The sequence below is a fragment of the Protopterus annectens genome, chromosome 14.part0 (assembly GCF_019279795.1).
Source record: "Protopterus annectens isolate FY-2018-M chromosome 14.part0, PAN1.0, whole genome shotgun sequence".
NCBI classification, from domain to species: domain Eukaryota; kingdom Metazoa; phylum Chordata; order Ceratodontiformes; family Protopteridae; genus Protopterus; species Protopterus annectens.
Genome location: NC_056748.1, coordinates 38,324,023 through 38,396,111, shown reverse-complemented (window position 1 = coordinate 38,396,111; position 72,089 = coordinate 38,324,023).

Sequence of the window (72,089 nt, the reverse complement as noted above, 5' to 3'; positions counted from 1 at the left end):
ATGCACTCTATGAGCACCTGCAAGGATGCATGGATCGTGCCATCCCTAGCAAAACCAAGACTCACTCTCCTAAGAGAAGGAAACCAGTCTTGTGGACCCTTGCCATAAACAGGCTATACAATAGAAGGAGGAAACTAGTTCTGAAAAAAAGCAAATCCCAAGAAGGAAAGACATCCCTGATCAGTATCAGTAAGAAACTAAGGTCCCTCATAAAATCCTCCAAGGCTAACTTCGAAAGAAGAATAGCCAAGGATTCGAAAGATAACCACAAAGCCTTCTTTAGCTATGTCAAGAATCTAAGTGGCAACTCGCAGATTTGCTCTGAGCTAGTGTAAAATAGCACAAAATATACTGAACCCACTGATATAGCCAACATCCTGGCAGACAGATTCAATGCAAACTTCACCCCCCCCCTCACCCCCAAAAGGGCCCACAACAATACTGGAAAAGTGCAGTGTCCCGGAAATCACAGACACACAGGTGAAAACAGCCCTTTCAAAAGCCAAAAGCACAGCGTTAATGGGGCCAGATGGTGTCCCAGGCTGCATCTTGCACAAACTAAAGAACGAACTAACCCCCCCCCCCACCTAAACACATTGTTCAACCTCGGCCTCTCCACAGGCTACGTCCCCACAGAATGGCACACAGCAACAGTTATTCTGCTCCACAAAGGAGGGGCCACAACTGACCCTGGTAACTATCGGCCCATAAGCCTGACTAGCCTGGTCTGCAAGGCTATGGAGCACATCATCATGGAACTCATTAACAAAGACATTGGGAACCTCCAAACACTTGACCCGACCCAGTTCGGCTTTGTTAAGGGCAGATCATGCATACTAACCCTGGTTGACTTCTTCGAGACAGTCACCAAGGCCATAGATGAGGGGAAGGTAGTTCACACAGCCTACCTTGACCTCGCCAAGGCTTGTGACACCATTCCCCACTTGGGAATTATAGAAAAACTCACCAGCCTGAACATAAACCCCTATGTCACGAGATGGGTTGCTAAATGGCTTACAGACAGAACTCTCATGGTAAGAATAGCAGGCTCCAGGTCCGACTCTAAACCAGTCACAAGTGGTGTCCCACAAGGCTTGGTCCTGGGACCCCTACTGTTTGGCATATACTTCTCAGAAGTACAGGCAAACACAGGAGGACTATGGCTAAACAAGTTCGCCGATGACTGCAAACTGGGAGCCATAATTGACTCACCGGCTGACGCAGACATTCTCCAAAAGGGCCTTACAGAGACTGACACCTGGTGTCAAAGTCATGGTCTCAAGCTAAATGCCAAAAAATGCATAGTCATCCCATTTGGAAAAAACAAAACACCCATGAATTACCACATAGGTGGCAGCCCTCTTAATACAGAATAGGTAATAAGAGATCTGGGGACCCAGGTAGATAGTAATATCTCCTTTGACAATCATATTGCCAAAGTAGTTAGGAAATCCTTCTATGTAGCCCATCTAATTACTAAAAGGTTTGCATCTAGAAATAAAGAAGTTATAGTGCCCCTCTACTCGTCACTCATCAGACCCATCACAGAGTACAATGCCCCGTTTGGGATGTACCTCACAAGACACCTCCAACAGCTGGAAAGACCACAAACGTACCTCACCAAGAGGATTATTGATATCAAACATATGTCCTATGCAGCCCTACTGAATAAACTCCAGCTGTACTCAGTGGCATATTGCTTACTCAGAGGTGATCTCTGCCTGGCTTACAAAGCCATGTCCAACTCAGAATTGATGGACATGCACCACCTAAAGAAATCCAAGTCACTGCGAGCCACTTGTTCTAGTGAGCTAAACCTCACCACAACAATAAATAGAAAGTACAGTTGTGTACCTACCATAAATGTAGATGTTCTAGTGTATTCACTGTTGCAGTCATTACACTTGGGTTATCCTGCTGGCAGGCGACCCACAGTCGGCCTGAGTTCCAAAGTCTTGGTCCGGCGTCGGTTGCTGTCGCCTCCTCCCTGACGTCAGTGCACCAGGGGTATAAAAGATGCAACCGACGCCATTTTCTTCAGTTTTTCTTGCCCCAGATGTCAGGTGCCCCCAAAAAATTATGTCAAAAAACATGCGTGTACAAAAATAAAATTTCCTTCATCTACAAGCAAATACATCACATAGGTTGTAGAGAGTTGAGAAGTACAAAAAGGATCCAGCAAAGAGAAAGGGGGATGGTGGGTGGGTAACCTGGACTGCAACAGTGAATACACTCGAACATCTACATTTATGGTAGGTACACAACTGTACTATGTTCATCGTGTTTCACTGTTGCATTCATTACACTTGGGTTGAATCCCAAAGCTGAGGTTGGGTGGCTGGGTCTAAATGGGATTAGGAGAGGCTACCAGGCCCTGCAGAACTGCAGTGGCAAAGCCTGCTCTGGATTTAGAGTAGAGTGGTAAGTGATAGTGCTTAGTGAAAGTGTGCATTGAACTCTAGGTTGCAGCTTCTAAAATATCTTTGGTTGGTACTCCTCTGAGAAAGGCTACTGAAGTGGCTGCTGCTCTGGTAGAATGTGGCCTTATGCCCTTAGGCACTGATTTGCCATGTTGTGCATAGCAGAAGTAAATGCAGTGTCCTATCCATTTTTAAATTGTCTGCTTTGAGATAGGCTTTCCTTGTGATCCTGCAGCATAAGCTACAAACTGTTGCTCAGTTTTTCCGAAAGCTTTTGTTTTGTCCAAGTAGAATCATAGCTGTCTGTGTATATCCAAAGTGTTCAGAAGTCTCTCCCCTTTATTCTGGGGATTTGGATAGAAAGTTGGCAAATGAATGGCTTGGTTAAGAGCCACACTGGAAACCACCTTTGGCATAAATGTTGGGTTCGTCCTTAGAGAGACCCTGTCCTGATGAAAAATGATAAAAGGTTCCACTGCCATTAATGCCTGTAACTCTGAGACTCTTCTTGCTGAAGTTATTGCTAGGAGCAGAGCGGTTTTCCATGATAAGAATTTTATATCAGCTGTGTTGGCTGGCTCAAAAGGAGGCAGTGTGAGCTTTTCTAATACAAAATTGAGGTCCCAAGAATGTACTGGTGCTCTCCTTAGGGGTCTTATGTTTCTTGCCCCTCTGAGGTACTGCCTTAGCAGTGGATGTGAAAAAATAGGAGGTTCCGTATTGTAATGAGCTGAAACGGCAGAGGCATGGATTTTAATAGATGAAAAGGATAGGCCTTTGTCCAGCATCTCAGTTAGGTATTGTAAAATCTGAGGTATATTTGTAACAAGCAGTTTGAGTCCTTGTGCCTGGTTCCAAGCACAGAATCTCTTCCATTTTTCTGCATAAGATTTCCTAGTGCTGGGCCTCCTGGCTTCTAAAATTACATCCATAACAGCTTTAGAGAGAGGAGTGGTCTGAGTGGCTAAATTATCTGCCATGCAGCCAGATTTAAGGTTCTGAGTTGACTGTGTAGAATCTGATTGTTTTGTTGAGTCAGAAGATGAGGAATTTGAGGTAAGGTCCAGGCTGGGCCTCGAGACAAGCTCTTTAGGATTGAGTACCAGTGCTGGCATGGCCAGTCTGGGGCAATCAGGATAATTTTTGGCTTCTCTTGTCTGACTTTTAGGAGTACCTTGGGAAGAAGAGGCAGTGGAGGGAAGGCATAAACTGTCGGGTTTTCCAGCTGAATGAAAGAACACCCACTTTCCATGCATGTGAGTGATAAGTTCTTGTGCAGAAATTCTGTAGTTGGCATTTGTGAGGGGAGGCAAAAAGATCTATGTCCGGGCGTCCCCATTTTCTTGTTATCATGCTGAAGACCTGTGGATTTAGTTTCCATTCGTGCGGATCCATGAGATTTCTGCTTAGTTCTTCTGCCAGTGTGTTTTTCTTTCCTGGCAGGAATTGTGCCTGCTGATGTACTTGATAGGTCAGTGCTGTGCTCCACAGAGTCATGGCTTGCCTGCAGAGGGGGTAGGAATGTGTGCCCCCTTGCTTGTTTATGTACCACATAACTGTAGTATTGTCCATCTTTATTAATAGTTGTCCTGGATGTAGTAGGTCCTTGAAAGCTGTCAGGGCATTCTGTACAGCTAGCATCTCTTTTTGATTGATGTGAAGGTGCATTTGTTCCTTGGACCACGAGCCCTGAATACATTTTCCTGCCATATGTGCCCCCCAGGCATAATCCGATGCATCTGTTGTTATTGTCTGCCTGGCAGTGGGTAAGGTGAAGGGCTGTCCCTTGTTGTGGTGACAAGCCCTGGACCACCATCGAAACTCCTGTTGTAGACAGAGAATTATAGTCACTATTGTTTCCAGGCTGTGGCAATGCTGAGTCCAAACACTTTTTAGATACCATTGTAGTTTCCTCATATGCAGTCTTGCATATGGAATGAGTAGAATGCAGGAAGCCATGAAGCCCAGGGGCTGCAGAATTTTTCTTGCAGGGAGCTGAGTCTTTGTTGCCATCATTTGAAAGTAATGAGTCAGTTGCCTTTATTGTCTGGCGTGAGATAAGCCATCTGGCAGTTGTATTTAAGCTTGCACCCAGGAATATTATCTCTTGAGAGGACACTAGTTTTGATTTCTTTTCGTTTACTGTGTACCCTAGGCAAATTAGTAATCTTTTTACAAATGCCAGATGCTTTAATAGAATGTCCTTGCTCTCTGCTTGAATAAGGCAGTCGTCCAAATAGGGGTATATCTGAATTCCTCTTTGTCTGCAAAATGCAATTTTTGGTGCCAGGCATTTTGCGAAAACCCTGGGCGCAGTAGATAAGCCAAAGGGCAGTGCAGAGAATTGGTAATGCATTGAGCCAGCTACAAATCTGAGGATTCTTCTGCAAGATTGTCTGATTGGGACATGCAGGTATGCCTCTTTGAGGTCCAAAGTAACTAGCTAAGCCTTCTTGCCCAGCATGGGTAGAAGCTGCTGCAGTGTTAACATTTTGAATTTTGGAACATCCAGGAAAGTATTTAGGGTTGACAAGTCCAGTATTGGTCTCCAGGCTTTGTCCTTTCTGGGAACCAGGAAGAGTCTTGAGTAAAATCCTTGTCCCTGTTCTTGCTGTGGTACTCTTTGAATAGCTCCCATGTCCATGAGAGCAGCAATTTCCTTTTGTGCCTCTGCCCATTGGTTTTTTGGCAGGTCCGCCATACCTTTTGATTTTGGAAGAGTGTGAAAGTGGAACCTGTAACCCTGAGAAACTATATTCAGTATCCATTTGTCCTGGGTGATTATGTGCCAATTTTGTGCGAAAAGTGCTAGCTTTCCCCCTAGGGGTGCTGCCAAAAGGTAAGTGCTTGGCTTTTGTAGAGGAAAGTCATTAGGATTGTTTCCTATAAGGTTGTGATTTGTCTTCTCCTCCTTTGGGGGCAGAAGCACCCCACTGTTTAGGTCTATAGGAGCCTTATGGCTGAGATCTGCCTCTTGGGCGTCTGTATCTGCCTCTTTCAGGCCTGTCTGACACCTGAAAGGACCAATTTTTTGAAGGCCAGTTTCTACTAAACCTAGGTGGCTGAACCTGTAAGAAATCCTTTACTGTCTGCTTTGTCCTCCATTTTCTTTAACACCTGTTCTGCCTTAACACCAAACAAAATATCATGCTGTAATGGAGCATCCGATAATTTTACTTTAACATGTTCAGGTAAACTTTGTTCTTTCAACCAAGCATGCCTTTGAATGACAGAGCCTGTTACTGCGGCTCTGCAAGAAGCCTCTAATGAATCAAAACCACATTGCAGAGTATGCTTTCCTACTTGTTCAGCTGCATGCGATAATTCCTGCATTTCCTTATTGTCAGGATTCTCTGAATTTGTAAGCATTTTCTGTTTTAACAAATACATGAGGTACTGCTGATACTTAAGCATGTGAATCTGGCAGTTTAAAGCCCTTACAGCTAAAGTAGCATGTAAACTTTTTCCCCCATCTATCCAGAGCTCTAGAATCCCTATCAGAGGGAACAGGGTTTTTAGCGGTGGAAGCCTTAACCCCTTTGGGTCCCTGAGAAATTGTTTCAGGGTCAGCAGCAGGGTTTTTATAAAGAAATTTATGAGAGTCAGGGACCCTGTAATACCTGTCTGGCTTGGCTGGTGCAGGGGGTAAAGAATCAGGAGACAGACTGGATTCAGAGAAAACATCATCAACTATATCAAGCACAAGGGGGATAGCCAGGGGCCTGTGCTGAGGCAGTAAAAGAAAATCTTTGAGCCTTTTCTTGGATTCTGAATAATCATGGCTCTCCCAGTGGAAATGTTCCCTCATGGTGTGCAGAATTTCCCCAAAAGAGTAATCCTCAGGTGGAGAGGCTGAAGGTATAGATTCTTCAGCATCAGAGTCCTCATTGGGAGGAAGAGAATAGCCCCGATCTGAAGAGGAATCAGAGGAAGAGAACAGCCCCGATCTGAAGAGGAATCAGAGGAAGAGAACAGCCCCGATCTGAAGAGGAATCAGAGGAAGAGAACAGCCCTGATCTGAAGAGGAATCAGAGGAAGAGAACAGCCCTGATCTGAAGAGGAATCAGAGGAAGAGAACAGCCCTGATCTGAAGAGGAATCAGAGGAAGAGAACAGCCCTGATCTGAAGAGGAATCAGAGGAAGAGAACAGCCCTGATCTGAAGAGGAATCAGAGGAAACAGAAACCTGGTCAGAGGAATCATAGTCAGTGTCTTGCCTAGGCCTTTTATCAGGAGGGGGATGGGAACCCCTGATCAAAGTAATTAAGTCTTCGGCCATTTTAAGCATCTGTTTCTTTGGCATGGTTGACTGTCCAGGAGAATGCTGTACTTGTTTCTTTGTCTTTAATGGTGTCTTTGACTGTACTTTGGCTACTGCAGAGAATTTAATAGTAAGCTGTGAAGGTCTGAAAACACCCTCAGAAGCCGATGCCTGCTCAGCAGCTCCGGACCCATCCGAGGGAATATTTTCCGTAGGCCCAATACCTTGAGTATCCAGAGGCCTACTTGTCTCCATGTGGGAGTCGGAAACGGCCTGTGGCTCTGAGGCAGCAGGTGTCAGGGGCTGCAAAGGCACCTCACTGAGAACCGGCGAACTGGCGACTGGCCTAGAAGAGGCTTCGTCATCGGTTTTGGACCTCGGATGCCTGTCCTTTTCCTTGTCTTTGCGTTTTTTTTTAATTCCGGTCGTCATTTTTTCCGACGGCATTATATAGTTAAACCTTCGGCTAAAGTAATGAAATGCAAAATCAAATCGACGTTTAATAGTGCGTTTGTTGAATCTAGCACAAAACCGACAACTGGTAACGCTGTGGTCAGGGCCTAGGCAAGGAATACAGTAAGAGTGGAAGTCCTTATGAGGTATTTGCTTCCCACAAGAAATACAATTGTTAACTTTTACTGACATCGGTCTGGAGCAAGAAAAAGTTTCCCCACCGGGGTACTTAGCTTTATTGAAGACTTCGGTTCTGAAACTCTGTTTCGAAAATCTCAGGAGTCGGCTGACCGGCACTTGCGAACTGCTTCTGCTTCGGGCACTGCGCGGCAAGAAAGACTGAAGAAAATAGCATCAGTTGCATCTTTTATACCCCTGGCGCACTGATGTCAGGGAGGAGGCGATAGCAACCGACGCCGGACCAAGACTTTGGAATTCGGGCCGACTGCGGGTCGCCTGCCAGCAGGATAACCCAAGTGTAATGACTGCAACAGTGAAACACGATGAACATCATGTTGGAGGGATAGATTCCTGTCACAGAGACACCCCATGCTTTGGAACAAAATTCCTAACTACATTAGGCAGAGCCCCTCACTAACACTCTTCAAGAGAAACCTTGACAAGTGGATGGGTAACAGAAAATACACCCTTGGAATCACTTCATTGGCTCTTCTTGACAGAGACTCAGGTAATTAATCAACGGGGCGGCGAAAGCAGACACACTCTGGCTAGGATTATAAATGCCCTCGGGCAGATGGCCTAATACCTACCTATGAACCTAAGTGGGTTTGGCATAATGGTTAAGGTTTTCACTTCATAGACACAAGGTACAAACTTTTATTTTGACCTCAGGTTATTGGCCAAGTTTAAAAATCGCCCTTGGTGGCAGTTAACCTAGTATTCACCTATGAATCTATATTATTACATCCCATACAGGATACATATTTTCTTTTGGACAGTACTTTTAACAAGTGTCCTTTTGTGATGATATGATGTTTTAGGTCCTTGGGTATTTCTGGGATGAAGTTGGCAATGAATTTGTTTTCTAGTATATTTGTGCTAGGCAATGGATCACAATAGGTTGTACCATTCAGAAAGAGTTGAAAGCAATGTTGGGTGTTATTTCATAACTACCAGACATAAATAAAGGAAGAGAAATAGTTATCCTTAGCTACTGATGCCAGACTAAGTTCATGGGAAGCCTTAGTTTTCTTGATCATATTTTCTAGTACCTTGGATATCCTTTCAATATTTACCCTGATTTCTGTGTCTTTAGTTTTGCTATATATTCCAAAGACATGCATCTGAAGTGTTTCTGTGATGAAAGGTGATACTGTCAGCAGCATAGCTAGCTGGAAATTTGTAAATAATTATATGTCATTGGTAAATATCAAAATGATTTATAAAAGATGCTTGTGTCACAAATGTATTAGAACTGTATGTCATGTGTATATCAAACTGCTCTGTACAGATGTTTCTGTTGAAAAGGTATTTTGTAAAGTGCTTGTGCTTAAAATGTATCCACAGTGTGTCATATTGGAAGAGAACAGAAAAGTACATGCACTATTATAACTGTTTAAATGTATATGTCAACAGAGGAAACTAGAGGGGTAACTTCAGTCCAGCAAACTTTAAAAAAATAGCTGAAATTAAATTACTTTACATGCTATGCAATAAAGAGGCTATATCTCAAGTTTTCAATGCCACTAGAGACACAACGTTTGTGCTAAGAAGTTTTCTGTATTGTCCTTGGATTGAACTAATTGCTACTTTTGAAGCATGAAGGAATGCAATTTTTTTATGACTTCCAGCATCTGCCAAAGATCTGAGGAAAATCCATTGTCTGTATATTTTTACAGGTAGATGCTAAATGCTGCCAGCTTCTAGCAATGGGAGTTTTGGCCTGGGAATTAGAAGTCAGATGACCAAAAATTATGTCATTCTGCAAGCTATCACCGCAGTAATATTTTAGATATTAATTTGAGAAGTCTCTTAGTGAGACAGGACATTCTGCATTCTGTCTGGGACCTGACAACAACTGGAAGATCCATTCACCACATCTGCTTGTACTAATGAAATAAGTTTCTAGGGAACGATATAACTCTCTTAGATACAGTCAGGAATATAGTAATGCTTAGTTTAGATGTTTTTCTTTATTTGTGTGAGCCTGTACTGCAATTTTATTTTAAATATTTCTTGTGGTTTTGAACTCAGATATCACTGTGAATATATATTTAGTATTGTCTTGTTCTTCTATTATTTACTATTAAATATATTTAAACCTTTCATTGTGGGTGATCTGTGCAGAGATATTTAAGTTTTGAGAATACTTGCATATTTATTTGGTGACACTGTGTGGGCCACTCCTAATAGCCTTGCTCTTGGTTAAACTACCATTTGTATTAGTATTAATATTACAGAGTAAGACTGGGCACCCTTTGTTAAGAGCCCTAAAGTAGCTGATAAGGACTGACTGGTGACAGTGATAACTACCTTACAGTTTGGGCAGAAGGGGGCATAGCTAGTAAACCTGTGCAAACCTCTCCTAGGTGTGTGTGTTTGTATGTAAATCAAACTTCAAAGAGTGTGAGTGTGTGTCAGCTACTTGGACAGGGGGCACAAAGCACTGGTTGGACAGAGAGGGTGCTGGAGGTCTTGGCTTGGTCATTCAGCTGAAATCTCAACTCTATAGCTGTGCCAATGGGGATCTGGATAAAGAGGGAAAAACAGCCCTGGACTGACTGTGGTCTCTGTGAGAGGACTGACTGTGGGCTCTATGTGCTGTTAGGGGAAATTGCAATAGATGTGGAGAGCTGCATCTTGAAATACTGTGTGTGTACCTGTTATCCTCCCAGTGAACATCCCCCACTGTTGCCAGTGGTGAGGATTGAGGCTCCTTGATTACTGGTCCAGTGGTGGGTTGTCACAGTTTCTCCCCTGGCCTGCTCTGAAAATGGGCTCAGTCCCAGTCCAACTTTGACAGTAAATAAATGTTAAATAACTACATATTCTAATGAGCTTTCTCTTATTGTAATTTTTTTATTTATGCATGTGAACCATCATGCCGGTATGCACTTTTCTTTCTCTTTTTGTTTAGTTTTGGTAGGGGCTGACACGGTTACACAGTTTTCTAGGAGAGTGTAAAACGTATCTACATAACTACTAGCCATGTCTACATTTTGGATGCAGTTATATTTGAACTTAGAGTGAGATCATCATAAAATTGTAGCACGTTTTTACGTTTCAACTCTTTTGAATATTTTGATATTTGCCACAGCTGGTTTAGGGATTTTGAAAGAGAAAGTTACTAATTTATAGTCAGATTTGACTGAGAAACAATATATTTGTGGTTTTAGTGCATACAGCTGCCACACTTGTAAAGACTAGGTCAAGAACATTTTGACCTCTAGTGGCCTCCTGGTCTTTTTGTTCTAGGGAATTATTGTTTATGAAATCCTGGAATTGTTGGGTACAGCCTATGTTGTGGTATAGGTCTCCCAGTTTACTGACAGGTAGTTAAAGTTACCCAGGAATATGGAGTTTTTGTGCATCTGAAGTTCATCCAATGTTACCCAAGAATATGGAGTTTTTGTGCATCTGAAGTTCATCCAATGTATTCAAGAACTGGGTGTGGTTTTCGGGCATCACCGAAGGAATTCTGTAACATGCTATGAACTGACAGTTTCTTTTATTCAAGTTGAGCTGAATCTCAGTAAGCATAGTTTGTGGGTCTTTGGGAATCTGTCTTAAGTTAATGTGGTCATTAATATGGTACTCTACCATAGTTTTCACTGGGTCTAAAAGTGTGGTAGGTGCAAACCCGGGTACAGAGGGGGGGCTTTCTGCACTCTTAAACCAGGTTTCATTAATATTACACACATGAATGAGGCTTCAAAGTCAGGCAGTATATTTAGATTTCTAGCAATCAACAGCGTCATATTGATACTGTGTGGTGGCTTGTTTTTTATGTTTTTTTTTAGGTTGGAAGATCCATTTGTTGGACTCAGCCTAAAAAAAGGCACCATGAAAGCAGCAAGAGCTTTAGCCAGTATATGGAAGCCTTGGAATGAGAGGTGCAAGCTACCACTGGCAAAGCAAATGGGGCTGTACAGCAGTTAATCCCATGCTGACACATGCTGGATCCCCTCGAATGACATCAGTTGCTAATGCAAGTGATTACATGAATGAGGACCCCAAATTCTGGAATAGGCTCCCCAAACATGTGAAAAACAGTCCATCTCTAACCTGTTCAAATGTAACCTTGAGTCCATCCCTAACCAAATTCAAATGTAACCTTGACCAATGAATTATGACTCGAACATTAATCCCCTGTCTGGTACCCATGTCCCTGAGAGACAGAAGCCGACAGTAAATATATCCTGGCTAACATACCCCCCTCACACTAAACCTGTAGCAACCTCCTAATTAATATGCCCCTCCAAATAGATGCTTATGTTATATAATGACAAAACTGGGTTGGGTTGTGTGGCTAGACTTATAAAAGCCCTGGTGGTTGTTAGCCTAGTATATACCTATGAATCTATGAACCTAAATCAGTCTTTTTTTACCTTGTACCTTAGCATTATTTTTGATGAAGGCACGATTCTGCAGAGTCTTCCCTGTGCATGTGACACACATGGAGAGCACAGATATGTCTTTCTATATTTCCCTTAGGGTTTTGTTCACCATGTCATTGTTAAATATGTCTATCTTAAGGTCCTAAAGGCCCTTGAGTCATCAAAGATCTTTTTTACTAAAGAGATAACTCATTCTGTTTTTGTCCAGCCTTGTGAGGGTAGAATCTGTGTGCCTTACTTTGGAATCACCAGTCACCAGCACATTATTTGTGGAGGATTTTTCCCTGGTGACTCTCAATTGTGGATTTAGCAGTATGTGTTGTGGTATTTAATTTCTACTGAGACCTGGTCTTTTTTGACCTTGGAGACTTAGGCAATGACTTTTTTATAGCCTCAGTATGTGATAATTTTCCATGTATGTTTGTAAAGTGCTTTGGGGAGTGTGGTGCTCACTGATTGAGTTGTTCTGTTAGGGTGTCTCCTCCACATTAGTAAAATTTTGCATCTCTCACAGTTAGTGTGTGAAAGGGTAAGTTGTAGTTCATTGTCCATGAGCATCAGTCAATTGCTAAATGCCTATGTTTACCAAATGATATGAGGCTGGCAACTGAGGAAAAAAGATCTGGTGACTTTTCATTTAGTCTAAGAGTGCAGACGTTTGTGGAAATAAGACTTACCCAAATGGTATTAGAGTGCAGAGACATGGGGAAATAGCAGGACTTATCTGAATGGGTATTATAAGACTTAATCTGTACTTTACTAAGGTAGAAGCAGCTTACAGTACCTTAAATTGGTTCTAAATAAAGAGACAGCACCTTTAGTATAGTCTGCTAATAGTTACAGTTTGGTTACACTTGCTAGGAGTAAAGCTTCAGTCAAAGTGCCTGAGTCTATCCAGTGCAGATGTGCACAGTTCAGTGCAAAAGAGCTGAGCTAAGAGGGTCTATATTACAATGTCGAACTTGTAGAAGTTTGATATCGAACCCAAAAGTCAGAAATACGAAAATAGCGAAGCCACGGCACACCGATTTTTTTCCCAGGGAAAAAATCCGTGGGTCATTTTCGGGGCTTTGCTATTTCCTCCACTGTGGTGCGATCTCGGACTTGGTATATTTAAGTAGGGGGGGTGGGGGGTGAAGCCCCCCCACTTTAGTTTAAGTTTAAAGTGTAATTTTTTTTTTTGTCACGGAACAGCAATTTTTTTTTTCTTGTGTTTTCATTATTATTGGGTTTTGAACTGTACGGTTCGATATTACAAGGTTCAAACTCCTGTGAGTTCGATGTTGTAATATAGACCCCGAGCTAAGAATTTAAAAAAGTCAATGAAAAAATAGCTTCTGGCTCCAGCTTTGCACAAATATCAGCTGTTTATCCTCTCTCAATGAATAGTCACCGTTAACTCTCAGAATGTCCACAGACACTGGCTAAAGTTTTGCTCTATCAAATATCAAGTTATGTTTGGCTTTTCCCGGTTATAAATAGCAGGAATGGAGGGAGCAGACTAAACACTGAGAAACTAATTAATTAATTCAGTCAGGCAACTGTACAACACAAAACTTCAATTACCTAGAAAAAATAAAACAAAATAAGTAGTAAAAACATTTTAAATGCTACAAAAATGTCAGAAACTGTTAAAATGGAGAGAAAGCAGTAGTTCAGCACAGGGAGGCAACATAGTAATTAAATAATTCAGTCAGGTGACTGTACAAGCACAATATTTAAATTTCAGCAAGGAAAACAAAATAAAATAAGCAAAACTTGTTTAAATAAGACTACAAAATGTAAAAATCAATAGCTGACAAGTGCAGAAGAAATAAGACACTTTTCTGATTTTAGCTTTTCTACCACATGCATTGTGATCAGCTCTTTAAGCACTGTAGCTCAGGTACCAAATAACTCAGCACAATATAAATGAGCTAACAATTTAAGTAGACCAATGAAAAAAAGCTTTTAATTAGTTCTGGCTTTAGCCAATAATGGTAGCTTTTGAAAAATAGCAGTTGCTTATCCTCTCTGACTGAGTAGTCACCACTATCTCTCAAACTGCCCATACATTAGCTAACACTTTGCTGTGTCATTTATTAAGACATAAATAGCAGAAATGGAGAAGAAAACAGAAAATTAAGTACAGGGAAAGAATACAGTAATTAATGAATTCAGTCAGGCAAATGTACAGCATAACACTTAAAGAAATGATAAGCAAAACAAAATCATGCACACAGGTAAAAAGGCAGGGGGGAGCCTCCATCTGAACTTTGAATTCGTATCTAACCACCGACACTGATAAGACACATAAAACTACCCAGTCAAAAACAGCTAAGCAAGGGCATCAGAACAGCAACACTGATTTATTTGTAACTTTGTCTGTACTGGGAAGCCCATCTATCAATTCACCGCAAGAGCTGCATCATAAGTGTGGCACAGATGAAACACTGCAACAGAGGTGACATCTTCCTGAGCTCTAGCAATAGCCATAAGAGTGCTACATATTAACATATTAATATTGTGCTGCAAATCTGATGGCTAAACAGACATTCTTCCATGTACCTCCTCACAGGGAGTACATGTTGTCCCTCAACATACCAAAATTCTACAATAAAGAATGTCCTTGCTGTTTGTTTGTTGATGTGAGATAGGTTCGTAGGTGTGTATTAGGCTAATGGCCCTGGAGCCTTTACAAGTCTAGCTCACAGGATTACCCTGGCATCATGCCACCCGACCTTACTTTCCTAGTGCCTCTGTCAAGTAAAGCCACTGGAGTCATCCCTGAGGTGAATTTTCTATTTCCCATCCACTCATCAAGATTTCTCTTGAAGACGGCTAGTGAGGTGCTCTGCTTGACATGTATGGGAAGTCTGTTCCATAGCATGGGCAGTCTCTGGATTATGAACCTGTCCCTCCAGCATGTTCTGTTGATTGTGGTAATGAGGTTGTGGTCTCTGGAGCGTGTGGTGCGGAGGGATTGGGACTTCTTCAGATGTAGCATTTCTAACAGAGCTGGGTCAGATATGGCTTTGTAAGTCAAGCAGAGATCGCCTCTAAGTAGGCGATATGAGACAGAGAATAGTTGGATTTTTTTAGTCTGTCCATAAAGGACAAATGTTTAAAGCCTAGGGTCCTCTTTGTGAGGTACTTTTGCAGCCTCTCCAGTTGTTGCACATGTTTAGTGAGGTACATGCCAAATGGTGCATTGTACTCAATGACTGGCCTAATGAGGGAAGAGTGGAGGGAGACAATGACCTCTTTCTTCCTGGAAGCAAAACCCTTATTAATGAGATGTGGCACATAAAAGGACTTTCTGACCACAGTGGCAATGTGGTGGTCAAAAGAGAAGTTGCTGTCAACCTGTGCTCCCAGATCTCTTATAACGCCTTCTGTGTTCAGTGGACTACTATCAATGTGGTAATTCATGGGAACCAGGTTTTTCCCAAAGGGGATGATGACACATCTTTTGGCATTGAGCTTAAGGCCATGGTTCTAACACCAGTAGTTGGTCTCAGTGAGGCCTTTCTCTAGGATGTCAACATCACTTGGGGAGTTAATAATAGCTCCCAACTTGCAATCATCTGCAAACTTTGTCAGCCAGAGTCCCTTCGTATTGGCCTGGACTTCAGAGAAGTAGATACCAAACAGGAGAGGACCCAGGACTGAACCCTGTGGGACTCCACTCGTGACTGGTCAGCAGTCTGACTTGGAGTTAGTTACTTTCACACTGTGGGTTCTACCTGTGAGCCAGTTTGCAACCCACTTAGTGATACAGGGGTTGATGCCTAGATTAGTGAGTTTTTCTACGATTCCTGAGTGGGGAATGGTATCAAAGGCCTTGGCCAGATCAAGGTAGGTTGTATGAACCACCTTGCCTTCATCCACAGCTCTGGTGACTAACTCAAAGAAGTTGACCAAGTTGAGCAGGCATGATCTACCCTTCACAAAACAAACTGTGTGGGATCCAGAGTTTGGAGATTCCCTATATCCTTGTTTATTAGGTCCATGATGATGCATTCCATAGCTTTGCATATCAGACTTGTCAGGCTAATGGGATGATAGTTCCTAGAGTCTGTAGTCGCTCCTCCTTTGTGGAGAGGGATGACTGTAGCAGTGCACCATTCGGTAGGGACAAATAGGGACAAAGCCTGAGGTGAGGCTCTGATTCAACAGGGCACACAGTTAAGGTGCCAGTTCACTCTGTAGTTCATGTAGAACACAGCCAAGGATATTGTCAGGTCCCATAGAAGCTGTATTTTTGGCCTTGGACAGTGCTGTTTTAACCTGTGCAGCAGTAATACTAGGTGGCTGGCAATTTACTGGTATTGTGACTGGTCCCTGGGGGGGGGGGGTGTAAAGATGGCACTCAATCTGTCAGCCAGTATATTGGCAATATCTGTTGGCTCGGTATAGGAGGTACCATTGTGCTGTAGCTCACAGCAAATCTGGGCATTGCCGTTGAGATTCTTTACATAACTATAGAAGCCCTTGTGGCTGTCTTTACTATCTGCTGCAATTCTGTTTTCATAAGCTAGTGTTAGAGGATTTGATGAGGGATCTCAACTTTTTGTTGAGGCTGATAAGGGACTTTTTCCAGTCTTAATCAACTTCTTCAACTTATTCCGCATCAGTTTCCTCCTTCTGTTGTAGTTTGTTTATGGCAGGGGACCACCAGATTGGCTTCCTTTTTTTGGAGGCGAGTGTCTTGGTTCTATTGGGTATGGCAAGACTCAAGTACATGAGGTAGTTGCTACATTGCCTCAGGATGCCCAAGTTCACCAGATTAATAGGAGAAAGCAGAGTGAACTGACCTTTGGACATGCCTGGAGGGATGGGCATTAATAATAAGTACTTGAGTGGTTTCCTTGTAGAATGTTTAGTGCTGGTATCACTTTTGTGTGCTACAATAATTGCTACAAGAAGTCTGGTAAAGTGCTAGATTAATAAGCTAGTAAAAGTACAGGAGAGGAGAGAACTAGTAGATCTACGGGAAAACTGAAGAGCAGACTTTGACACCGCTTAGAAGCTTACAAACAGTCCTGGATACAGCAAATCTGTATCTGGACTAGACTAGTTAAAGGAAATGTGGGAAACAAGCACAAACGTGGGCTTTTAAACCAGAAAGTTGAAAGAGATGGAAAAACTGCCCAAACGGCCAATAAACCGCAATTTCTGGGACAGAAACCTCTCCTCTTGTGGTAGATAGGCTACCTAGTGCTTACCACTCCCACTGATCAGAACTAAAAGAAAAAAAAATCCCCCAAAAAATGCCCTTACCATATGTGTATGTCAATTATTTACACTAAAATCTCAACAAAAGGCACAAAGGTGCCTTGTACTCCCAGAAGCTGTGACTGGTTTCCTTAGTTATAATGAACTCCATTTTCTGCAATATAAACCGTGTGGCAAATAATGTCCATTTTAGGGACTGTTGTCCCTCAGTAGAAATCTCCAACAACTTAAAATAACAATAAAGGACCTTCTTACACATACTTTGTTAAGAATAACAAAAGGCTGCTAATTCATTCTCCCTGGATCTTGTGTTCCCAATTCTCTTACTCAGCATTTAACACTTTTTTTTGTATAGTAAATGTTGCTCTGGGGTGCAGCCATGCAACTGTGAGACTCCACAAGTCATGAGGGTGTGCTCAAGGCAACACAAAAGCAATACACAGGCACACCTACTACAGAATTATGAGGACTACAGGGCAGGATATAATGGGAGGTACCTGTCAATGGTGTGTACAACAGCAGCACAAGTATATGGGTGTTAATCAGACTGAGTGCAAAGGGCAGTAAAGTGAGGTAAGAAAAGCTGCTCTGTACTAATGAACTGCACAGCCATGAGAAGGTTATGGACATGTAGTACACACTGATTGGTCAGTGCTGAAAGGCATGACACGGGTGGCACCAAATCATATAAGACATGTCAGAACTCCAAGATGAACAGACAGGTGACATGGAATCACTGTGAGGGTGGTGCACCCTAACAAATGTAATATCAGCAAGGTGAAACTGGCACAGACAGACAGCATGATATGCAATGCTGGCAAAGTCAATATGGACTCCCTGCATGATGTCACACAGATCTATGGCACAGAACAATACCAACTGGTAATATACCACTGTAGATACCTATTACACCCATAAGTGCAGTGCTCTACCCCAGGCAGTTTATTCTGCCATACGAAAGGTATTGTCACACCTAAGGGACAAGCAGACCCACTGCATGTACAAGTTTGGTGACGCACAATCAAAGTAAACCTATGAGTACTGGTGAAAATAATGGAAGCACAGCTATGAACACTGGTGCACTTAATTAGCAACACTCCAAACCCCATACAGCTAAGCAGTTAATGCTTCATACATACCTCAGTGCCTGGGCATGCATGCCAGCCTCCTGTGGTAGAATATCTGGTAATGAAAAACAGACAGCAGAAAAAGAAGCAGCAACCAGTGAAAATCAATGGTGTTACTAGGGGCCCACAGATGTAAACCAGTAATCAGTCATACCTCCTGTACAACTCTGGCTCAGTCTTAACCTCTAGGGGCCCACAGATGTAAACCAGTAATCAGTCATACCTCCTGTACAACTCTGGCTCAGTCTTAACCTCTAGGGGCCCACAGATGTAAACCAGTAATCTGTCATACCTCCTGTACAACTCTGGCTCAGTCTTAACCTCTAGGGGCCCACAGATGTAAACCAGTAATCAGTCATACCTCCTGTACAACTCTGGATCAGTCTTAACCTCTAGGGGCCCACAGATGTAAACCAGTAATCAGTCATACCTCCTGTACAACTCTGGCTCAGTCTTAACCTCTAGGGGCCCTCAGATGTAAACCAGTAATCAGTCATACCTCCTGTACAACTCTGGCTCAGTCTTAACCTCTAGGGGCCCACAGATGTAAACCAGTAATCAGTCATACCTCCTGTACAACTCTGGCTCAGTCTTAACCTCTAGGGGCCCACAGATGTAAACCAGTAATCAGTCATACCTCTTGTACAACTCTGGCTCAGTCTTAACCTCTAGGGGCCCACAGATGTAAACCAGTAAGCAGTCATACCACCTGTACAACTCTGGCTCAGTCTTAACCTCTAGCGGCCCACAGATATAAACCAATAATCAGTCATACCTCCTGTACAACTCTGGCTCAGTCTTAACCTCTAGGGGCCCACAGATGTAAACCAGTAATCAGTCATACCTCCTGTATAACTCTGGCTCAGTCTTAACCTCTAGGGGCCCACAGATGTAAACCAGTAATCAGTCATACCTCCTGTACAACTCTGGCTCAGTCTTAACCTCTAGGGGCCCACATATGTAAACCAGTAATCAGTCATACCTCCTGTACAACTCCTGCTCAGTCTCTAACCTCCTCTTCTCATTAAAGGAGAAGGTCTGGGTAGTGCCTTTTTAGTTAGCTGTACTAACAGCAGCACTACTCCCCAGAGCGGGCAATGTCCATGTCATCACATACTTTCATGGTAAGACACTACCAGGCATCTACCTTGTACTGGAAGTCCCCATATGAGACCCCAGCAGATGTTTTCCATGTTTTATATGCAGTGGGTATACAGATATTTTTGTCCCCCAGCTGCAGTACATGGAAGCTCTACCAACAATCACTTCAGACGCCACAGCCAATTGCCAGGTTGAATCCAGGATAGAAATTGTAGTTGAATGATTCCAGTGCACATTGTGGACACCACATGATGTCCACTGATGGGCAGCAGGACAGAGTGATTTAGCCCAATGCATGGAGGGGAAGGGGCAGATAGACACCCATCACTTATGGTAGCATCCCTCTGCTAACAGATATACTGTACAAAACAGGGCAATTCACTGCAAATCACAGCAACAATGTGTCACTAGACCCCCATAGGTTAACTGGGTTGCAAAAGGCTGTGGCATGCAGGTGTCATGCTGCTGCCTGGGCATGTGCAACATATATTGTGGCTTAGCATGCATGCTTACAAGCAGGAACGGGCTCTATAGCACACCGTAGGGATAATAAGATGCTGCTCTAAGTGTCTAATTCAGAAATGCTGTTTCTAAACTGCTTCATTATCATAATTAATACACCTGTCTCAGCACAATCAAAGCCATCATCAGCAATGTGGTGCTCATTGACCTACTGGATTTAGCTGTACTACAGCAAGACTTTCTACAGTGATTACTGCAGGGTTAGTAGAAAAGTGCTCGGCAGTTGCTGTGGTAAGTCTACACAGGGCAGGGTCATGTACAGAAGCAGAAGTGATACATGTGCTTTATCTGGGGGTGCTCAAAAGCAACCTGCAGACAGTGAGACAGTCCACTCAGGGAGATTGAAATAGGGTATGAGGGCATTCTGTGTACAGGTTCAGACAGAAGCAACCCAGCTGATAGGTCAGGGATTGCCAGACCTTTGTAGGTGGGCAACATAGGCAGACAGGCATGTGTTTGACTGCTTGCCCACTACTAGAAGAGTTCAAATGACAATCACAAAGAAAGCGTCAGGATGACAGAGGCCTAGATAGAAAATGATTCAGATGGAAGTTGTGTTCTGAGGAGCAAATGGTGGTGAGGCCTGGGGCTACACAGGTCTGTGCAAACAGATATCACATTCTGTCCTTATGCTGTGGGGACATGAAAGATGAAGGTGCTGTACAGAAGGCAGAAGGCATGCTACTTATTGCAGATAATCTGCAATAGGGGTGGTGGATTAATGCAGTTGATGTCGGAGATATCTGCGTCATGACACTGACCATAGGTGCATGCCGCTATGTAAAGGAATGTAAATGTCACCAAAACAGTGACAGCGATGAGAAAAGTTTTCCCTAGCAGAGACATAGGTGTTACAACAGGTTCTGAATTGTTCCACTGTATTCATCATTCATCAGATCTATCATTAACTAAAATGCCTCCCAAGCAGTTAAATTCAGGGACAACCCCAGGGCTTAAGGGGCAGCTTTTACTAGGTCCTGTATTAAAAATGAAGGCTGCTAAATTATGACGAAAATGCACATAAACAAATGTTTTTTTAAAATGATTTTATGAACAAGTAGAAATTGTGTGTTTATATGTCTTTTAAATAATATACATTTTAAAACAGGTACTTTAATTTATATTACCTTGCTGGGAAGTTTGTATCAATTTTAACAAGATTACTTTTTGTATAAGCAGGAGGAAATTATGTCATTTTTAAAAGCAGAAAATGATGTTCTATGCTTGTACAATGTTTAGCATAAATTCAGTGGAAAACAGAATGACTTTATTCTGATGAAGTCTTCTAGTAAGATGAAAGCGCTAAATCATGTAACTTTGTGGAATAAAACTGGAGAAAAACTGCTGTTTGTGCCATTGCTGGTGGTGTTTTTTTCTGGATTTGGAGCTGGTTCCTGGGTTTACTTTGTTTATTAACTACAGTGCCCCCTTTGGTATGTATCTAACCAGGCACATCCAACAAATGAGGCCAAAAATTCAAACTGAAGAAACACAGATTAAAACACAAGTGAAAGGCCCAAGGAAACAAAGTGCTGCAGGTAAAATCCAGAAGAAATTTAATCTAGAAACTTTTTGAAATAAAAACTTGTTTAAAACTATGAGAGATAAGCGCTTTCATTCACAAAGATACATAAACTTCACCAGATAAACATTGCTGGAAGAACACACAATTTTTTTTTAACTTTTGGGTTCAATCACATGACCGCCAAGCCTCCAGGAAATGAAGCATTATCTTAAAGGAGCCACCACAAAGAAATTCACAGTGTGTAGCACTGAGTCAATTCAATTGACAAAATTTGCAAACAAGGAAAAATATCTAAACATATATATGTGTATATATATATATATATATATATATATATATATATACATATATATATATATATATATATATATATATATATATATATATATATATATTTATATCAAATAGCATAAAATTAGAAAAATGATGACAAAAGTATGTAAAAATATGTAAAATATAAACCCTGTATTTAGGGCTCATTCAGTGCTGTTAAACAAATGGAATGTGAACAAGGGTTCCTCACTAAAAGAATACAGGGCATAAGTAACATGTCCTATGCAGACCTCCGCAAAGCCCTGTCTTTGTATTCTGTCTCCTACAGATTGCTGAAGGGAGATCTATGCCTGACATACAAGGCATTGTCAAACCCCACCCCGATGGACATCCTGCATATCCGCAAAACAAACAGCACCAGAATTACCCATTCTAAGGACTTAAATCTTGCCTGTGATATAAAGTTAATAATATGATCTGCTGGAGAGAGATGTTTCACAGAGACTACCCCTTCTCTTGAACTGGCCACCCAATAATATAAAGCAAAGTTTGTTCCTAAGCCAATCCAAGTGTAATTTGGATAACTGGATGGGGAACAGGAAACTCATCCTTGGTTTGGCACCTATGTTTCATAGTTTCATAGTATAGTACTAGGCTATCTGCCCTGGGGCATTTGTAAGCCTAGCCATAGTGTTGTGGCTTTTGCCACCCTATGAAATGGTACAAAAATGTACAGAATAAATCTAGAATACTGTGCCTCTGTCTAGTAGTGACACAATGAAGGTCCCCTTATATAATAGAATTAGTTTACTGTGCCCCTGTCTAGCAGTGACACAGATGTGACCCCTGGGGTAAACGTACGATCTCCCATCCACTCATCAAGATTTCTCTTGAAGAGAGTCAGTGAGGGGCTCTGCCTAATACGAACTGGGATCCTGTTCCAAAGCATGGGAAGCCTCTGGGTTATGAATCTATCCCTCCAGCATGTCCTATTCATACTTGTGCCGAGGTTTAAGTCTTTAGCTCTCGTGGTCCTGATGGATTTGGATTTTTTGAGGTGGAGCATGTCCATCAGATCCTGATTGGACATGGCCTTGTACGTCAGGCAGAGATCACCTCAGAGCAGGCGGTATGCTACTGAATAGAGCTGAAGTTTCTTTAGTCTGGCAGAATAAGACATATGTTGGAGACACTTGATCCTTTTGGTGAGGTACTTTTGTGGTCTCTCCAGCTGTTGCAAATGCCGGGTGAGGTACATACCAAATGGGGCATTGTACTCAATCATGGGTCTGATGAGGGAGGAATATAGGGGTACAATGACATCCTTGGATCTGGATGTGAATCCTTTCATGATGAGGTGTGCGAGGTAGAATGTTTTTCTAACCACTTTGGCAACGTGGGTGTCAAATGAGAGGTCGCTGTCTACTTGGGTCCCTAGGTCTCTGATTACTTTTTCCGTACTCAGTGGGTTGCTGTCTATGTGATAATTTGTGGGTACTTTGTTTTTTCCAAAAGGGATGACTATATATTTTTTGGCATTTAGTTTAAGGCCGTGACTACGGCACCAGTTGTCCGTTTCAGTGAGGCCTTTTTGTAGGATGTGTGTCTCTGCTGGTGTATCGACTATGGCGCCTAGTTTGCAGTCATCTGCGAACTTTGTCAGCCACAGCCCTCCCATGTTTGCTTTAACATCTGAGAAATAAATGCCGAACAAGAGGGGTCCCAGGACAGATCCCTGTGGGACACCACTTGTGACTGGCTTTGAGTCTGACATTGCTCCAGCGATTTTAACTTTATGGGTTCTGTCTCTAATGGACACAGGCAGCCTGTAAATAGTTCATCTGCTGAGGCCCTGATTTATCTCCCAAGACTCTACTTACATTTATCATGGGTACCAGAATTTGTCAGTGATTCAGGATGCATGGCTGGGCTTTAAAAGGCCCTAGTGACTGTGAGCTTAGTACACACCTATTAACTTATGAACATGGACATCTAAGGTGCACTGTAAACAGACATGGCTGACAGGTTCTTTTGTGAGCACATATGACAGGACCTCATTACATACAAGAATTGGTGGCTAAAACAGATCAGCCCAACAGGTCCATAGCAGGGTCACCAACATGATACTGCATACCAGCATGAAGGCCCAAGACACTGTACTGGAAAGAATAGTCCATAGGTCAAGGGTTCTCTGTCACAGACTACACAGAGTGGTGCAGAGTACTTGTTGTTATCCCTTGTCAATGACAGTGACAGGACACCTATATTTGGTGGGGCCAAACTAGCTGAAACCTTAGATGTCTCTATCAGGAATGCATCAGTTTGGTATTAACTTACAGCAGTATCACAGTGCTGAGGTGTACAACAGGCATGAACTTTCTGATGGTAAACACTACCATACCTCCCTTCTGACATGCCTGAGAGTCAGACATGGTGGCAGACCTATTTGGCTATGTTTGACATCATTCTTTGTATGTTGCTCCTCCTACAATGCTAGTGCAGCACTAGGGAGTGGGATTGTGACACATCATCAATTGTACTCTCAGTTGTTTAACTGTTTGCTTTCACACGTGCAATAGTCCTGATGAAACAACAGGGCCACCTTCACAGAAGTAGCCTGCATACTGATCCCCCAAAGCACACAGTCAGTCTCACACATGTAGGCCTGCATCATTCCTGCCAGAGGGCATTGTTAGCCCTGTCATTCCATAATGGGGACCCCCCCCCCCCTTGATGAGGATGTTCATGGTCTGCATCACTCCCACATGGGCACTAGCACATCCACACCAATGCAGAGCTAGTATGTACCTCACAAGACATCTACAACAACTGGAAAGGCCGCAGAAATACCTCACAAAGAGGATTACTGGCCTCAAACAGATGCCCTACACAGACCGTCTCAAAAAACTCCAGCTTTACTCCATCGCATATCGCCTACTCAGAGGTGACCTCTGCCTAACATACAAAACTATGTCAAACCCAGAGCTGTTGGACATGCTCCACTTAAAGAAATCCCAATCCCTCCGAGCTACATGCTCTAGGGACCTAAACCTTGTCACCACAATAAACGGAACAGGCCGGAGGGATAGATTCCTGTCCCAGACACTTCCCATACTCTGGAATAAACTACCTATCTATATCAAACAAAGCTCCTCATTAGCACTCTTCAAGAAAAATCTTGATGATTGGATGGGAAATAGGAAATTCACCCCGGGGATCACCTCTGTGGCTCTGCTCGACAGTGGCACAGGAAAATAATTTTTTTGGGTGGCAAAAGCCAGGGTACCTTTTTGGCTGGGCTTGTATAGGCCCCAGGGCCGATAGCCTAGTACCTACCTATGAACCTATGAGCTACACCATTTGCCACAGCAATGTTCCCTAGCCCCAATCCTTATTAAGCAATCACAGCATCTGACCATCTGACACCTCAAGAGGATCCCCTTCTCCCCAGTCCTACACAGAATACCCAAGTCCCCCCCAACATACAGCCATGCAACACAATTACCTCATGCGCATCTCTGGTCTGTCCCCACCTCCAAGTATGCAGCCCTTGCTGATCTCTGTCATTGTGACCCACCCCCCTGTGCAAATGACGACAACTGTTCCCAGTCCAGCCCTCTGTGATAGCAGGAGATAGTTAATGCAATGTACTGCACAGTTTGGGTGTAATACTACATGCATCAATTTTAATCTTTTTCACTACAACTGTTGACCAGATACTGTCTTTTTATCAGTGCTCTAGCATACTGCACTCATCTCTGCCTTGCATGGGGTTGCCCTGCAGCTGGTCCTCCTGATGAGTCCTTACTCACTGCAGCCACTCTTGTCATCTGATGGCGATGCCTTGCTCCAGCCCTTGTCCCACTATGTCACAGCATTGCACAATCACCAAATACCATGCTGCTGGCTTCCAGCAAACAAGCAGATGATTATAAGCAGTGGAAGCAGGCCTTCAATAATCTGAACACATGCTCAATGATGTTATGAGTCTATGTCATTTCAGCAATGCTGTGAGGGTTTCATATTTGTTTTATGAGTCACTACTAAACAGCATATCTGGCATCACCGATAACATGTCCCTGTAAAAAATCATCCCATACAAATCGCTGGTATAAGCTGGAAGTCTGCCAGACATGTGAATTCTCTGAACTGCCTGGATGGCACATTGTCATAATGTAAATAATACCCAATGTATTACACACCACCTCCTGGTTGATATACTAGTATTCATGTGTACCACTAACCATGTGTACCAGTATCCATGTGGACCAGGTGGACTCTTGCTATATTAGTGGAGGACGTCAGTGTCCCATGTCACAGAATGCCTACACAGTGGTGTTTCTCTCAAACCTGAGGTCCATATGAACCATATACATGCCTTCACATGATGTGAGATGACATCAAAGACCTAATGATGTATGCATGAGGCAGATGCCTGTGATGCACATACTGTGCCCAGTGATGGAAAATGGAAGATTCCTGTAGCAACCATGGTTGGTGTTACACATACTTCAATGTCAACATGGACGGATATTCGATTTGTGCCAAAGGATTCCATGCAATGATGGCACAAATCTGCAAGGTGCGGTGTAAGGTCTTTGTCCATATGACAGCATCTGGCTATGTCCCTGTCAGAGGTGGTGCAATGTAAAGGGTGATGAAGTGTGCCACTAAGGACACTGACTGCAAGAACAGATTCCAACATATTTGCACCAGCTAATGCAGATGATAGCATCTTAATGCAATTCCTCGTGCTCTTCACAGTGAGACAAGTGTGCAAGAAACTTCACAGTGAGACAAGTGTACAACAAACTTCAAAGCGAGACAATTGTACAAGAAACTTCACAGAGAGACAAGTGTACAAGAAACTTCACAGAGAGACAAGTGTACAAGAAACTTCACAGCGAGACAAGTGTACAAGAAACTTCACAGCGAGACAAGTGTACAAGAAACTTCACAGCGAGACAAGTGTGCAACAAACTTCACAGCGAGACAAGTGTGCAACAAACTTCACACCGAGACAAGTGTACAACAAACTTCACAGCAAGACAAGTGTGCAACAAAACTTCACAGCAAGACAAGTGTGCAACAAAACTTCACAGCAAGACAAGTGTGCAGCAAACTTCACAGCAAGACAAGTGTGCAACAAACTTCACAGCGGGACAAGTGCACAAGAAACTTCACAGTGAGACAAGTGTACAACAAACTTCACAGCAAGACAAGTGTGCAACAAACTTCACAGCGGGACAAGTGCACAAGAAACTTCACAGTGAGACAAGTGTACAACAAACTTCACAGTGAGACAAGTGTACAACAAACTTCACAGTGAGCCAAGTGTACAACAAACTTCAGAGAGAGACAAGTGTACAACAAACTTCACAGCGAGACAAGTGTATCACAAATTTCACAGTGAGACAAGTGTACAAGAAACTTCACAGCAAGACAAGTGTACTGTGTATCTGTCTAAAAACCACAGGTAACAGCCAGGTAGTTCTAAAACAGGTTTAATCCACGTATTTCACAATCCACAGTACACAGTAAGCACTTTCATCCATAAAAGGACTTCTTCAGACTGAATAATGTGAACAAAACCCAATTGCTTAAAAACATTTCAAAGAAGACACATGACTTAATTAATGATGATGTAACTTCCTCCTTTTGAGATAAGCCACAAAATCAGCTCTATAATTCAGCCCAGGTGGATAGCATGCATTTAGTTTAACTTGCCAAACATATTCCTTCCACCCAAGCTCCTCTTCTGCATCAAATCTAGTGTTAATAGTGGTCACTTCATCAAGACAACAAACTTTAGATCAACTTTACATGCTGGACTGTTTTTATAATGCTTCCCAAATGCATTTTTTTAATCTTTTACAGCAGCAGCATAATTATGCTCAAAAATTTGTTTGTTCATTTCTCTTGTTGTACATCCTACATAGAAAGAATTGCAGGACAAACAAAGTTCCAAATAAACAGTACATTTTGATTTACACCTGTATCTTCCCTGTATTTTAATTAAATACCCTCCAACTGTTAACTCATTTATATCTGTCATTAAAAAATTACACATATTGCAATTTAAACATTTATACTTGCCTGCATTACTAACCTTATTATTATATGGAAAAGGGGTTAATTTTGCTTGAAACATACCTTTAAAACTTTTTCCTTTTTTCTGTATAAATACTGGCTTTTCTCCCATGACCTTACATATCTCTACATCCAACTTTAGTAACTTCCAATTATTATTAATTATGTTTTTTATCGATGAAATATCTACACTATTCTCTATCTGCATGGCTGTACTAAAATCACTGTGTTTACCACGGGACACTGCCACTGTCATTTGATCACTTCTCATTAAATGGCTTTCATTAAGGGCTTCTATCACTGCACTTTTTGGATATCCTCTATTAAGAAGTTTTAAAGGTATGTTTCAAGCAAAATTAAACCCTTTTCCCTATAATAATAGGGTTAGTAATCCAAGCATGTATAAATGTTTAAATTGCAATTTGTGTAATTTTTTAATGACAGATATAAATGAGTTAACAGTTGGAGGGTATTTAATTAAAATAAAGGGAAGATACAGCTGTAAATCAAAATTTATTGTTTATTTGGGACTTTGTTTGCCCTGCAATTCTTTCTATGTAGGACGTACAACAAGAGAAATGAACAAACAAATTTATGAGCATAAGTATGCTGTTGCTGTAAAAGATGAAAAAAATGCATTTGGGAAGCATTATAAAAACAGTCCAGCATGTAAAGTTGATCTAAAGTTTGTTGTCTTGGATGAAGGGACCAATATTAACACTAGATTTGATGCAGAAGAGGAGCTTGGGTGGAAGGAATATATTTGACAAGTTAAACTCAATGCATGCTATCCACCTGGGCTGAATGACAGAGTTGATTTTGTGGCTCATCTCAAAAGGATGAAGTTACATCATCATTAATTAAGTCATGTGTCTTCTTAGAAAAGTTTTTAAGCAATTGTGTTCTGTTCACATTATTCAATCTGAAGAAGTCCTTTTATGGATGAAAGTGCTTACTGTGTACTGTGGATTGTGAAATACGTGGATTAAACCTGTTTTAGAACTACCTGGCTGCTACCTGTGATTTTTTGAAGATTTTATTTGTTCCAGAGAGGTGTGTTCTTGACTTTGCTTGTTTTACATGGATGGCCAAGGAAGTTCCAGTTTCTTAACTCTGACTCCAGGAGGAATACTAACAGATACACCAAATGGTTCCATTTTATTAAACCAAGAAGGGAGAGTAAATCATTTTGCTGCATCAGCACTTCCTTCTGCTACCCCTAATGGTGGGGGTGCCTTTGTAAGATTTGATGAGGCACTAGATGGATGGTTAGCGCCTCCTTCTAATCCTTTTGATGGATTAAATACAAATAGTAATGTTCCAACAGTTAAATTTAACTACTTGGAGATGTTTGGTCAGCTAAAGAAAGATTTGTTAAAATTAAAAAGACTGCAATGGGATAATGTCTATTTTGACTGCTGCCTAAAAACTCAGAGTGTGCCTAAGGGGCTGAGGGCATCTGTGATGCCAGCAGGCACAGAATATCCATCAGAGTTTCTGAGTAAATGGTAGAAATAAATCAAAGAACTGGATTGCAGTATGTTGAGATGTTATACAATTTTAACAAAAAGAAAATGGAAGAACTTAATGTTAACATTCGGTCAGTCTTTTATAAATTAAAAGATTCTTTAACCTCCGAGAATTTTGAATCTAAACTGACAGTAATACAAAATAATTTGTCCAAAGAAAATGAGGTTCTCAAAAAACGTAAAATCGGCAAGTATCTGAGAGATAAAACCGATTATGAATGTGCAGATGCAACGAAGCAGTCAGAGGCAGAAGGAGGAGGCAGCACGTTATCTACTATGCTGAAAACAGCTGATCATACTAATACAGAAGTGATGCAAGCAGGCGACAACGGATTGCGAAAGTCTAAAAGGTTAGCTCACAGAAATAATAACGTGGGTGTCTCGAGTGAAGCTGCAACCTCAAATAATAATCCAAGAGACAATAATAGTGCTGAAAACACAAATAAGGGTTTTCAGAATGACAATACGAGTCAGCTTGTGAGGGTGTACCAGCGCAACGGAAAAGACAAGAGAACTTGGGCAGAAGTGGCATCAGTGCCTTACAAGAATGTTCAGTGCAATATGAAGAAGAAATTCAACAAACGCTGACAGAAAGAGGTACTTATGATGCTGCTTTTGTAATAGCGAATCTATCTAGTATTGTCTTAAATGAAGAGCTCTGCCATGTATTAAACAAAGGGTGGAACTTTGTTCCTGCTAAAAGGGCAGACAAATGTAACATTATTAATGCACTTAGAGATTATGTTAGAAAACTAAATTTTAAGTTATTGTTTCCTAATAAGGTCAGTGAATGTGAATGTTTTGTTAAACCGAGCTGCTATAATCCTCCTCTAAAGAAAGAGCTGGAACTGTTTCAAATTCTGTGTGAACAATAGATTATTGAGTTGTTAGAAAATAAACCTGCATTTAAATATTTTAATTTGAGTGTTAAGCAAAAAGAGTTGCTTAATGAATTGCTTAATAATGAAGAATTATTGGTTACCAAAGCAGACATGGGAAGTGCATTAGTTATTTTAGATAGAAAGGCATATATAGAAAGCATGCAAGTAATGTTGAATGATATATCTTTTTATAAAGTGGTATCCATTAAAGAAATAAAAAAAGACTATCTGTTCATAGATGGCCAAATTGAAGAATGGTTTCTGGCTGGGCGCATTACTCAGCAAATTAGGCGTTTTTTAGAGGTGGCGCCCATGCGTCCAATAGTAACTAGTATTGGAAGTAAAACAGAAGCAATGGCCATTTATGTAGATAAACATATGCAGCCTACTGTGGTAGATAATAAGGCTTATATCAAGGATTCTTTTGATTTTAAAAATAAAATTAAGCAATTAAGAATTAGTGAGGATGATTATCTTGTCACCCTTGATATTAAGTCATTATATACCGTCATTCCCAATGATGAGGGAATGGAGATCGTTAGGTTTGAACTTGTAAAGGCTAAAAAACTTTCCAAAGAAATGGTGAGCCTTATTATGAAAATGTTGGATTTGATTTTGAGCTATCATTTTTTTGAATTCAATGGAAGAATGTATAAGCAGACTAATGGTGCGGCCATGGGTGCTGCCATGGCCCCGAGTTATGCTAACATCTTTATGCAAGGATGGGAAAGAATTCATATATATGAGAGCACCTTTAAGAAAAATATTATGTTTTATAAACGTTTTATTAACGATGTTTTTTTTATTTGGAGAGGTGAAGGCATTAATGTATTTATAAATTATTTGAATGAAGTATGTTTGTATTTGAAATTTATGACAACATATGATAAACATAGTGTTAATTATTTAGATTTAGTTATTTATAAGGAAGGTGAATGTTTAGGTACTTCCATTTTTAAGAAAAAAGTACAAAATAATGCCTATTTACATTATGATAGCCTGCATCTAATAAAAACTAAGAAAAACATCATTAAAGGTCAGCTGAAGAGAATAGATGCATTGACAGACAAGGATAGTGACTTTATAAGGGAAAGTGGAGTCTTATGTGACAAATTTATTAATAGAGGATATCCAAAAAGTGCAGCGATAGAAGCCCTTAATGAAAGCCATTTAATGAGAAGTGATCAAATGACAGTGGCAGTGTCCCGTGGTAAACACAGTGATTTTAGTACAGCCATGCAGATAGAGAATAGTGTAGATATTTCATCGATAAAAAACATAATTAGTAATAATTGGAAGTTACTAAAGTTGGATGTAGAGATATGTAAGGTCATGGGAGAAAAGCCAGTATTTATACAGAAAAAAAGGAAAAAGTTTTAAAGATATGTTTCAAGCAAAATTAAACCCATTTCCGTATAATAATAAGGTTAGTAATTCAAGTTGGGAGGGTGGCCTAATGGTTAAGGTGTTTGCCTTACAAACACAAGGTGCAGGGTTTGAGTTTCACAACGGATAATTGGCTAGGCTTAAAATGGCTCACAAGGGCAGTTAGCTTAGTACTAATCTATGAATGTATCTGTGCACCTAGGTATGTATAAATGTTTAAATTGCAAAATGTGTAATTTTTTAATGGCAGATATAAATGAGTTAACAGTTGGAGGGTATTTAATTAAAATACAGGGAAGATACAGCTGTAAATCAAAATTTATTGTTTATTTGGGACTTTGTTTGTCCTGCAATTCTTTCTATGTAGGATGTACAACAAGAGAAATGAACAAACTAATTTATGAGCATAAGTATGCTGTTGCTGTAAAAGATGAAAAAAAAAATGCATTTGGGAAGCATTATAAAAACAGTCCAGCATGTAAAGTTGATCTAAAGTTTGTTGTCTTGATGAAGTGACCACTATTAACACTAGATTTGATGCAGAAGAGGAGCTTGGGTGGAAGGAATATGTTTGGCAAGTTAAATTCAATGCATGCTATCCACCTAGGCTGAACGATAGAGCTGATTTTGTGGCTTATCTCAAAAGGAGGAAGTTACATCATCATTAATTAAGTCATGTGTCTTCTTTGAAATGTTTTTAAGCAATTGTGTTTTGTTCACATTATTTAGTCTGAAGAAGTCCTTTTATGGATGAAAGCGCTTACTGGGTACTGTGGATTGTGAAATACGTGGATTAAACCTCTTTTAGAACTACCTGGCTGCTACAGAAACTGAATCTAACGCCTATTGGATTGACCCTGTATTCTCCCACGGCTACTTCTCAACTTCCTTCCCTTCCAGCCTGGGGACCTCCTTATGTTCAAATGGGGACCATTTAATATTTGTGTGTATAGTATTGTTGGTTCTGAAGAAGTCCTATAAAATTTTGAAAGGAAAAAAGTGCATAACCATTAATAAATATGTGACTATTTTAATAATTTCTGTATGTCCTGTGATTGTGAGGACAATTTTTGGTTACTAGCATTTTATATTGCCTCTTTTCCACCATGTCTTTAACAATAAAGCAAAAAGATACAGAAAACAAAACAAACAAAAAAAATGGGGCATTTATCTGGAGGTGGCTTGGTAACTAGCAAGGCAGAAGGGCATTCAGACTGACTTTTGACAATGGTGTGCTAACTGGCAGCAAAGAAGCTCTGAGTGTCTGTGTCTATAAGTCACCTTTATGCCCTATACCTTATGTGTGGAGCATACATGTGACGTACAGCACCTAAAAACCTAAAGGCTTTGGTATACTGGCCAGACATTGGGCTATTCTTGGTAGGAAATCCCTTACATAAAGAATACTGCAACAGTGATAACAAAGGACATCTTCTTTATGAGCTCTCCACTCATGCATAAACATTTGCAAGTTTATCATCAGTACAGTACATGTTGAGTAGCTTAATGGTAGAGTAGCTGGAACAGTGTTCTGGTAGGTCTAGGTTTGAATCCTAGTTGAAGTACATACTTCTTTATTTTACTCACATCCCTAAGAATCCCCCACCTCTGGAACAAACTTTCGCTATGTCAAGCACAGTATCACCCTTGCCACCTTCAAGACAGACCTAAATAATTGGATGGGTGGCCTCAAATTCTTTCCCGGTTTATCTTGTAAGGCCCTCTTTAAGGCTGAAGGGAACTTCTGAATAAGGGTTATTGGCCAGTGTCGTGATAAACTGCAGACTGATTGTCTACTACTTAACTATGAACCTAGGCACTTACCCATGGCACCCAGCATCTTTGCCCTACATATTTCATGCCCTTTATGGGTCCTGAAAGAGTGTGCTGGCTTTCCCTATGATCCACTAATGCATAAGGTTTGAGGAACCAAAGCCAGAGTGCCTTTTCGGCTAGGCTTATATAGGCCCTAGGGCCAATAGCCTAGTACCTACCTATGAATTGTTTGTCAATTGCAACTAACTGAAAACTATGTTCCTAGAAACATGCCCACCAACAACATGAAGTGTTATTTTCAGGTAGACAAGCCCTTTATACCACTTTAACTTAAACTGATCTGTTGTCATATAACAGTGGGGAAATTAGAAATGTCCTACTAAAACACACAGTGGTGTTTTACAGCAAACTTGCTGCCTCAAAAGCTATTTATTTTATTCACTTTTCTTTGTTAACCAGTTAGGTGAATTGGTCTGTGGACCCTTTTCAGTCATGACCCGGGTGGCAGAGGCAACATGCAATAAAAGTTGACAAATCCAACATACAACAAAAGTTGACAATTACAGTGACACAAATAACACTATCACTTACACAAAACAGTTTGGCAGCTTAGTGCAGAGGATAAAGGATACAAGCTGCTAACAACCTGCAGTTCTTGGTTTGATTCCCTTAATCCCCACTGTCCTGCTGTGCAACACAAGTCACTGCTCATGGGCCTCTACAGAAAATGGGTCTCTGCCCAACTGGAAACCCTGGTCTACAAAACATACACATAAAAAATAAATAAAAACAAAACTTTAAACCCAGCTAATTGTGATTCATAAAACTGTACAGTAATTTTACAGGAACATCGCTTTAAGAAACAGTGTTTGGATATACATAAAACATTAATTTGACAAAAATAATTCCTTGAAACCTCATATCTAAGTCTAAGAAACTACCTTTTGACATACAACAAAAGATAAACTGACCAAACGCATTCCGCATTCGCAAAACAGAATTCAGCTAATAATGCATCAATCAGGAATAGTCTAATCATGTGGGACAGGTTGTATGTTGTTAACTTATTACCTCTTTCCTGTTTGTGTTCTAATCATGTTGAAATTTGATCTGCTGGTAATTATGTTTTTGTATTTTCACTTTTTCTGTGTGGAAGTTTAAATTCCCTGGGTCTCCCCTGAAATTAATTAGTAACTTTTGTTGGGCAACTTGATTATCAAATAACTAAAATAAAATAAACATGTAGAACAGTCAGTCTGGAATTGCTGATATTTTACAGGGAATATAATGTCATGCATTCATTAGAGGTTACAAGCAGCATTCAAAGAAATGTACAAGTTACAGGGTCTTGTGGTTTGAGAAGGCACAACAACAAACAGGGACCATCAAACAAAGTCTTTAATTTGTTATAACAAAAGATTTCAAATCAAGGATATGCTATGAGAGTTTATTGTAGTTATATCATGTCATATACCTTGGATCCCGGGAACTACAGCCCCATCAGTCTGACAAGCCTGATCTGCAAGGCCATGGAGCGTATTATCATGTAACTTATAAACAAAGACATTGGCAACCTTAAAACATTGGACCCCACCCAGTTTGGGTTCGTGAAGGGCCGATCTTGTCTCCTGAAGATATTGACTTCTTAGAATCAGTCTCCAGAGCCGTGGACGAGGGTAAGGCAGTCCACACAGCCTATATGGACCTCGCCAAGGCCTTTGACACCATCCCCCACTCTGGAATCATAGATAAACTTACTAAGCTGGGCATTAGTCCCTACGTCACTCGATGGGTTGCCAACTGGCTTACTGACAGAACCCACACTGTAAAAGTAGCTGACTCCAAATCCAGCTCCAGACAAGTGACAAGTGGAGTACCTCAGGGTTCAGTCCTGGGACCTCTCTTGTTTGGCATCTACTTCTCTGAAGTACAGGCCAACACTAAGGGACTCTGGCTAATAAAGTTCGCAGATGACTGCAAACTGGGAGCCATTATTGAATCCCCAAATGATGTGGATACTCTACAAAAGGGCCTTACAGAAACAGATGCTTGGTGCCAGAGCCATGGGCTCAAGCTCAGTGTCAAAAAATGTATAGTTATCCCCTTTGGGAAAAAACATGTACCCATGAATTACCACATAGGTGTCAATACACTAAACACCGAAAGTGTGATAAGAGACTTAGGGACACAGGTGGACAGTGGTCTCACCTTCAATAACCACATCGCCACAACAGTCAGGAAATCCTTCTATGTGGCACACCTCATCACTAAGGACTTTTCATCCAGAAAAAAGGAGGTCATTGTCCCACTGTACTCATCCCTCATTAGACCCATTATAGAATACAATGCCCCATTTGGTATGTACCTCTCAAGACATCTGCAACAACTGGAAAGGATGCAGAAATACCTCACTAAAAGAATCACAGCCCTATGCTGACCGCCTTAAAAAACTCCAGCTATACTCTGTCGCATATCGTCTACTCCAAGGCGATCTCTGCTTAACATACAAGGCCATGTCAAACCCAGAGCTGTTGGACATGCTGCACTTAAAGAAATCACAATCCCTCAGAGCCACACTCTCCAGGGATCTAAATCTTGTCATCACAATAAACAAAACATGCTGGAGGGATAGGTTCCTGACCCAGAGACTCCCCAGACTCTGGAATAGACTGCCCATACATGTCAAGCAGAGCGCCTCTTTGGCCCTCTTCAAAAGGAACCTTGGAGACTGGATGGGAGAAAGGAAATTCACCCCGGGGATTACGTCAGTCGCCCTGCTAGACAGGGGTCCAGGGAAGTAAATATTGTGGGTAGAAATATCCAGGGAATTGTTATGGTTAGGCTTGTATAGGCCCTAGGGCCGATAGCCTAGTACCAACCTATGAACCTATTACATCACTGAGTGTTACTTTACCTTATTTCACATCACATCTTAAGACAGTCTAACTAATCTGTCTAGGTAGATTACATTTTCAGCTTCCTCTCCATCCTTTCTTTCCCTTCTCCAATTATCTACCTGTTCCATGCTTTCCTGGATGCCTCGATGGATCCCCTCCTCTCATTCACTCAAACTCAGTTCTATGACTTCACAACCCTCTCTGTGAAGATTGACTTTTTCACATTCAGGAAGCTGTTAACTTCTATAACATGCTGTGTATATGTCACCCCCCCCCCCAATAAATCCTGTTCTATGTAACTTCTCCCAACATGATCTAGTGCCCCTATATAATAATTTCCCTTATTCATACTTGTCTTTAGTGAAAAGACCTTCAATTTTTCTGAAGTCTGGTCATACACTTTCGCCATTCCACAAAGAGAGAGAGAGAGAGACTTCTGGTGGATTTATGCTTTCACCTGGACATCTTCCAGCAGCCTGAAGCCCTTTTCCCTGTACATCCTTTAGAAAGGTACTCAAAGAATGTCCTAATCAGGACCCAGCAAAGTGGAATCGTGACCTTACATTTGCTTGGTGACAGAAGGAGACAAATCTATCAAGTCCGTCTTTTGAGTTCATTTCTTCGATCCTTACCTACCCACTCGCCTTTTTTCCACCTGTCACTTGTACTCCTGAATGTGTCTTTGGATTACTGTCTACCCCCTATTCTGGTAGTCTGTTTCATGGGTCTACAATCTTCTCTGTCGTAAAGTACTTCAGGAGATCAAGCCACTGAGTATTTAATTGCTACAAAGAGCTGCCTGTTCCTCTCCTTCTCAGGCTGTCCTTCCTGTTTTGGAGGACATCTCTATGACATAGTCTTGTGCAGCACTGACTTCTTCTCAGGCTGCCCTTCCTGTTTTGGAGGACATCTCTATGACATAGTCTTGTGCAGCACTGTCATGCTCAGCCACCCCATCGCCAATTTTTTCTGGTCTAAAAGGAGAGCTCTAGCCTTTGGTCATATATTTTTCTCCTCTATCCTACAGATCCTTCTGATGGATTTCCTCTGGATTGCTTCCAGCAACCTGATGTCTTTTTCCTTTTACAGCCTCCAGATATGCAAATAGCACTCAACTAGTAGTCTAAATAGGTTACCTATTACAAACTCGAAGTTACGGAACTTCAAATACCATATGGTCGACACCATATGATCGAAGTTCCGTAACTTCGAAAATAAAAAATAAAAATCGAACAAATAAAACTTACCTGGACAGGTTAAAGCAGGGGGGCAAGGCCCCCACACCCCCCGCTACTTAAATATACAAACTCCGAGATCGCACTTTAACGGAGTATGGCATGGAAAGGGAAGATTTATTTTTCTTACACTGTAGCACGATCTCGGAGTTGGTATATTTAAGTAGCGGGAGTGTGGGGGGCGCAGCCTCCCACTTCGGGGGCTGCCTACACCTTTTAGTTTTTCTTTTCTTTTTTTTTATTTTATACTTTTTTTAGGAACATTCGATTTTTTAATAGTTCGATCATAAAGGGTCGACCTTTTGTGATTCAAACTATTAAAAATTTGGTGTTCCAGTACAGACCCATATAAATATTGCCAGTGAGTGAAAGTGCTACTTCTTTGCTTCTGTGCTCTATCTCCCTGAGGATACACCCCAACACCGTTTCCTGCAGCCACTACCTTTAACTCTGCTCCTGTAGGTCCATTCCAGGTGTGATTAAAACCCTCAGATCATTTTCATGATCTACAGGCATCAGTTTTGCTCCACCCAGCTCAAACTTTAAACAAAAGTAACTGTACTTGAAGTTGCACATTTCACATTTGCCTGCACTGAACCTCAAATCCCGTCTTTCGTCCTACTTAGTCAACCTTTCCTTCTTAAGATTCTCCTTTTAGTACTGCACCAATCATTCTGTTATCTGCATAGAGGTTAATCCTGTTATGTTTTCCCCTCACGTATCTCTGAGATGAACAGCATTAAGGAGCACTGGACGCAATACTTATCCATGTGGTACTCCACTGGTCACTCCCCTTACTCCTGACAATAATCTCTCACCATAGCCAAGTGTGTCCCACCCTCCAAACATGAAACAATCCAGCCCCATTCCTGTAGTATTTCTAGAAGTTTCATTTATGGGACTACATCAAAGGTTGTGGTGAAGTCCAGGTAGATCACATCGTGCAGGAGTCCTGCCAACATACCTTTCAACCTCTTACAGCAAGAAATCTGGGCAAAGGAACAAATAATGGGGGGACAAAGGCCCAAAAATAGGGACACATTTCAAATATTGCTCTTACTAACTTAGAAAGTTGAAAGAATAACACATTTTGCATTAGCATGAATTTTCTGAAAGATGTGGAGTCTGAAATTCAAATGTGTGCTATTATTTTCTGACTTCAGTCTTCAATGATTTGCCAGTGATTTGCCAGAGAAAACATGATTTTATGAGAAACTGACTAAAAATATGGACATGCTGTGAAAATCTGGACAATTGAGAGGTATGCTGCCAAGCTCTACTGTTTTCCCGCTGTAAAGTAGGATCACGTTTGACTAAAAGCCCCTTCTGATCATGAATTCAGGTTGTTTTATTTTGCCCTGGATACTGTTACCCTTGCCCTTTAGGGGACAAAAGAGACCTTCCCTCAGGTGATATATCATAACACATTTAAAAAAAAATGATAGGATAGGGGTAACAATGTTGTCGTAGAAGTAAGCAAGATTAAGCAAACGAACATCCAGTGTGAAAATATCCACCTTTTGGATAAGACGTTGAACAGAGGCCCCATCTGCCTGAGTTATTCATTAGGGAAAGTTCCCTGGTGCCTTGGCTAAATTTCTCCTTGCATCTCCCATGAAAAGAGTCTACTGGCCTAGTAGGAGAAACCTGGTCAACAAAGCATAAATAAATAAAAATGTAAAATTAATCTTAAAGCAACTTAAAATAACTGATGAAGTCCTCATTTATACAAATTAAATAGTATACATGGATGAAACTTCTAACCTGGGCCATCACTGAGAAGGGCCTAAACAATATATCATTTACCTTCCTTAATAACAAATAAAAAGATTAAATTCAATTAAAAGTATCTTGCAGTGCAGCCTAACAGACACAAAAAAATTAAGTGATTTTTTTTTTTTGGGGCGGGGGTATGTGTTCACAGAGTACGTAAGCAGAGTGTAAGATTTAAATGCAGGAATCATGCTTGATATGCAGGGCCTATATCACTACGTCACACAAACTCTTTAGCAGATATTCATGCCACATTCTCCCCAGAGGCAGTGAACAAGTAGCAGGACCTGACTGACCTGGCCTCCAAATCGGAGCTGTAATGCACTTCTTGTGATTTGCTATCTCATGACACTTGTACAGCTTCAAAGAACTAGGCTAACATTCCTGAGGGATGCAGCACTTCTTATGACTTGCTGGAGACAACAGGCACTCTATGAATTACATTCGCTCTCAGCATACGGTTATCAGTGACCCAGCTGGCATCTGCATGTTTTGAGCATGACACCTCTACTCCTCTGTCATCAAACAGTAGTAATTAAGAATAATCAAGTGGGTGTTAATTGGATTTAATGAAACTATCTCCACTCAGTCTCAGCCCCACTATTTCCCTCTTACCAGTAATTATGGACCTCTAAGTACTCACTCTAACCTCTTTCTTCTTGCTGAAGCCAAATAGAGGTGCAGTATTTACTCAGCTGATAGCTTGTTTTGTCTGCAATTTACTCTGATTTAAGCCAGGAAACTCATAATTTGCCAAGCTGTCACCAGCTGCTGTGCCTGGACAAAAGAATATGAGGCTTGTGATGACAACAATTCAGTGTGTGTCATCCAAGAGAAAGGAACGGTTATTAATTAAACTGACCTCTGCACACAGCCAACCAGAAGCAGCACCTGGACGCGTAAATACAAGAAAATTAAAGCAATAAATTCATATTAAAGCACTTCTTTTTCCAACAAACCCGACAAGTGCATTCAGTATTAGGCACTTAAGCAGCAGTGAGAAAAACAATGTAGCACACATATGAAAGCTGGTAATAGGGACATTATTTTAAAGAGTTTTAATGACTTAAAATAACACTGTAAATGAAAATCAACTCTCCAAACAGCATGCCAGAGCACTGTGAGATGCAGAAATAACAGTCCAAATATTACAAAAAAACATAAAATGCACTTCTTCAACCTCAAATTATTGTGCTTGCAGAAAGAGCTTATTTATTTACTGCTGGTAGTAAGGTGGGTACATGGATATAAATCACTAATAACCTTTAGCGAACTTTACACAACCTCACACGACACAGACACAGAGTGACAAGAAACATGATATACAGGTGTATATATTTACACTGCAGGGGCTTTAACGGCACAAAAAGAAATGATCTTCAAATAATTCCTGGATGAGGAGTCCGACTTCAGCTTTTGATATAGTAAAATTCTTTAAACGCTGTTATTAGTCACCTGGATGAGGAGTCCGACTTCAGCTTTTGCTATGGTAATATTCTTTAAATGCCGTTATTAGTCACCTGGATGAGGAGTCCGACTTCAGCTTTTGCTATGGTAATATTCGCCATTATTAGTCACCTGGATGAGGAGTCCGACTTCAGCTTTTGATATAGTAAAATTCTTTAAGCGCTGTTATTAGTCACCTGGATGAGGAGTCCAACTTCAGCTTTTGCTATAGTAATATTTTTTAAACCCCGTTATTAGTCACCTGGATGAGGAGTCCAACTTCAGCTTTTGCTATAGTAATATTCTTTAAACCCCATTATTAGTCACCTGGACGAGGAGTCTGACTTCAGATTTGGCTATGGTAATATTCTTTTAACGCCGTTATTAGTCACCTGGATGAGGAGTCCAACTTCAGCTTTTGCTATGGTAATATTCTTTAAACGCCGTTATTAGTCACCTGGATGAGGAGTCCGACTTCAGCTTTTGCTACAGTAATATTCTTTAAACCCCATTATTAGTCACCTGGATGAGGAGTCCAACTTCAGCTTTTGCTATAGTAATATTCTTTAAACCCTGTTATTAGTCACCTGGACGAGGAGTCCGACTTCAGATTTGGCTATGGTAATATTCTTTAAACGCCGTTATTAGTCACCTGGATGAGGAGTCCGACTTCAGCTTTTGCTACAGTAATATTCTTTAAACCCCATTATTAGTCACCTGGATGAGGAGTCCAACTTCAGCTTTTGCTATAGTAATATTCTTTAAACCCTGTTATTAGTCACCTGGACGAGGAGTCCGACTTCAGATTTGGCTATGGTAATATTCTTTTAACGCCGTTATTAGTCACCTGGAGGAGGAGTCCGACTTCAGCTTTTGCTATGTTAATATTCTTTAAATGCCGTTATTAGTCACCTGGATGAGGAGTCTGACTTCAGCTTTTGCTACAGTAATATTAGTCCAACTTCAGCTTTTGCTATGGTAATATTCTTTAAACCCCATTATTAGTCACCTGGACGAGGAGTCCGACTTCAGATTTGGCTATGGTAATATTCTTTTAACGCCGTTATTAGTCACCTGGAGGAGGAGTCCGACTTCAGCTTTTGCTATGTTAATATTCTTTAAATGCCGTTATTAGTCACCTGGATGAGGAGTCTGACTTCAGCTTTTGCTATGGTAATATTCTTTAAACACCATTATTAGTCAACAACTTTTTGGAGCAGTTCCACAATAAAAAGGCAGTAACCTCAAAGGCCTGATCACGAGCTACTAAGGCAACATATGATATCCCAACCTGGAGGGGTAGTAGTTCTGAAAAACACTGCTTAGGGGGTGTCTCTTCTTTTGTGGGCACTATTGAAATGAGGGGTGGTTCCTGGATGCGCTGCATCACTTTTTTGTATAATAGGATCTTGTCTTTCTTCCTGAAGGGTACTTTAAAGGAAGGAACTGGACAGTGAATGCACCCACCCCCTCAGAAGAAGGGTTAAGGTGGTTAACATGCAAAAGTTGGGGACAGAGGTACATTCGTCACGCTGTCAACATCTGGTAGCCTTTACAGTGGATGTGCAGGAGGGTGCACTCACAGGGGAAGAGATTGTGAGCCCTGCAATGACCTGGTTTACTCACCGTCCACCCCCATTTTTTTCTCCCGGGGAGCGGGATTAGAGCCATCATAAAAGATCCTCATAGTGAGGATGCTGGCAATGGTTCAAATAAACCTCATGGCTGTCTGAATGACAGCTCATCCTCAGACGGCTTTCACCTCCATGGTAATGAAGAACTTCCCACAACAAAGGAACAGATGAACTCAAATCCAAAATAGTGAGACCTGAAGATCAGCAGGCATGGCAGCAAAAAGGGATTTAAAAAAGGTGATATTTTTCTGCACCGAGCTACAACTTCTGAAACACAGGTAGGCAATTAAACAACGGAAACAAGTACATTGTTTCTTACCTGTCTGGAAGGCAGTAGGCTATATGGAGGAAGCCAGACTGTGTAGACAGAAAGGTATATACTAAGGATGAATGCGTGGGAGAGATGTTACAGATTAAAGATCAGATAAAGGTATGTGTAGTACAAAGGAATGGGTAAGTACTAAACCGATAGGTGTTGGGACAAGGGAGCCTACCAAAAGAAGGCTATTAGCTAGGTGGATGCAATGGTTTTCTTTGATATGCAGACTTTAAAGATGACTGGTGTTAGAGTCAACAACAGTGGCTACGATCTACAGATCTTGTTTAACCTGGGGATGTAAGACTCCAGACAGAGGTGTGAACAAGCTAGAAATACTGTTAGCTGCCTTAAATTGTAAAACAACGAGAATATATTTCATATAGCTGGGAGGAGAGAGAGAACAAACATGAGATCTAAATCAAGATAATTCTACTTGATTACAGTTTCAAGGGTAACAGCTAAGGTGAGAATTTGTGACTTTAAAAAAGCTTTGTTGAGTTTGCAAACTCTGCATAATAAAATGCCTGTTGCCCTGGCCACTAAATTCTAAGAAAGGGGAGCTGGTATAGCAATGTCACAGATGACCCACGGGTGAAGCTACAGGAAATCTACACTTGTAGGGTGCTGAAATCTAATCTAGGATTAGAAAATGACCAGGGCATATGGAGTTTGTTAGTGTACGAGTACCAGCATTGGTCTGGGTGACTGACACTGAATACCTGACATTGGTAGTGGCTCAACATGCTCAATAAATGGTAATGCCAGGTGCTGAATGCTGGCTGGAGATAAAGCCTTGGTCCCAGCATTTTTATTATTAATGACAATGAGATCAACAATGGCGAACATATTAGTGTTCAAGAGGAACAAAAAGTCAAGTCTGGTGGCACAGTGAAGTTGCACCAGTTTCCGTTCACTCCAGTGCTGGGAGAATAAGCAAACATCTCATCTTTTACTTCTTAAATGGCCATGGCTGACTTTCTGTAGTCCACCTCTAAGTTCCAGAAGTGATAGATCTCAGGGCAAAGACAAATTCAGGGACAGCTTTTGGCAAGGCTGCTGACTAGAGCATTCAGCTAGTGTAATGGTGCCTGCTCTAGGCCTTGCTAGTTTTCTGTCAGGTAGTAGCCATGCTGAGGAATTTTTCTGACACAGAAATGTTCAGGGAAAATGCTGGATCTGCTGGCACTGGGACTAAGGAAACCTCTGATGTAGATTTTTGTTTTTGAGAGAGGTAAGCATTAAGGACCACTATACCACAGACTTTAATCTTACAGGTTCATATGTAAGTAATATGTTAGCTGTCCTTGTTGCGTGGCCATTTTAAGCCTAGCCGATTTCCCTTAAAAGTGAGAATAAAACCCTATACCTTGTGTCTGTGAGGTAAGCACATTAACCGTTATACACACCACAACCCTTTTTAGAGCTCTTCAAGATACTGAGAAGCTAGTGGGGAAAAACACACAGTATGAGAGCCCACTGCAGTGAGCAATGCATCCAGCACAAATGCTGTCTTTAAACAAAGGCACTGACATTGCAGTCAGAAATAACAGACTACCAGGCAACACACTGACAGGAACTGAAGAGTGGAAAACTATCCATAAAAGGTTCTGAGAAACCAAAAAAAAATGCAAAAAGGAGGTTACCTGAAAAACTACTGCAGGTCAAAAGTTGTGCCAATGGAATTGTAATAATTAAAAATAAATAAATAAAGTTGCAGTAAACTATTAAAAAATTCACTGTGCATCTGAACTACATACACACACACACACACACATATATATATATATATATATATATATATATACAGCAATGAAGAACTGGAGAGAGAAATCAAGCGTTATAACGTGTCTGCAGAATTTTCAGGAGAAGAGTGGTCCTTATTCATTTGGCATACAGTCCTACATGCTATGGAAGTCAGACCACTTCTTACCAGATGCAATCATACTGAGAAAATGAAATTAGAAAGGACCAATAAAGAAAGACCAGTTAATCTTAGACACCAGTTCAAATCTAAATCATCTAGAACTATAAAATACATCATCTATGGGCTGTTTGTTTACAACTGCCAAGATCTAGTTGCAGTCACTGTCTGTTAGAGAATGTAAATCAGCTATTAGTCAGAAAACCATGCTCCAACACCAATACTGAGTCTAGGTGTATCAATCAGGCAGATGCACTAGGAAAGCCATGTACAACAGAAGGCGACATCGGTCAATATATTACAGCCAAGATTCCATAGAGATAAACAATGCCGATGGGATACTGATCAAGGATTTGAGTAAGGCATATCCCTTCCCTCACAATGCAGACAATGACTTTAGTCGATTATTCCACTGTGGCATCTGGGAACAGGGAAGAGAGTACTTGTAGGACAGACAGAAGTGAATAAGACAGGTGGACTTATTTCAGTATCACTGGTGAGTATTAGAAGTGAAGGCAGTAGAACACAGGTATATAGAGAAAGGGTTGGATGGACTGTACAGCTGAAACTAATGCATTCAATAACTAGGTAATAAGGCAGTAGTACTTTTATGTGGAACAGTGGGGTAAAGAGAAGCGCTGTCAGTTTGAAGGGAAGGATTGAAGACAAAGTGGAATTGATAGGTTACGGATAACAGTGTCAAGAGAGTGAGAAAGAAAGGCTAAAAAGAAACACCAGAAAGCAACTTATATTTCACTCTTGAATGTCTGTGTGTGTGGGGATGTCAAAGTTATAAGGGCAATGATCTCAGGCTGGGGTTATGCAACAGACTACCATGTCAAAGGGTAGACAGACCATGTGGAGAGAGGATGGGAATTATGGAAGTCAACGGATCCCAGAAAAGCAGAACAGCCAATCAGCAAAAATCTGCTGTGGAGGTGTGCAACACAGCAGGAAAAGCAAACAGAAGGGATAAAAATCCTAACGCTTAAATAAAAAAGGGAAATACAAAAGTTAAAATAGGATGTGACAGGAAATGTGTAAGGAAGGAAGATGACAGTGGAAACAATGTAATGAGAAACAGTGTTTTTAAATCTATGTTAGTTAAAAAAAGAGGTAAGCGTTAAATGTCACACAAAGTACAACAGACCTTGACCAATAAGCAACATAGTTCATACTCTCACTGATAAACAATGCAAGTCCTTGACAGAGTGGACACATGGTACATGCACTGGCATCACTCTGTGCAAATGACGGAATGGTAACCGCAACAGCTAGATCCTGAAAAGCCACTCTTTTAAACGATGCAGTCTATCCAGCGTGAGGTCCAAAACATCAACAGTGAGCTATCCAAAAACAGTAAAAGAAGGACTTAATTCTGCCCACCAGCAGCTGGTCTGCGTTACTGGATGAGGTTAGATACACGTACATTTAAATGCCATGTTATTCTAGTATTATCTTTTCAGTCTTAAGGTTTTAAACAAAACCAACGGAGCAATGCATACATTTGATTAAACAGGCTTTGCTTACAAAAATGTCCATTTATTCATCTGCATCACAGACTAAATGTGACAACGCATGCCCACAGCCTCGGCTCACCCGCTCTGCATGTTAACCTTATAGGTACCAACTTGGAGCAGCTCCCAGCACTGATAGTACCATAGACATTTCTATGATGTGAATGGAAGAGCGCATTTAGGCCAGTCTTAGGTGATCTCACTATCCCTGACTCATGCACTGTGGACAGTAATGCTTTCCTGCCCACAATCCCCCAACACACCCTCTTAGCTACCAACAGTTCTGCCAGCAGTCACCATATACCCTATATTGACTGGAGGTAGTGACATGACGGCAGGACCCGTATCTCCAAGGAGGAGAGGACAACAGAAAGGGGTGAGGACAACAGAGAGGGGTGACAAAGTGAATATGGTCACTATTTGATTAACTGCATGTTCCAGAACACCGAAATGACACACACCAGATATACACAACTGGGGAAAAACATGCCCTAGCTATTAATGGCATACACCTGACAACACAGTCTCCATGCATTTCTTCTTTCAACATATCTTCTCAGAATCCTACACTTCATGTTTTCCATCCTTGATTTACTCATAAATGCAGTAAATTATTCTTTAATAGATCTCATATTATCTCAGACCTATTTCATAAACATACTCTGACATTTCACTCCTGTTTGACAGATGACTACAAATGACAAAACAAACTGTCATGCCTTCTTGACTAACCAAACAACAAATTCAAAAGTCCTAATCAAACTATAACCCTCCACGAAGACTGGACTTATTCAACAACTTACAAACTATAGGATGTTCTAGCAGCAGAACAAACTGTATTGCATGTGATATCTGTGACAGCTAGCAGCAGAACAAACCGCATCATATGTAATATCTGTGACAGCTAGCAGCAGAACAAACCGCATCATATGTAATATCTGTGACAGCTAGCAGCAGAACAAACCACATCGTATGTAATATATGTGATAGCTAGCAGCAGAAAGTACACTTGTGTACACTTACCATAAATGTAGATGTTAGAGTGTATTCACTGTTGCAGTCATTACATTTGGGTAATCTGCTGGCAGGTTGCCCTCAGTCGGCCTGAATTCCAAAGTCTTGGGTCATGCGTCAGTTGCTGTCTCCTCTTCCATGATGTCAGGTCATCAGGGGTATAAAACAAGTAGCCGGCCCCATTTTCTTTAGTTTTTCTTGCCCCAGATGTCAGGTGCCCCTCAAATGGGTAGCAAAAAAAAAAAAAAACAAATATATATATATATATATATATATATATATATATATAAAACTATATATACATGCAACAATGCAAACTTTACCTTCATCTACAAGCAAATACACCACAAAGGTTGTAGAAGATAGTGAAGGAAAAAGAGACACCAGAATAAAAGGGAGATGGCAGGCGGGTAACCTGGACTGCAACAGTGAATACACTCGAACATCTACATTTATGGTAAGTGTACACAACTGTACTATGTTCTTCGTGTTTCACTGTTGCAGTCATTACATTTGGGTAGAATCCCAAAGCTATGGATGGGAGGCTGGAGCTAAACTGCATTAGGGGCAGCTATAAGACCCTGCAGAACTGCAGTGGCAAAGCCTGCCCTGGACTTAGTGTACAGAGGCAAATGATAATGCTTTGTAAAGGTGTGAACAGAACTCCAAGTAGCAACCTCTAGAATGTCTTTGGTTGGTACACCTCTGAGAAAAGCTGCTGATGTAGCTGCAGCCCTGGTGGAATGAGACCTAATGCCCTTGGGCACAGGTTTGCCATGGTGTAAGTAGCAGAAACAAATGCAGTGGCTTACCCACTTTGAAATAGTCTGCTTTGAAATAGCCTTTCCCTCTGATCCTGCAGCAAATGTCACTAGTAACTGCTCAGTTTTTCTTAGAGCTTTAGTCCTGCTCAAGTAGAATCTTAATTGTCTGTGTATGTCCAAGGAATGCAGAATCCTCTCCCCCTTGTTCTGCGGATTTGGATAAAAAGTTGACAGATGAATAGTTTGGTTAAGAGCCACACTGGAAACCACCTTATGCATAAATGAAGGATTGGTCCTCATGGACACCCTGTCTGGGTAAAATATGATAAAAGGCTCCACAGCCATGAGGGCCTGTAGCTCTGAGACTCTTCTTGCTGAAGTAATTGCCAGGAACAGAGCTGTTTTCCATGATAAAAACTTTAGATCTGCAGTAGCAGCTGGTTCAAATGGAGGCAGGGTGAGCTTTTCCTACACATAATTGAGGTCCCATGCAGGAATTGATGATCTTCTGGGAGGCCTTAAATTTTTGGCCCCGCTAAGATACTGCTTTAGTAAAAGACGAGAAAAGATTGGTGGCTCTGTGTTGTAATGAGCCGAGATGGCAGAGGCATGGATTTTTATTGATGAAAAAGATATGCCTTTGTCAAGCACCTCAGTCAAGTATTGTAAAATCTGAGGAATATCTGGCTCTGTTGTATTAGTTTCTTGTGCTTGGTTCCAAGCACAGAATCTCTTACATTTATCAGCATAAGATTTTCTAGTACTAGGCCTTCTGGCTTCCAAAATGACATCCATCACAGCTTTACTGAGAGGTGTTGTTTGAATAACTACATAATCAGCCATGCTGCCAGGTTCAGTGTTTGGAGCTGATTCTGTAGGATCTGATTGTTTTGCTGGGACAGTAAGTGAGGTATTTGAGGTAAGTACCAAGCTGGGAATTGAGACATGTTCCTTAAGATTGGGTACCAGTATTGGCGGGGCCAGTCCGGGGCAATTAGTATCATCTCTGGTTTCTCTTGTCTGACTTTTAGTAGGACCTTGGGAAGAAGAGGCAGAGGAGGAAAGGTGTAAACTGATAGGTTTTTCCAACTGAAGGATAGGGCGTCCACTTTCCATGCTTGTCTGTGATAAGTCCTTATGCAGAATTTTTTCAGCTGATAATTCCGAGGAGAGGCAAATAGGTCTATGCCCAGGCTCCCCCATTTCTTTGTTATCATGCTGAAGACTTGTGGATCTAGTTTCCACTTGTGAGGATCCATAAGATTTCTGCTTAAATCGTCTGCCGGAGTATTTTGCTTTCCTGGCAGGAATTGAGCTTGAAGATGTACTTGGTAAGTCAAGGCTGTGTCCCACAGTGCCATGGCTAGTCTGCAAAGGGGGTATGAGTGCGTGCCCCCCTGCTTGTTTATATACCACGTGGTGTTGTCCATCTTTATCAGTAGTTGTCCTGGATGAAGTAAGTCCTTGAAGGCTGTCAGGGCATTTTGAACAGCTAATATCTCTTTTGGTTGATATGCAGATGCATTTGTTTTGGGGTCCATATGCCCTGAATGCATCTTCCCGCCAGGTGGGCCCCCCATGCATAATCTGATGCGTCTGTTAAGGTTTGGCTGGCAGGGGGTAGAGTGAAAGCCCGTACCGTGTTGTGGTGAAATGCCTTTGCCCACCATAGAAACTCCTGTTGTAGGTAGGGAATGAGAGGAATCATTGTTTCCAGACTGTGACAATGTTGACTCCATAAACTTTTTAGGTACCATTGCAGTTTCCTCATATGCAGTCTTGCATATGGAATCAGTAGGATGCAGGATGCCATGAACCCCAAAGCCTGCAGAGTTTGTCTTGCAGATAACTGGGTTTTTGTTGCCATCAGTTTGAAGTAAGTAGTCAGTTGCCTTTGTTTGTCTGGTGTGAGGAAAGCCATCTGGGCAGTTGTATTCAAGCTTGCACCCAGGAATGTTATCTTTTGAGAGGGTACCAGTTGTGATTTATTTTCGTTTATTGTGTACCCTAGGCATGTTAGAAGCCTTTTCACAAATGCCAGGTGCTGAAGAAGAATGTCCTTGTTCTCTGCTTGAATGAGACAGTCGTCCAAGTAAGGATATATTTGTATACTTCTTTGTCTGCAAAATGTAATTACTGGGGCCAGGCACTTTGTAAAGACACTGCGCGCAGTAGATAAGCCAAAGGGCAATGCAGAGAATTGGTAATGCATAAAGCCAGCCTTGAAATGGAGGTATCTTCTGCACGATTCCCTTATTGGGACATGCAGGTATGCCTCTTTTAGGTCTAATGTCACCAGCCAAGCGTTCTTGCCCAGCATGGGCAGAAGCTGCTGCAAAGTTAGCATTTTGAATTTTGGAATGTCCAGGTATGTATTCAGAATTGATAAATCCAGTATTGGGTGCCAGGCCTTGTCTTTTCTTGGCACCAAGAACAATCTTGAATAAAAATCTTGTCCTTTTTCCTGTTCTGGTATTGACTGAATAGCCCCCATATCCATGAGGGACGCAACCTGTTTCTGTGCCTCTGCCCATTGATAGTTTGGCAGATCTGGCCAACAGTTTGCAATTGGCAGAGTGTGGAAATGGAATCTGTATCCCTGTGATACAATGTTTAGTACCCACTTGTCCTGGGTTATTAACTACCAATTTTGAGCATAAAGTGCTAATTTTCCCCCTAAGGGTGCTGCCAAAAGGTAAGTGCTTGGTGATGGCAGAGGGAAGTCATTGAAACTGTTTACTGTAGGGTTGCGCTTTATTTCCTCCAGATTTGGAGGTAGAAGCACCCCATTGCTTTGACCTGTAAGAATCCTGTGACTGGTATCTAGAACCTTTGGGCGCCTGGATGTACCCCGTTGAGCTCTGTCGGACACAGGAAAGGACCAATTTTTTGTAGGCCAGTGTCTACTGAATCTTGGTGGCTGCACTTGTAAGAAGTCTTTTACAGTTTGCATAGACTTAGCTTTGTCTTCCATTTTCTTTAAAACCTCTTCTGCCTTAATACCAAACAGAGTATCATGCTGTAAAGGTGCATCCAGCAATTTAGCTTTAACATGATCAGGCAAATATTGCTCTTTTAGCCAGGCATGCCTCCTAATCAAAGATCCAGTAACTGCCGTCCTGCAGGAGGCCTCTAAGGAATCAAAACCACATTGCAAAGTATGCTTTCCAACTTGTTCTGCTGCATGCAATAATTCCTGCAATTCTTTATTTTCTGCACATTCAGAAATCAACATAATTTTTTGTTTCAGTAATCCCATAACAAGTTGTTGATACTTGAGCATATGAAACTGGCAGTTTAAGGCCCTAACTGCCAAGGTTGCAGATGTATAAACCTTCTTTCCCCATCTATCCAGTGCCCTTGAATCTCTGTCAGAGGGGGTAGGATTTTTTGCTGTTGAGGCCTTAACACCTTTTGGACCCTGTGAAATAGTTTCAGGGTCAGCAGCAGAGTTTCTAAATAAAAATTTGTGAGAGTCAGGAACCCTGTAAAATCTGTCTGGCTTGCTGGGAGCCGGAGGTAAGGAGTCTGGAGTCAAGCTTGACTCCCAAAACACATCATCCACAATGTCTAAAACAGGAGGTATGGCTAAAGGCCTATGCTGAGGGAGAAGGAAATCCCTGAGCCTCTTTTTTGATTCTGAGAAATCTTGACTCTCCCAGTGAAAATGCTCCCTCAAAGTATGCAAGATTTCTCCAAAGGAATAATCTTCAGGAAGTGATGCAGATGGGATAGATTCCTCTGCATCAGAATCCTCATAGGGTGGTATGGATAATTCCTGATCAGAAGAGGAATCAGAAGACATAGAAACCTGATCTGAAGATTCATAATCAGTGTCTTGCCTAGGCCTCTTATCAGGAGGGGGTTGGGAACCCCTGATCAAGGTAATTAGGTCTTCAGCCATTTTGATCATCTGTTTTTTGGGCATAAAGGCCTGTGCATGTGGCTCATGCGTCTTTTTTAACTTTATAGGTTGCTTTTGTCTTTGATTTTGAAGCTGGCGTTGGTTTTATATAAAAATGTTGTGGCCTGAATACACCCTCAGAAGGTGGTGCCTGCTCAGCGGCTCCGGACCCATCCGAGGGAGAGACATCCGTGGGTAGAATACTTTGAGAATCTTGCGGCATGCCAAACTCCACATGGGTCTTGGTAGGGGCCTGCGACTCGAAAGTAGCGGGTATCAGGGGCTGTGAAAGCGCCTCACTGAGTACCGGCGAACCGGGGACTGGCTTAGGAGAAGCTTTGTCGTCGGATTTGGACCTCGACGGTCTGTCTCTGTCCTTTTCTTTGCATTTTTTTGTGTACGCCGATAGTTGGATTGCTATCCAACGACATTTCAGGATAGTTAAATTTGTTTCCAAAATATTTTGAGGCAAAGGTATACCAACGCTTAATAGTGTGTTGATTAAATCTAGCACAAAACTGACAGCTAGGCACGTTATGATCACGGCCTAGGCAAGGAATACAGTATAAATGAAAATCCTTATGAAGTATTTGCTTCCCACAAGTAATACAATTATTAACTTTTTCTGACATCGGAATGGAGCAAGAAAAAAGTTTCCCCAACGGGGTACTTAGCTTTAGTGAAGACTTCGGTTCTGAAACTTGAATTAGAAAATTTCATGAGTCGGCCAACTGGCACTTGCGAACTGCTTCTGCTTTGGGCATCGCGTGGCAAGAAAAACTAAAGAAAATGGTGTCGGCTGCTAGTTTTATACCCCTGATGACCTGACGTCATGGAAGAGGAGACAGCAACCGACGCAGGACCTAAGACTTTGGAATTCAGGCCGACTTAGGGCAACCTGCCAGCAGATTACCGAAATGTAATGACTGCAACAGTGAAACACGAAGAACATCAAACTGTATTGTATGTAATACCTGTGATAGCTAGCAGCAGAACAAACCGTATCATATGTAATGTCTGTGACAGGTAGCAGCAGAACAAACCGTATCGTATGTAATATTTGTGATAGCTAGCAGCAGAACAAACAGTATCGTATGTAATATCTGTGATAACTAGCAGCAGAACAAACCGCATCGTATGTAATATCTGTGATAGCTAGCAGCAGAATAAACTGTATCATATGTAATATCTGTGATAGCTAGCAGCAGAACAAACCATATCGTATGTAATATCTGTGATAGCTAGCAGCAGAACAAACCATATCGTATGTAATATCTGTGATAGGTAGCAGCAGAACATACCGTATCGTATGTAATATCTGTGATAGCTAGCAGCAGAATAAACTGTATCATATGTAATATCTGTGATAGCTAGCAGCAGAACAAACCGTATTGTATGTAATATTTGTGATAGCTAGCAGCAGATCAAACCGTATCGCATGTAACATCTGTGATAGCAGCACTGCAAATGTAACTGCACAATATAAGTAAACAATAATGCTTGACAAGGAGGACTTTCAGGGAAATAAAAGACTGCTCAGGGGTACTGTGAAGTCAAACTCCGCAGACACAGAGCTTTTTCAATCTTGGAAGATCCCTTACTTTTCAGTAACATCCATCTTGGACTGTATTACTGTACTAAGAAAATGATTGCTTTTTCTTTACTTTTTATGGACAATTCTGTTTTACTTTTTTAAGATGTGTTTTGTGAAAAAGTAGCCAAATTTCTGTGCTTTGCACATGCACTTAAGCTTGCAGTTTTACATTACACTACTAGGTAAGGTAGATGGTTACATTTTAAGAAACATCGGGCTGTATTAAAACTCAATGAAATCGCTATGTTTGCTGATGGTATCATCTCATACTGAGGTGAGGTTAGTGAAAAGGGATGTGGAAAAGTAATGTAATAAACACGTACAAAGACATTCATGCATTATTCTGGAGTTTAAAATACACACTATCATCTTACTCAAGTCCATTCTTTCAAGAACAATTTCATTCCTTTGCTGGCTTGTGATTGTAGTCTGTGAGCCCTGAGAAAGGATATAGGAAACCGTGTGTCTGTGTATTTATATGCATGCTGACTCATAATGCATGTTATTTAGTGCAAATAAGCAAATTACAGTTAGCCTAAATGAACACATCCTACCACCTTTTCCTGAAACCCTTATGAAAGACTTTTCTTTACCAAGTATCCATGCTACCTGATAATGTAAAACCTGCTTTTTGCAATGAAGCAATGACTACTGTGTCAGTTTTATGGGAAGTAAAACTCCACAAAAATACAAAACAACATGATAATGTGCCTTTTATTATGTGTATAGTTCATGATGTGTGAACTGCAGAACAAATAAAGCTATAGTGACAGCACTATTACACAACTAAAAATGTCATCACTGTGAAAGTTGTAAGCATGCAACTTGTACTGGCTGAGGTTTCACTTGCTGGTTTTGTAAAATGAATAAAGTCAGTGGTGAGCTAGACATCTTTAATATCTTTATTTTTTTAGTAGGTCATGCAATATTATCCGCTAGCGATTTTCTTCATTTCAGCCAATAAGATATCTACATTTTGCCAGATCATTTTCTAAACTTCAGTAACCGCTGTATTGCACTTTTGAATCCCAAATACAGAAGAAAGGTGTGTTTTAAAATGTCACTGTTCCTACAGTGCCCTCTGAAAACAACAGAGCAGAAGGTGGAAGTATCTTCTGTGTTTAAACGCATTCATAGCATTTAGTCACAATTCATGCTACATTACTCTCTGATCTCACAAGGTCTGCTGCACTTCTGCTGCAATTTTGGCGACAGAGAAGGCAAAAGGACCAGCAGTGACTTGTGTTTGGTTCTTGCCGAACTCAAAGTGACTTTATGCTCTAGGCCTTTCCACTGCCAGCTCTATACCACCAACAGTTTCTGCAGCACAAATGGATCGCTACATTTAAAACCAAGTCTTTATTGAAAAACAAACAAGTTTCCCTAGGAGAGACAGAGAAGTGCAACCATATCAGAAGAGGTGGGCGGTGGTTTGGGGAACATTCACAGTGTCATCTAATAATGATTCTGCAGCTCTGTATAATGCCAAATAACAATATTTTCTTCATGATTAGACTTGTGCTGTCATGACTTAAATTACTTAAAAAAAGAAGAAAGGGATGATGAAAAATTTAAGTGTAGCTAAAAATTATATTAGCATAATTTTCTTTTAAGTAAACTTTTCTGTACATTAGAATTTCCTGTTTCTTCCCAAAGGGATGACAGATCATCTGATCTGCCTCCTTTCTATCATTTCTCTAAGCTTACAAGAATTAAAATGCACCAAATATGGTGAATTTGAGAAAGCTAAACTGAGTTGGATTCCAATGCTAAGAACAGTAATGAGGAAGCATTTCCCAAACTTCCTAATTTTGGTCTGTAGGCTGCAGTAATTCACATCAAGTCATAGATAATCACAACTGGATTGACAGTTTGTAATAAATGGATTATCACAACCTGTCAGTCAGAATTCTGTAAACTGTCACAAACTGTCAGTCACATTCACTGCATGCTCTGTTTGTCTTGCAGACTTCATTACTCTAACAGATTTGTGTAACTTAGCAGAAAAAAATGACAAAATGCAGCAGGAATATTCCAGCGGTATAAAAAGTACCATATTTATTTTTCTTCAACATGATGGGCAACTGTGGGTGACAGTAAGAATGCAAAGCATATAGTTTATTAGATGACATAATTCCGTTTTTACAGATTAACTTGATTTGCTTCTACAGGCCCTCGTATCTCCCTCATGTATTCAAACTCTTATTTTCTTCCATAGTCAGGCTACTGTGCGCGTTCATCTCCCGTTCAGCTGCTGTTTACCTCACGCGCTCTTTCCTTGCCATCTTCTACATTCTGTCTGAAGCTATGTTGCCCAACATGCACCTTCCTGTTGGGTGCTGATTTAACACCGTATTTTTCTTCTGGTGCAGAACATGGGCGCTTTTCTGGATTTACACATGTGCATTTAACTGACTACTTGAATGCACTATTACACTGTACCCACCACATAGTTACACTGGGGTTTTGTAGCATATCCTGTACACAATTTCTGCTACAGTACAATTCTACAACCGTTCATCTGTATGATTACTGCTTGTTGCATGAACGTTCTGTTCTTTAAAAAATGTTCATAAGCACACACTTATACAACAGCAATACTTTTCTATACATTTTTCCAGAGAATTTCTTCATAGGAGTTCTGCAGTTCACTATTTTTAATAAAAAGAATTCTTGACTACCGCACATTTCCAACGGCTGACCGCTCCATTTAGAATGCAAAAGTATGGAATTAAAGCAATAACCCAAGAAGAGCCTGGCATAAATAGTCAAAGCATGATACACCCAGGTAGAACCTGAAATACACAGCCTGAGACTTCCAGGCAGATCCAGAAATAGTTCCATTTGGATCAGTGTTCCACCTCAGTCAACAAATTCAAAAAAATAATGATGTAACTCAAGCAATATTAGCACCGAAAAGCAATCCATCTCTTATGGGTTGGAACCTACTGCATAACTGTTGACTTCCACTGCCTAAGAAGGTAGTGTCTGAAGGAACTGCCTGTTGTCTCACAATAATGATCACTATAGTGTGCTTGACTATGACTATGAAATGTGTCACCTTCAGCACAATGCATCCCTTGAAAACATTAAGGTCTGATTGTGCTGAAAAAAAAAACTTCAGTGGAGGACCAGGGAAAAAAACTACAGAAATAGAAATTTTCAAACAAATATTAGACAGATTAATAGGGCGATACACAGGTTATGCAAACAGTACATCATGTACAACATATAATACAATAATTTAGTTGATTAACAATACTATCATAAGAACTGTAGTCCAAAAATATACTTTATAAAGACAATAGATCATACAAGTAAATATAATAGCAGGTCTTGTGCAATGTATTTCGCAAGATACATAACTTCAGGTATGAAGTGTATGCAGGACAATAAACATACATATATGCCCCTACTTGTTTCAGCTTTGTTAGCAGCACAACTTGATTTGAATCCTTAATAAAAAATCTACTTTGTTGCAGCTGGTCAAGGCTGGGCTAACCCTGTAAAACTTAAAAGCATGCCTTTCAAAATTATATCCTTTTGCCATGTAAATGCTGATTGACTACCACACAAGCAATGTTTTTTTTTTTAATTAAAGAAATATCTGACAGCATAATTGTCCCTTTAATATTAGCTGTTTTTTTGGAGACTACCACCCCTTATCATTACGACGGACCAATCAGGAAGCAGTATTTACTACACCCACTTCAGAACTCACACACTAATCTTTTTTCTTTGTTCAATAACTTCCCTTTCATTTAGTTTAAAAACCTCAGATTGCTGCTTATTCATGTTTACTTAGATGAAAAGCAAATGAAGTCAGTAGCCTGACATCTTAGCACTGTGTGAGATTTTGACCACACTGTACATCTCATTTAGAAAGCTGACAAACATTAGCTGGCAGTAATGTTCAGAGAATTAAAGCTAAAAGCAATGTCCACGTACTTTATGCATGATTCCAAGCTAGTCACTTAATGTGACTGTTGTGGTCTCAGGTCTCCAGTGAAGAGAGAGAGACATCTTGTAAGACTATCCATTTACCAATTAAGTAAGAAAGTAATTTTGACTGATCAAATGATCTGCAATAGCTGCTAGTCAATGAAACTGTGCATGAAAGAGCAGAGGAGACCCTTGTGTAAAACAGATGTATGCAGAACACTGAGAAAAGTGGGTGCTGAGGTAGGCCCACTTGCACAAGGGCATACATCTAGGTTTCACTAACAGTCCGAGTATTATACAGACAGCTAAGGAGGGGAAAGAATGGCAAAGCATTTGCCTGCTCTTTACTCTCAAGGGAATCAGAAGATGATCCATTAATCTCCTGTGGATGTCCAGGAACTGACAGGAGGCAGCTGTTGTCTAGACAGGCAGTTCTACCAGAGGAGCTATTTCACCAGGAATAGCGAATGATGGGGGTGAAACAGTGGCATAGTGGTTAGCTCTATTGCCTCATATACCTTTGTCGCAAGTTTGATTCTCACCTGGGTTATATTCTGTGCAGAGTCTGAATGTCACTTTTACATCCATGTGGATTTTCACTGGGCGCTTCAGTTCCCTCACACACCCCAAAGTCATACTATGGATAAACTCAACTCATGACTCTGAGTGAGTGAGTGAGTGAGTGAGTGAGTGAGTGAGTGAGTGAGTGAGTGAGTGTGTGTGTGTGTGTGTGTGTGTGTGTGTGTGTGTGTGTGTGTGTGTGTGTGTGCGTGCGTGTGTGTGCGTGCGTGTGTGTCTGCATACTTCCCATGACAGACTTGTGTCTTTTAGTCTCCACATTTCTCACAGACTCTAACGATATGGTCTAGCTCCAGAATGACCTCGAAAGGGAAAAAGTTAGCAAGGGTAATACAACAATGAATGAATGAGTCATGTCCCCTTTCAGTCACTACATGCATAGAGGGATATATGCATTCAATAAAAATTCTCTTAGCTTCACTGCTTTAATGAAACCCACATTTTTTTTTTTATTAAGAGTAATAAGACACAAAGTGAGGGTTCAAGGAGCTGAGGGTTAACGAAAAGAAAAAGTAACTATAGGATATATGAGTAAAGAAGGGGGTCAAAGGTTAGATATTGTTGTAACTACTACTCAAAAACTTTTTTTAAACTCATGCCAGAATGGTTCACATACTAACATTTACCATATCAAGGTAAGTTGGATGAAAGAGCAAGATGGCCGTTTGCATGCAGCCAGCTTTTCTCAGGATCTACTTTCAGACTGTGCCTCTCTAGAGGATGCCAGGCCATGTGATGCATATTTTTAACTAATATATAAGGCTAAGGTACCACTTTCTAACACTATACACAACATATTGCATTCCCCTCGTTCAAGCTTATTCCAACTTGCACTAATGAAGTATTACCTTTACATAAATATTATCTCTATACGTTAGTAACTTTTCATGTATAACATGCTGCAAACATTTTTTTTTTGCTCAAATGGAAACATTACCTTTTGCTTCAAATGTAAAGACTTATTTATATCTGTAATTTAATTCAGTGTTTCATATACAAAACCAAAACTTTATTAGTGCACCATTTTAGCTCTTTTCAGTAATTGTCAGTACTTTCAGCATCTTTCCAAGTCTCTTCAACAAAGTACCATGTTTTAAAGTTTTGTTAAAGTCTTTGATGCATTTACTGTTGATACAGTCTAAATAATATCAGGAATGTCCCAACTTCAAACAGTTTAATCTGAAAGTTGTGGATTAAGTCCTGTTCTTAGAAATGCCTTAATGAATATCTTCCAGGATATCTCTCTGGACAATTCTCAACAATACTTCTGAACGGAGGCTTTATGAATACAGTACATATGGTTATCCTGAGCTCTTTGGGGCATCTGTTTTGAATAACATTTTCTTATTTTTTTCTAGGCAACTTTTCATCCTCGGTACAAACAATGAAACATCCGAAATGCTCACACACCTTAAGAAGCATTCTTTCTGGTTGCTTCCTGTGGAAATTTGTTGCACTTTCAGTCATTTCTTATTTCTTTCTTGCTTTTCTATGGACTCTTTTGCTTTCAGTCTCTCTCAAGGGCAGAAATCATATATGATGGATGAAGTAATTAACAGAAGTAGGCTGCGTACTAGTTAGTCGATGATCTTGTTTCCTCCCACATTCCAAAGACAAGTAGTAGGTATACTGGACACTCTAAATTGACGACAGGTTTGAGTACATGTGCGAACATGTGGTACAGAAGTATAACAGCAGGGCTTGCCACCCAGCAGTGTGAACAGTGGCTCTGGAGATGATGGTCACTGTTGATATGACACCCTGACCTCTTGTGCAAAAATGGGAAAAGGGGGTTATGAATGAATAGATGGACCAATTAACAGCTGTACAACTAACAGACTTATAACTTGCAAGTGAGTATCTCTGTCCTCCATCTATCTAACAGTCACTCAATGAGTGTTTGTCTTGTGGTTTTTCACAGTATGAACTTTTTTTCTTGATTTGCCGACAGGACTGTGTATTATTCCAACAAGAAGACACACACTGAAATTTCCAAAACTCAGGAAATCCATGCATGAACAGTACACCAGTGCAACATACAAGCACCTGTACAACTGCTTGGACTCAGCCATACCCAACAGAACTAAAATCAGCTCAAAGAAACACAAACCTGTCTGGGGCACATCCTCTATCAACAGGCTTTACAACAAAAGGAAGAAACTGTTGTCCAAGGATAAAAAGGAACTAATTCCAAATTGGAAAAACTCTCTCCTCTGCCTCAACAATCAAATTAGATCACTAGTGAAAACCTCCAAAGCCAATTATGAGTTGAAACTAGCCTCTAAAACAAAGGGAAACCAAAAGTCCTTCTTCAGTTACCTTAGAAACCTCTATGGCAAAGCCCAAGTTTGTTCTGAACTAGTACTTAATGGTACCACTTACACTGATCCTGCAGACTTAGTCAACCTGCCGGCTGATAGGTTCAGGGCAAACTTCACCCCCTTATCCCCCCAAAGGCCCAGTCGGCATCCTTGATACTTGTTGCACACCCCACATCTCTGTGGATCAAGTGTTAAAGGCCCTATCCAAGGAAAGAACGCAGCTTCCATGGGACCTGACAATCTCCCAGGCTGTATTCGGCACGATAGCTTCACCAATGAGCACCCTATTCAACCACAGCCTAACTACAGGCTTCATTCCAGCAGAGTGGAGAACTGCCATTGTCATCCCTTTGCACAAAGGTGGTGCCACTACTGACCCGGGAAACTATAGCCCTATCAGCTTGACTAGTCTGACCTGTAGAGTCATGGAGTGTATTATTATGGATCTCATAGGCAATCTCCAAGCACTCGACCCCACCCAATTCGGATTTGTCAGGGGCAGATCTTGCCTAGTGAACCTAGATGACTTCTTTGATACTGTCACTAAGGCCCTGGATGAGGGAAAGTCAGTACATACAGCTTACCTTGACCTGGCCAAGGCCTTTGACACAATCCCCCACTCAGGTATCATCAAAACGCTAAGACAAACACAACGTAGTGTAAATCCCCATCTCATCAGGTGGGTGGCCAACTGGTTCACAGATAGGACCCACAAGGTCAAAATAGGCACTGCCACCTCTGACAGCAGACTTGTCACTAGAGATAATCCCCAAAGATCTGTCCTGGGACCCCTACTGTTTTGCATATACTTCTCAGTGGTCCAGGCAAAGACAAAGGGCCTGTGGCTGACCAAGTTTGTGGATGATTGTAAGTTGGGTGCTGTCACTGACTCCCCAATTGATGTTAACATACTGCAAGAGGGTCTCACAGCTACAAATAACCGGTGCCAAAGTCATAGCCTTAAGTTAAACACAAAAAAAGTTTTATCGTCCCATTCGGCAAAAACATGGCCCCTACTCATTACCACATCAACTGCAACCCCTAAGCACACAACCTGTGGTGAGAGACCTGGGTACTCAGGTTGACATCAATCTCACATTCGACCACCATGTGGCGGCACTGGTCAGAAAAGCCTTTTACTTGGTTCATCTCATAAGTAAAGGGATTGCATCCAGAACAAAAGGAGGTTATTACCGCTCTGTACTTCTCCCTTATTAGACCTATAATTGAGTATAATGACCCATTTGATATGTACCTCTCCAAACACCTGCACCAACTGGAAAGCCCAATGAAATACCTCACAAAGAGAATCCATGGCCTCCAACACCTGTTCTATGTGGACAGGCTTAAATCACTATCACTGTACTTGGTATCAAACAGATTGCTCAGAGGTGATCTGTGTCTCACCTACAAGGCAATATCGGAACCTGCCCTACTAGAGATGCTCCATATCCAAGTCTAACTCCTCGTGCATTACCCACTTAATAGGCCTAAATCTAATATGCGGCATCAACAAAACCTGCTGGAGAGTCAGGGTTGTCTCCCAGAGGCTGCCCTGTCTCTGGAACACACGTCCCATACCTGTCAAACTGAGTACCTCAGTGACCCTCTTCAAACACAACCTTGATGAGTGGATGGGAAAACATAAATTTGTCCCAGTGGTTCCACCTTTGTCCCTCATTAACAGGGGCGACAGGTGCTGACTGAGGTTTTTTTGGGGGGGATAAACTCTTGCCCAGGTTTGTAAGGGCCATTAGCCTAGTAATATCCTATGATCCTATGTTTTGGACGATTATCAAAGACAGCTCCATCAGGTATTCCATGTCTCATAGTACAGCTTTAGGAGCATGGATACTACCAACATATTACTAACCTTCCATGGGGCCTGCCAAATACTAACTGTTTGCTCTGTGCAGATGATGCTGTCCAGATAAATGCACAGAGCTTCTTCAAGCTCTCAGCAAAATCTCTTCAAAAAGGAGCAAGTCTGATCATGAATATGTTAGCTAAAAATAATCTTCTACTCAACCTTTCAGAGACCATAGTAATGACATTTGGCATTAAAGTCTTAGTATAACAATTTAGGTAAACATCTTCCTATTGTCCAAATCAAAATTCCTTATTGTTGTTTTGGATACACACCTTTCATTTCCACTGCATACAAAATAAGCTACAAGTCCAGTATCAACTAAAATGCTCATATAAAACTATACACTTCCTCATAAATGATGCATAGACAACAATCACAATCAGTGTCACCCTTCTTAGATGGAAATACAAGTTATCTATCACCACTCTGAATCCGCAACATAATAATGCTATATTACAAACAGCCAAAAACAAAACTATTATGGTTCACTCACTTATTTCAGAAAAGAGGTTATTAAAGCACAAGAAATGAGAAAGAAAGCCAGCTCCATGGCATAGAGGAACAAAGCGCTAAAGACGACGCAGGTGACATGCGTTTGATTACCGGATCAGGTGCCAATAGGAGCTGGACAGGGAGGATGATGCCTAGTGGGAGCACTAAGTGTTGCACCCAGTGGAGTCCAACACTATCAAGCCCATTCTGTCTGAGTGTATTTGCACTAATAAGCTATACAGAACTCAGCATGCAAAGGTGTGCTCTCCCTCAGAAGACAGCAACAGTTTTGCTCAAAACAGCTGCTGAGTGGAAGGGGGTGCTTCTACAGAGAAAAGAGAGACTGACCCTCACAGCCACTAAGCTAACCTGCGCTCTATCACCTGACTCTCACTAAGTAACAGAAGGTTGATTGAAATTCCCAGAAAAGACCCTGTCACCTAGGCCTGGAAAGTCCATCTTCTGTCCCCCTGGAAGGAATGAACCAGCTAGGCGAACATAGAGGAACCATCAGGAAAGGTCAAGAGTGAAGTTAAAACATTTATAAGTGAGATTTGATTGGTGGATTTTAAAAGAATCATTTTACTGCATTTAAATAAGTGTTTGAATGTGGAAATGTTATGCTGTGAAGAACCATTGGATTTGAGGTGTTTGGTCTTTGTTAAATAAAGCTCGTTAAAAATGGAATTGCTGTGGTTTTTGTCTTCTATTGTTAGGGGAATTAGTAGGTACAAAGACTGATCAGTAATTTAAGAATTTCATCCTAATGACTCAGTTCTCACTTTACCACCTCAGTCCAACTGAAGGACTGCAGTATTGTGTTGCTGTTCCATCCACTCGTCATCCCTGGACCCCCTCAAGCTTTGCCTATGAACAAGACCTTAACAGACTTAAAACTCTACCCCCCACCCCCAAGGCAGCTGCCAATCCCTAACCTGCACACTACAAACCATTCTTTTTTCAGAGCCATGACCCCATATTTGTAGGTACAGATTTTCATCACAGCTGATTCATGCTCGGCAGTGAATCATTCAACAGCAAGCTGAAGATCACAGTCATCATCATCATCACCACCATCTACAACCAGCAAGGATAGAAAACTTGTGTCCTCAGATTGCATATCCCCAATATCTTGGCAGCATTTAAATAATCTATCCATGAAAACCATGAACAGGAAAGGAGACTAGGAGTCCTTGTGGAGTGTTCCATCACAACTATTTAAGGGTACTATACTCACAACAGTCTCGTGCACTGATATCATGCGTGTGTTCATATCTTATCTGGATAAATTGATCTGTCCATACGTTACCTTCGGACTGGAATGTTAATGGAACAGGTCCACCTGGCCACATACCTGTGTAATAAATAAATACATGGAAGACAACTGCATTATTTTTATCATCTGTCTACTTCTTCCTAAACAGGGATTATTGCAGCAGGTACGAAATCCTGCACCATCTCTTCAGAATAAGCAAGGTAAATGGCTATTAGCTGGCTAGTCTTTTTCCTCCAGGTCACTTGCACAACACCTTCTTTACAACTTCAGGACATGATCTAGTGCATGTTCCATGGCTATGCTTATCTCTAGTGACACAAGTTTTAGCTCCTTAAATTTCTGTTCATATCCTTTCTGCTCCATCTCATACATCATTTTGGTGGCTTTTCTCTGGATTCCTTCCAGCAGCCTGGTATGGTTCTCATAGTATGGAAGCTGTAAGAAGCGTCCACAATGTGACTGATTAGAGTATGGTACAGCAGGATCATTACATTTTTTCCTGGCATTCCATTTGCTGTTGTTATTGTTAAAGTTCTATCCTCACGATTTTCAATTTTAGGTACATGGCTGCCCACTGATGGCACTACAATCCAATGCTGTACCACTGAAACAATCCATCAGTAACACAAAACTGTGAGATAGAAAGACAAAACATAAAAATTATTAACTGTAAATATACTAACTCCAAAGTGGCAAAAATTCCAGCATAAGAGAATATTTCCTTATTTTTAGCAACTACTGACCCTGGATGTACTCGATTTAACACGTGCAATTAAAACAAGATTGGATTATTTCAATTCAATAATAACGTATTCACAGGAAGCACTGTTAATGAACCGTCCGGTTCAGGTGTGAACAGCACTCCCAGAATACATTTCTTCTTTGCTAGACTCACTCCCACTCCTGCCACCTGATAACTTCACAAAATGGCTGCAGTTGCCCAAGTGCAATGCTCTGTGCCTGACTTCTATTAACGTCAGATCACATCCTTCAATCTACCTGGTCAACTTTTCCAAGTTCTTCCACAGACTATCTCCATACCATTTTCCATTACTACATCTATCTCTGTGTTACTTGTTCAGAGGACAATCTTGTGTATTAATCCCTTGGTTATGTCAGAAACAAAGACATCAAAACTCCTTGGACCCAGGACCAACTTCTGCATGTCTGCTCCCATTTTTTTCTGCCCCTCCCCCATGACCTTGTCTAGTGTCTCCACTACCAACTCCCAAGTGACTTATTCATTCTTGGGGGATGGGTGCCAATCATTGCAAGGCTGGACGAGAGCCATAAAACTCATTCATTCTTGCTTGAGTAAGAGTTGGGTGGTAGGGTGAGACACCTTGCTATTCATCGGGGGAGGTGACCTACCCTCTCCCTTTGGGGCCACTCTTTCCCTGCTTGGAAACTGCTTTGAACTCTGCCATTGCTATCTCTCAGGGAGAGGTGTATTTTTGATTGCTAAATTCCCCTCAGCTACCATTGCGAATACACCCTGACAAGACAAATTCGACTGTCTCAAACTTCAAGTAACACCGAATCCCTCCTACTAGGCATCAGCCTCGTGGCTAGCACAAACCACCACCACCATCATTATTTGTTTAACTCGACAAAGTGTGATCACATTGTTTATGAATGCTAACAGACTGTTGCTATTCGGTATGTCTTTAGGAATACTGTACCAGTGGACAGAAGCCATTTTTGAGAAATTGCGTTCTGTGATTTGTAGTTTGAACTTTTTTTTGCCACTCAAACCTATAACCTAAGAAGCCAAGCCAGAGCTGGTTCTTACCTACAAACCCCTTCCCTCAGACTGCATGTTACTGACCACTGCTTCCCTGTACTGGCCCTAAAACTTTAGCACTCGCTTTTTACTGATTTAACTGATCACCATCGCTTCCCTGTTCTGGCCCTAAAACTTTAGCACTCACTTCTTACTGATTTAACTGATCACATTACTCACCATCGCTTCCCTGTACTGGCCCTAAAACTTTAGCACTCACGTCTTACCGATTTAACTGATCACATTACTCACCATCGCTTCCCTGTACTGGCCCTAAGACTTTAGCACTCACTTCTTACTGATTTAACTGATCACTTTACTCACCATCACTTCCCTGTGCTGGCCCTAAAACTTTAGCACTCACTTCTTACTGATTTAACTGATCACTTTACTCACCATCGCTTCCCTGTACTGGCCCTAAAATGTTAGCACTCACTTCGTACTGATTTAACTGATCACTTTACTGACCACCGCTTCCCTGTACTGGCTCTAAAACTTTAGCACTCACTTTTTACTGATTTAACTGATCACACAAACTACATCATGTTCAAGTCACAGTTCAAACAATACTTACTAAAACAGTTTGACTCCAACTGTTCATCTAAAGGACAGGCCAGCAAAACCAGTATCTCCAACTACGTGGCACCTTTACCTCCCAAATACCTGATCCGCCTGATTAATTCCCCTCAGCTACCATTGCGAATACACCCTGACAAGACAAGTTCGACTGTCTCAAACTTCAAGTAACACCGAATCCCTCCTACTAGGCGTCAGCCTCGTGGCTAGCACAAACCACCACCACCATCCTAAGCAGTGATTCAGCTTACCACAGTAACACTGTTCTAAAACCCACTACACGTATAAAACAATCCCCTCTTTCATCTTCTCTGTTAGTTTTCTTAACCTAACAACTGCTACCCATATCCCAGCAACTTCTACTTCAAGTCTGTTCTACCTTTTCTACATCACTTATGTAATTGTATACGTAGGTTTGTTAGTTGTATGTATATACTGTCAGATCATCTATGCTTACTCATAAATGTAAAATGCTGTTACTGGTGTACCTCACGTTGTTTTAGCACCTTGTGATTCAGCCCAGGCTGAGTCTGTAATTGTTCACTGTTTGATTAGTGTTCTATCCCAGTAAACAAATTTAAATAAATAAAACTAACAAATAAATAAATGGAGGCTCGACTAGCTGCAGCTGATTGGTACGTATAACAGCTTAAGCCTGATTTTTTTGAAAAAGTTATTGTTTTTAGTCAGTGACAGTTAACTGTCACTGGTATGGGACTTGAGCAGCAGCATAATCGAAATGGGAATCATTTGCATTTTGCAATGGCACTGGAGTGGTGCTTTCTGTTATTGTCAAGATGAATAAATAAAATAATTTTATTGTCAGTAGCTAGAATCAGGGAGGTGTTAGGGGTCGATGACACTGCAGTGATTGGAAGAGTACATCTTAGTCTGGAAATAAGCACACATGTTCCAATTGCTCTTTCAGCCTCTGGCATTAAAAGGTTTGAAATTCCATAAGAAACTTTTGAGTTGGGTTAAGACTTTAATGGGGGTGATTTCTATGTTACACCCAAGTATTCTGAGAATGGGTCCTTTGCAGTGGAGTGACTGAGAGGTCTGTGATAGTAACGTTTGATGTATTTTTTTACACATCATTATTAAACATGACATTAAGAAGTTTCACAGGGGGTGTGTACAGCAATAAAAAATGTAATGTTTTTTCTTATTTTCATGCAGTATTCATTTTAACAATTTTCAATCACGCCAGTACAGCTGCTCTTACTGTAACTGTCTTAGTTGCTCTTCTGCGTGCTATCTGTTCAGTCGCTCTTACTCTGCACTTATTACTGTTTGTTAGTAGCCTAATTTACTGACTTCTGCACTTGTTTTTTAGTCATTTGTTAATTTAATTGCATTTATTTGAACTGTATTTGCCGTAGTGTTGCTACACACTCGGGTGTGCTGGCCTGCACTGCAATTTGAATTGTATTTACTGCTGTTTTAGCTACTTTTCTGTAACACACACAAAAAAAAATTCTAAGCTTGTTTCCTGCCTTTCCTGTAACTAGTCAAGTCCAGATACAGACTTGCTGTATCCAGGACTGTTGGTAAGCTTCTGAGACCCCCCCAAGCCTTTCTGTGCTGGAGGGAAGCCTTCTAGCTTATCAGTAGGAGTGGTAAGCACTAGGAGGTTCTTGGCCCAGAAATTGTAGTTTATTGACCATTTGGACAGTTTGTCCGTCTCTTTCAACTTCCTGGTTTAAAAGACCACATCTGCGCTTGTTTCCCATCTTCCCTGTAACTAACCTACTGGGTAGCACTAGAAAGCCTTAAACTGATACAAGCCTTCTAGCTTAGAAGAGAGACTTTGGAGTGATTAAGTATCAGTTTGCTATATTTTCTTGCTGTACTTAACTGTTTTCCACCTAAACGCAGATTTTCTAGCGTTTATTGTGATTTAAAAGCTTGTTTTTTTCACAAATTGTACTTATTTGACTGCCTGCACTTTTAAAAAGTTGTTTTTGTTTAAATAATCTGTTTTAACCGTTGTATGCTACACACTAAAGTGTGACAGCCTTTTCTGATCGTTTGTAGTCGTTTAAAGCTGTTCTAAGTGTATTTTTTTTACTGTTTTTGCCTTATCTTTTCAAAAAAACAAAACAAAAAAATTCCTTGTTTCCCGCCTTTCTAAGCTAGTATAGTCCAATTTTCAGGCTAGTGCTGAATTCAGGGCTGTGATACTAGTTTCTGAGTTGCCCATACCTTACTTGGATAGAAGGAAGTTTCTTTGCTTAAAGCTCCCCTCTCTCACAGGTGAACAATCTATATGTCCCTGGAGGAGTGGTTCCAGCCCAGACGTTAGTAGTTTATTGGCCATTTTGGGCTAATTTCTCTCTCTTTCATTTCCCGATCATAAAAACCGCGTTTGCACAGTTTTGCGCACCAGGCAGCACTGGTTAGCTACGGTTAAATTATTCCCAGCTCCACTAAGTCTTCTCTTCAGTTTTTCCCTTGAAACTAGTCTAACTCTCAACCTAAGCACTCAAAAAGCATCCTACAGCCCAGCACTTGCTCAGACCTAATAATAAGCACTAATATACTCTGACACTGATTGCCCAGCAGGGCAAGGCTCTTTATTCACCACTCACCAGCCAAGCGACTAAGCAGCTCACCCTACTATTCAGGCATGACCAAAGGGCAATTTCAGGTGTACTCTCCAGTCCAGCTGGTGAATCTGGGTATCCTGAAGCAATGTTACAACTGCCTCATGTACACAGACAGCCCTCTCCTCCTACCACAAACACTAACATATGCGAGAGATGCAATTATACAGCCAAAATGGAAGCTAAGCTGTCTCCACCCAAGACTGGAACAGACAGTCAAGAGGAGAAGGTTAACACTTGCACCACACCTCCAGCCGCACACAGACTTACTAAAATAGCACTGGCAAACAATACACATAAATACACAAAATCATACTCAGAGGCTCTAAATAAAAACCTGCAAAAGCATCAGAGACCTCCAAAGCAGATACCCAAACAACCTGCACCTCCCGTCACAAACCTGACAACACATAAAACACAAAATCAGTGTGCCGCACAATCACAGCCCTTAAGGCGAAATAACATACCTAACACACTAGTAATAGGTGACTCTAAAGTCAGGCACACTGACATCCCACTCACTAGGCTGGACAAGCAGAAGGTTACTGTTAGCTGCCTGTCGGGAGCCAGAATCCACCACATAACACAAGCACTCAGGTCACTCCAGAACAAGTACAAATATGACTCTGACATTGTTCATGTTGGTGTGAATGACCTGAGACGTACCTCCCTGGACTACATGAAGAGAGACATGGAAGAGCTCTCTGATCATGTAGCCTAGGCTGGTATGACCCTGACCCTGAGTAGCATCCTGCCCTCACCAAAAATGATACCTCAGTATAAAGAAAAAATGATCAATTTAAACAACTGGCTAAGCCTCTGGTGTCATTCAAAGGGGATCCAGTGTCTGTCGGCCTGGGACGACATGCTCGACAAGCCGCGTTGCTTCGCAAGAGATGGCTTGCACCTGTCACCCCTAGGCTTTCAAATACTGGCCAAGGCTCTTGCTGCCCCCATAGTGCCTTTTTTAGGCAAGGCTCAAAAGTCAAACCCACCTCCGTAAACAGCACAATTAACAAAAAACTGAGGGTTATGCTACTCAATGCCAGGAGTTTAAATCTCAAAATGCACGTGCTCAAAGCACTCCTCAGTATGGAGAACTTTGACATCTGTGCAGTAACTGAAACCTGGTTCAAGCCTTCAGAGAGCACCCAAGCACTACCGGGCTACAACTCATACCACACGTTTCGACCACAGAACACAGACCAAAACACAAAAGGAGGGGGTGTATCAATATTCATCAAGGATACCTACACCTCCAGGTTAGTGGTGCAGCATGATACCTCTGAGATCATCCATGTGCAACTAACATTGGGCAAATCTGCAATGCAAATTGTGGTCTGCTACAGATCACCCTCCATGACCCAGGACCACCACTCCACCTTTCTGGAGACACTGGAAAACATGAGGGTCCTACCAAACACCCTGATATTGGGCGATTTCAATTACCTTACCATTCACTGGGAAAACTACTCGAGTACAAACTTCCAGGCCCAGCGCTTCCTGGAATTTATCAACTCAAATGCCCTGGGTCAGCTGGTAAACTCCCCTACCAGAGGTGAAAACATATTGGACCTGGTCATCACCAACATGGGCGACAGGTGTTCCACACCGGAGGTCAATCCGTCACTGGTTAGATCAGACCATAAACTAATCACTCTGGATGTCCACACCGCACCACCACACACAACTAAGGAAACCACAGTAAAAATCTTTTCTAAAGCAAACTTCACCTTACTTAAGACAGAGGTGGTAAGTTTTACAGCCCCCTTGCTAAAGGATAACGCTGCCCAGAATGCAGAAACCTTTACAAATGCACTCTATGAGCATCTACAAGGATGCATGGATCATGCCATCCCTAGCAAAAGCAAGACTTACTCCTCTAAGAGAAGGAAACCAGTTTGGTGGACCCCTGACATAAACAGGCTATACAATAGGAGGAGGAAACTAGTTCAGAAAAAAAGCAAATCCTAAGAAGGAAAGACATCCCTGATCAGTATCAGTAAGAAACTAAGGTTCCTCATGAAATTATCCAAGGCTAACTTCGAAAAAAAATAACCAAGGATTCAAAAGATAACCACAAAGCCTTCTTTAGCTATGTTAAGAATCTAAGTGGCAACTCGCTGATATGCACTGAACTAGTGCAAAATAGCACAAAATATACTGAACCTACTGATATTGCCAACATCCTGGCAGATATATTCAGTACAAACTTCACCCCCTCTCACCTCCAAAAGAGCCCACAATACCGGAAAAGTGTAGTGTCCCAAAAATCACAGATGCACAGGTGAAAATAGCCCTTTTAAAAGCCAAAAACACAGTGTCAATGGGACCAGATGGTGTCCCAGGCTGCGTCTTGCACGAACTACAGAACGAACTAACCCCCCACCTAAACATGCTGTTCAACCTCAGCCTCTCCACAGGCTACCTGCCCATAGAATGGCGCACAGCAACGGTTATTCCTCTCCACAAAGGAGGGGCCACAACTGACCCTGGTAACTTTCACCCCATAAGCCTGACTAGCCTGGTCTGCAAGGCTATGGAGCGCATCATTATGGAACTCATTAACAAAGACATTGGAAACCTCCAAACACTTGACCTGACCCAGTTCGGCTTGGTTAAGGGCAGAACATGCCTGCTAAACCTGATTGACTTCATTGAGACAGTCACCAAGGCCATAGACGAGGGAAAGGTGGTTCACATAGCCTACCTTGACCTCGCCAAGGCTTTCTACTCCATTCCCCACTCGGGTATTACAAAAAAACTCACCAGCCTGAACATAAACCGCTACGTCATGAGATGGGTTGCCAACTGGCTTACAGACATAACTCACACGGTAAGAATAGCGGGCTCCAGGTCCGACTCTAAACCAGTCACAAGTAGTGTCCCACACGGCTCGGTCCTGGGACCCCTACTGTTCGGTATATACTTCTCAGAAGTACAGGCAAACACAGAAGGACTATGGGTAACCAAGTTCACAGATGACTGCAAACTGGGAGCCATAATTGACTGTCTGGCTGACACAGACATCCTCCAAAAGGGCCTTACTGAGACGGACACCTGGTGTCAAAGTCATGGCCTCAAGCTAAATGCCAAAAAAATGCATAGTCATCCCATTTGAGAAAAACAAAACACCCACGAATTACCACATAGGTGGCAGCCCCTTTAATACAGAAGAGGTAATAAGAGATCTGGGGACCCAGGTGGATAGTAATCTCTCCTTTGACAATCATATTGCCAAAGTAGTTAGGAAATCCTTCAATGTGGCCCATCTAATTACTAAAGTATTCACATCTAGAAATAAAGAGGTTATAGTTCCCCTCTACTCGTCACTCATTAGACCCATCATAGAGTACAATGCCCCATTTGGGATGTACCTCACAAGACACTTCCAACAGCTGGAAAGACCACAAAAGTACCTCACCAAGAGTATTACTGGCCTCAAACATATGTCCTATGCAGCCTGACTGAAAAAACTCCGGCTGTACT